This window comes from Vulpes vulpes, chromosome 11, assembly GCF_048418805.1.
Source record: "Vulpes vulpes isolate BD-2025 chromosome 11, VulVul3, whole genome shotgun sequence".
Classification (NCBI taxonomy): Eukaryota; Metazoa; Chordata; class Mammalia; order Carnivora; family Canidae; genus Vulpes; species Vulpes vulpes.
In genome coordinates, this window is record NC_132790.1 from 21,344,078 (window position 1) to 21,403,074 (window position 58,997).

At 40.6% G+C, this 58,997-nt stretch overlaps 3 protein-coding genes and 1 pseudogene across 3 annotated transcripts; 2 read left to right on the forward strand and 2 right to left on the reverse strand.

Annotated features, from left to right (window-relative positions):
• The first annotated feature begins 11,808 nt into the window (after positions 1 to 11,808).
• On the forward strand, positions 11,809 to 12,837 carry LOC112911789 (olfactory receptor 52H1-like). Its single transcript, XM_025988462.2, has one exon. It carries the CDS (start codon positions 11,818 to 11,820, stop codon positions 12,763 to 12,765), a length of 948 nt encoding a protein of 315 aa, XP_025844247.2. The 5' UTR covers positions 11,809 to 11,817; the 3' UTR covers positions 12,766 to 12,837.
• Positions 12,838 to 26,824: 13,987 nt separating this feature from the next.
• On the forward strand, positions 26,825 to 27,763 carry LOC112911763 (olfactory receptor 51I2). Its single transcript, XM_025988438.2, has one exon. The coding sequence runs from the start codon at positions 26,825 to 26,827 to the stop codon at positions 27,761 to 27,763; it is 939 nt and encodes a 312-aa protein (XP_025844223.1).
• Positions 27,764 to 36,616: 8,853 nt separating this feature from the next.
• Positions 36,617 to 37,561, reverse strand: LOC112911764 (olfactory receptor 51I2-like). Its single transcript, XM_025988440.1, has one exon. The coding sequence runs from the start codon at positions 37,559 to 37,561 to the stop codon at positions 36,617 to 36,619; it is 945 nt and encodes a 314-aa protein (XP_025844225.1).
• An 11,365-nt stretch (positions 37,562 to 48,926) lies between these two features.
• LOC112911766 (olfactory receptor 51I2-like) lies at positions 48,927 to 49,873 on the reverse strand (annotated as a pseudogene).
• Positions 49,874 to 58,997: the final 9,124 nt, after the last annotated feature.

A 58,997-nucleotide genomic window follows, 5' to 3' on the forward strand; every position in this document is an offset into this window, starting at 1 on the left:
GCACTTAACCAACTGAGCCACCCAGGCACCCCTAAAAAAGCTAATTTCTTTTTTTTAAGATTTTATTTATTTATTCATGAGACATACACACACACACACACACACACACAGAGAGAGAGAGAGAGAGAGAGAAAGAGAAGCAGAGACACAGGCAGAGGGAGATGCAGGCTCCATATAAGGAGCCTGATGTGGGACTGAATCCTGGGACTAGATCCCGGGACTCCAGGATCACACACTTGGCCGAAGGCAGGCGCTAAACTGCTGAGCCACCCAGGGATCCCCTAATTTCTTTTTAAATATAAAGCAAGATCTGCCTGTAGGTACTTTTGCATACCAGTAAAATGACATAATCTAATGTAGGAGATGGTTCTATGTATGAAAAATTCCTGATGGCCTGTTTGTTTGTGGAATATGAAGTTATATAGAATATAATAAGAAAAGGAGGTGGAAACAGAGAGCTGACTTACTTTAAATGGACAAAACAATACAAATTTGAAAATTGCAACTTTGCAACTATGGAGTGAAAAATGTAAGGGAGAAACACTTAAGCAGAGAGACTAAAAGTAAAAATACCAATGAATAATCCATTATTGAGGGGATCTGTAAGTGGATTGAGAATATTTACAATAATATTCAATGCTCATTATTATTCATGATGTACATTCACAGTTCCCTTTCAGTGGTGCCCCAACACATGAAGTCTTTCAATACAAGTGCTATGAACTGGGTGGTCTACCAGCAGGGCCGTAATGAGGAAGAGATAACATATACTTTTTAACACTAAAGTTCTTCACCCCAGTGCTGGCAGAGGACAGTAACTTCTAGGCTCCAAGACACATTGAGGAAGGGAGCTGCAGAGATTGGGTCAGGAGATCTCATGCCAGTTCGCTGGGACAGTAAAGTAGACATTTAACCCCACTGGCCTGGAGCCTGTGAGACCCACCTATGGAGTGTGTTTCCTGGACAGTGGGAAAGAATCAACTATCAGACACATAAGTGCGGTACAGGAGGGATAAACAGAGGAACTCTACAGGGAAGTAGCGCATGCATGAGAAGGTGCATCTAATTGCACAAGGATCACATGGCACACAACACCATGTGTCATATTTGAAGAATGATCTAGAGTTCCTATGATAAACCTTTCATTTTTTGGAAATTATCCACTGATTTAGGACTATCTATTGAGTACTCACTGTATTGCAATGAGCTTCTAAGCATTCGGGGTATAATGCTTCTAAGCATTCGGGTTAATAATACAAAGAGACTCTGCCTTGCTCTGTGGAGCTCATATTCTCAGGACAGAGATTCATAAGAAACATGAAAACAAATAAATTCTCTACCTTCAAAGAGTAATGTAACTGAGAGAATAATGAAGTGAATGCAGTGGTGCACTACAAGTGGGCAAGGAGGACAGTGGCAGAGAGGACAGCACAGGCAAAGGTCCTGGGGCTGGAAACAGTGTGACATGACTGTGGACAGAGCAGAGGCACATGTGGCTTGAGCACACTGAGGTGGAGGGACCAGAGGAAGGAGGAGGAGGAGCTTGGTCAGGTCCTGTGGGACTGGAATCATCCAAACTTCATTCTAGGAGGAGGAAACTGAAGCCTGGAGAGTGAACATGACTTCTCTAAGGTGCATGGCAAGGCACTTACAAAGGCAGAGCTTAAATAGCATCTGCCAAACCCCTTGTTCAGAGATTTTCCCACTCCACATAACCTCACTCTTGAGATAACATCAGAGGGAAGAAAACATAAGTAGAGATATCAGAGCCCGTTTTTCTAATTTTGGTGAAGTCTAATTGTCTTAAATTAAGCCCCATCCTACTAATTGAGGATTCTGCTCTATGTACCAGCTTGGTAAATCTGCTCACAAATATCAGAAGAGATGACCTCTTATTTTCTTCTAATTATTTCCGCCCTTCTGAGCACATGGATTAGATAAGAGCTGATATTTTTAAAAGCTTACTGTGGAAATCTAAATAAATAGATTCTGAGCTAATTTAAAAGTATGTTCTCACACACATGCACAAAAAGAGTGCATTCTCATTTCATCCTTTTAGGAACTCAAAGCCATGGTTGTTCACCAACACACAGGAATGGCTCCCATGAAAGCCTAATGCCCTAGAAAAAGCAATACAGCAAGAGATTTTGTTCTGCATTGTGTCCTTACCTTCTTCCACTCTCTATCTTTGGCCCAGTTATCTGTTATTATATTTCTTTTTTTTAAAGATTTCATTCATTTATTAATGAGAGAGAGAGAGAGGCAGAGACACAGGCAGAGGGAGAAGCAGCCTCCCTGCAGGGAGCCTGACATGGGACTTGATCCTGGGTCTCCAGGATCACGCCCCAGGCTGAAGGCAGTGCTAAACCACTGAGCCACCGGGGCTGCCCTGTTATTATATTTCTATCATCACTCTATAAAGGGGTTCATTTATTTCTGTGACTTATAGCCACTGTGCTGGTAACTCTATACCCTAGTGTGCATATATGATCTTCCTAATAAATCTTAGTGTCTGCTTTTTTACCTAAGGGGGCCAGTGTTAGGATGAAACAAGTAATGTGGATCATGTGCTTTGCAGATTGTAAAATATTAATCTGTGTTAGCTGTTAGGTTAGTATTCTACTACCTACCACTGTCATTCTTGTCTGGAAGGAGAATCTCAGCATGTTTAACTCTGAGCTTATCATTGTCATTTAAAATCCCTCCTCCACTGGAACGTATTATGCTAAATGAAATAAGTCAGAAAAAGACAAATACATATGATTTTACTTATATGTGGAATTTAAGAAACAAAAAGTTAAATATAGAGGAAGGCAAGAAAAAGTAAAATAAGATGACAATAGAGAGGGAGGTAAGCCCTAAGAAAGGAGGAACTATAGGAAATAGACTGAGGGTTGCTGGAGGGGAGGTGGATGGGGAGATAGTATAACTGGGTGATGGGCATTAAGGAGGGCACTTGATGTAATGAGCATGGGTGTTATATTCAAATAATGAATCACTAAATTCTCTCCCTAAACTAATAATACAGTATATGTTAACTAAATTGATTTTAAATAAATAATTAATAAGTAAATTAAAATAAAATAAATTCCCACTCCACTTTGATGTTTATGGAAGGAGAAAACAGGTTAAGCCTGGTGTTTCTCTTCCTCAAGGTCAAATCTACTGCCTCAGTTGCTAACGGCTCTTTGTGGCGAGACTGGCTGCAAATATTCTGTTCCAGTGTCAGACCATGAATGACATTACATGTTCTGGTTGGATTTAAAAGAGAATAGTGTCAAACATAAATTGTCTTATCCTATATATTTTTCTTTTTGCAAATTCCTCATCCCTTATATTAGATATGAGATATTAAAACCAAACCATTAGGGGAATGAAGGGTTTTACCTTTCCATCCTCAGAATTTAGAGCTGCATCCTACAAATAGTAGAGATACAAGAATGTGTCTCTAAAACCTCTCTTCCAGAAATTCTCCATGTCGCCATTCTTTAGGTGTTTGTGATTATATTTGCTGTCTCTTAGATTTCAGTGCTATTCATTCCATCATCCTGTGTATTCCCATTTAGCCAGACATTTGCATGGTATACCTAGACCTGATTGTGTACGTGTTTTATTTTATAAGCCAATGGCAACTGGATATATTTCTTGTGTTCAGAAGAATAATGTAGGCCTTATAAAAATGAGTAATGGAATAGATTTACAATGTCTCTCTTTGAAGAGAGAAGGAAGTTGGTTTTATGCCTTGCACCTGTCATTTTGAACCTATGTTTTAAAATAAATGGACAATGATTTATGTGTCATAATTTCAGTTGAGTAACATTCACAAAGTGCATGTTATAGGAAGCAAAATGCATAGAAATTGGCAATACTGACATGTAGTAAGTACTACCCACGCTGCTTACAATCAGAAAGCTTCTATGTTAGCAAAAGGAGTACATCACATTTACAAATACTTTGCTCAGCTAATCTTATATGTTGCAATGAGTGGCAAAGGGTGTTAGGGAATCACGAAGGAAGCATACTCAACCATTCCTCAGAGGCCAGGAAAGATTTCTGGCAAAGTACATTTCCATGATTGTCTAGAAGAACACAAAGCAGTTGAGCCTCGTGAATAAGGGGAACAGGATCTTCCAGCCAGAGGGAATACTGAGCCTAGGCAAGAAACCATGTGTTTCAAAATCTGTTAACTCTGATCTGTATGTTGATATAGGAATCATCCATAATGATAATGGCATTGTGCAAGGGAGCTGGACAGTGAGAAAAGGGAGACTCATAAACTAGTCTTCGGTAGAGGTAGGAAGCTGGTGGGAATATCAGTAGATGAAGTTTGTAAACTATCTCATACCTTGATGCTATTGTTGATACCTGAAAGTTAATAATTTCATCACACATTTCTTACTTCCTCTTGGAAAGGAATTGAGGATAGGCATATGAGTCAGACAAGCTGATATATGAAAATATGAGCATTATTTCCATAGTGCCAAAATCAAGAATATGATATAAGTGTCTCTTCACGTTGCCTTCTACTATTTTATTTCCAAGTGTAAACTTGGGAGGATACATCCACGAGTGAGACAAGACCCACCTAATCATCGCTGTAGTTCATTCTTCTGCTGAAGAAAACCAATGAACCGCCAAGGTGGATGTACTTGCATAGGGATATATCAAACTATCAATGAGGAAAGATGATATTTTTAATTTCCAAAAACCATATATTAAGGCTTTTGTAGAGTAAAATAAATTACTAGAAAAATACAATTTTAAATAACCATGGAACACAGTCTCATATCTATTGTATTCAAAGGCATAAAATATATTATAATAAGTACAACTGGATTAACCAGAGGAAACCAATGAAAGACAAGCATAAATATACATATTGGTTCTTGAAAGTGTGCATAGTGGTATGTACTATAGAGAATTTATATTATCTCATGAAATAATACTTTGCCAGCTTTGTTTGTTCTATGGGTTCTATGTATCACTAACCACTCCTTAAACATATGATATTATGTGGTCATGTAACATGATCAGCCTGCTGAGGTACATACTCCCGCAGACAGCAGTGCAAGATGGATTCCTCACTTAGAATTCTTAGGAATAAATTGTCATGTTTTCAGAGTGGGCCATATATCAACAATTGCTCTCATATGCCCTAGTCCAATGTATCCACACATACTCCACAAGAGAAAGGTTGGGCAGGAGAAGAGGTTATTAGACTGTTCTAGACTATTAAAATACAGCATGAAAATACCACGAAGATTTTGTTGTTGTTTTTTGGCATCCTGTAAGTTTGTTTTGTGACGGTGTAATTGCAAAACAATTCATACAAACGAGGTCTACAAAGACAAACTGTGGAGGACATATTGTGAAGTACGTCATTACCACATCCTCTTATGTGCCTCTACATGGAAGGAAAGGCATCGGTGAGAGAGAGAAGAGTTGTGAAGCTACTGTCTACTATGAGGGTCCAGGAGCTACCCCATGTGGGTCCACAGGCATCTCAGCCAGAGTTTGTCCTTAAGCTGACACTGTAAGCCACACAACCCCGAGTAATGTGTCAGCTCTCCCAAGCTCAAACACCCTGCTGGTGCTCCGGTTTGCTGCTCTACTCTTCACACCACCTCTTGGGGAAGGTCCATGAATCGTCATTGTATAAAAGAAAAAAAAATAGCTCAAAGAAGAAGACACTTGCTCCAGTCTGTTTAATAGTGGAATCTATTCAATCCCATGTCTGCCTGATTCAACAGCCCAGGCTCTTCCCCCACACTGCTTTGTCTGTATATCGGACTAGGGGGCAGAAACAAATACTAAGTAATGAGGACTGTCCACGTCTAGGCGGCAGCTGGAATTGTTATTTGTGCAGCAGGAAGCATGTCTCCATCTGAGTCTGCTGTGCCCCACCCAGGGGCTCTGCAGAGACTTCCCTGCTTGGTCTCTTCCTTTCCAGGGCTCTGAGTGCATGAGGCATGGAAACCTGGGGGGACTAGGAGAGTCAGCAGAGATGACTGCAGACTGCTGCAGATCCCTCATGAACAGTGCACAACTGAGACTCACAGGTTCTCAATCCCACCAGGAATGCAGGGTCCATGCCCCCCTGATGCCCTGAGAAGAGACCCATAAATTCTTCCTGCCCACACCTGCTCTGCCCCAGGCTTGCCTGAGAGTACCTTCAGAGTCCTCAGATCACTGATGCCCTGACTGCTGAATGGACAGGGTGGAGCAGCACTGCATAGATGGAGGCTGGACGTCTCTTCATCATTAACCCCATCTCCCCAGCAGAGAGGTGAGAACTCCTGACGCATCAGCAGTAGGAATTCCTCAGCCAAGATCAGTGTCATGTACACAGGGTCTGAGGGCTCTTGAAAAGCTCATCTTCCTTGCCCTACCTGGATTCATCTCATAGTGAGCCAAGCACTGAAAGTCCTGATAGCAGTGCCAGCCCTCCTGTGAATGCTTCAGAAATACTTTGTCCTGATAGAAATGTGGTGTTTAGACTCATTTTCAGAGAACAGCTCTGGGGTGCCAAGGAGAGCATGGGTGGAGGCCAGTTGTGGCTGTTAAGTTTGAAAACTGGAGTGAAGTGTCACCACTTGCTTGTCACTGTTTCTGGGTCAGAAATATGTGGAAGGTACAGGTTGGGAACCAAGGAAGAGAGATTAAAAGATATTCTCTATTTTATTTGGGAATTTTGTATTTAATCTACTTTTCTTGGCTCCATGATTCCTGTAAAGCAGGCGCATTTATTCTTACCTCAATATATATAAAGGAAATAAAGGAAATAAAGGCATAGAGAGGTTGAATATCTTGTGCAAAGTCCCACAGCTGGTAGGTGGCAGACTAGGGTCTGAACCATATACGGTGGCCATGGAGCTCACTCCAAATCTTAACCACTGTGCTAAAGGGGGAGTACATGGCAACAAGTGGATCGTTGTGCCTGGCTTCCCTCTCACTCCTACCTCCACAGAGAGCATGAGGATCAGGAATTCTGATTAAACCAACAGCCAAAGTGCTTAACCCATTCACTCCAAATGATATGACAAAGCAGGGACTGAACACATGCTGCCAGAGTTCAGTTCCTGAACTCTTCCCCTCTGCCTTCTTTCTGGGTGACTGCTTCCAGCTGCATTTAATACATTCCTTGTTCTGCTCCTCCCTGGATGGAACACTTGTGCCCCCAGCCCCTTAGGCAGGACACAGTCTGTGAGCCACTCTGAGGAGAAGCAGGCAGCGTGAGAAGGATCATCAGCCCAGGAAGAGGGAGGACTCGGGCTCTGGCTTGGAACCCACGGGGGCGAGGCCACAGATGGATCGAGGTGAGTCTGAGTCTGTGGCTGGTTTATGCAGGTGTGTGTGTCCCAGTGCCCCCAGTGACTCATGCCAGCAAGAAAGCATGCCTGTGTGAATGGAGTCAGAACAAGGACCTCCTCGGAGCGGGGGGAGGGGGGGACCCAGGTCAGATGAGCTGCTGAATCTGTGTGAGTGGCAGAGTAGCTTCTCCTGCCAAGAGGAAAATTGCTGTCTGCTGGGAACAAGGCAAAGACTTCCCAGGCAGGAAAGGGTCCTGGACTAGGATCCAGGAGACCTTATTCCTCGTCCCAGCTGTGTGTGACCCAAGCCTCACTGTGCATTGGTTTCCTGATCACAGAAAGGGGCATGGACAGTGTGATGTCTTTGCATGCATCGGCAGGTAGGAGCAGCTCCAGGGCTCCAGGCTGTGGCTCAGAGACAGTCTCTTGCCCAGGAGTCAGGGGGAATGGCAATCCCACTGCCACCTCCATCAGCATGTCCCTTGTGAACCCCTGACTCTGAGAGGACACTGAGGTGTGGAGGCCTGGAGATGAGGTGAGAGACCCTGCAGAGAGCAGAGCAGGCAGGGGAAGATGAGAAGCTCTAGCTGTGCGCCTCTATTGAGTTCATAATATTGATATCCTATGACTTATTGGATACAGTATAGGTCATCAGATTTGTGATGATATATGAGGGAATTTGATTTTACTTGTTGAAAAGCTATATTTGAGTTGCCTATGAGATATCCATAAGAGGAGATACAGAAAGGAGTTGCATATATGTGTCTTGTAAAATTAAACGAGAGGTAAAGAATTGAGAGGTGTCATACACAGCTATAAATTGAGATCTTAAGAGTTGATGATCTAGATCAGGAAAAGTATGAAGACAAGACAAGAGGGCTTCAAGCAGAGCCTTCAGGAACTCTAGGACTTAAGATACAAGGAATAGGAAGAACAGGCAAAGGATGAGATGGGATGTCAGCGAGATTGAAGAAAAACTCAGTCTTGTGATAAAGTATTCAGAGGATGTTTCAAGATGGAGAGGATATTGAATAGTGTTAGATGCTGCTGTGAAGTTCAGCAAGGACTCAGGGTGGGACATGGACTTCACCAGTGGTGTTAGCAAAAGTTGCTTTGGTAGAAAACTGAGGACAGAAATGAGATTAGCATGAATAAAAGGGTGAATAGGACATGAGAAACATGTATGTGGTGTAGACAACTACACGTCTATGATGAGAGAGTATAATTGTTTCTGTGTAATTTAGACTAGAAAATATATGAGCACATTTTAATTGTTTAAATGTTGAAAGAGTAGAAATTTTAAAAGCCTAGGCTGAAGGCAAAGACAAGAAAGGAAATGAATGATAATGAAAATTGGAAAGATTTGAGAGAGGGAGTTTGGGTTTGTTTTTGGACCAAGATATGAAAGGGATATTTTTTCCAATTATGACAGAAAAAAAAGTAGAGAAAGAAAGGGATATTTTTCCAATTATGACAGAAAAAAAAGTAGAGAAGAAAAGGGATATTTTTTTCCAATTATGACAAAAAAAGTAGAGAAAAAAGGGATATTTTTTCCAATTATGACAGAAAAAAAAGTAGAGAAAAAAGGGATGTTTTTTCAATTATGACAAGAAAAAAAAGTATATATGTATGTGTATGTGTATATGCATATATATGTAGATGTGCTATCTTACTTGATTTCATATCCAATGTTTTCTAATTTCTATGTGAAGTAAAATGAAATATTATCTGCTGAGAAAGAGGGAGTTGGAGTTGTTGTATGTGCTTGGAGAAAAGTAGGAAAAAAGTCATCCAAGGAGATTGAGCTGAACAAGATTATGTTTTTAGGTCATCTGGCAGTGCTGTGGTGAAGCTTAAGGTTGATGATCATGAAATTATGGGAAAACAATTAAACCTGATTAAGTGCCTTTCCATCTTGATCTAAAGGACTCATAAGGTTGGTGAATTTTAGGATTTGAGTTTTGTATACATACGTGAAAGGAGGTCAGTGGCCCTTATATGTGTAAGAAAGTGGTTGACATGATGAATCAGAATTCAAACCAGAAAAGACGAATGCAAAGACACCAGGATAGTGAATGAAAAGTAATGAAAAGGACAATGCTCTGGGGGGGGGGGGGGGGGGGGCGGCTCAAGGTTGTTGAAGAACAAATTGGTAATCACTGAACCGCATAGCTGAGCAGATAGAAAGTTAGCATGTGTGTGATTAATGAGGCTGGACAATTAATTCAAAGCTACAATTCTTCAAGAAAGAGTCCTAGAATTGGGTACCTGACCTTTTAGGAACAAATGAAGTTATTCAACATGAGATTATCATGCTTTGAGGGAAAAGTTTGGAGTAGGTGAGTGACAAGGATGTTAAACTTGCTGCAAAATGATCACCACAATATGTCAAGTTAACGTCCATCACCACGTGGTGAATTATTTTCCTGTGATAGGGACCATGAAGATCTATGCTCTTAGCAAGTTTTAAATATAGAATTTCAGACTATAGACTGGAGTCATTGTGCTATACATTCCACCCGGAGGATTCATTTATTTTATAACTGGAAGGTTGTACATTTGACTACCTTACTCATTTCATAACCCCCACCTCCACCTCTGTCAATCACTAGTCTGGTCTCTGCTTCCATGAGCTACAAGCTTTCATGTTGTTGTTGTATTAGATTGCAAATAACAGCACTTGTCTGTAGGTTCATAAAGTATTTGTGTATTCTTTATGTGACTTAATTTTTTATCTTCTGCTATACAGCTGTCATGTGTATGCCATTTGCTATACACTCTGTAGAGAATTTCCTTTATTACATAAGAGTCTATGAAAAGACGTCCTGGGTTTTATTCGTAGCTCTAACATTTGCTTATTTTGGGGTCTTTGGCAATTACTTACCTTCTCTGTGCTCTGTTTCTGCATCCTCAAAATGTAGGCAACATTATTACCTATCTCATAGAGTTTTTAAGAGGATTATAGAAGTGATTTTATGTAAAGAGTTTTAACTAGTATAGTATTGTGAACGTTTCACAAAATATTATTTTTTATGTTATGGAATTTCCTTGTTTGCTTTTATCTTGACCTGGGATTTAAATGTATCAATTGTACATTTCTTCCACTAGAGGTCCCCTCTATATTTACCAAGGGCACCTTTTTTTTTTAAGATTTATTTTATTTATTCATGAGAGAGACAGAGAGAGAGAGAGAGGCGCAGAGCCATAGGCAGAGGGAGAAGCAGGCCCCATACAGGGAGGACACGGGACTCCGTGCAGGGAGCCTGACACTGGAACTTGATCCCAGGTCTCCAGGACCACACCCTGGGCTGAAGGCACTGCTAAACCTCTTAGCCACCCAGGCTGCTATCAAGGGCACATTTTTTTTTTTTAATTTATTTATGATAGTCACACAGAGAGAGAGAGAGAGGCGGAGACATAGGCAGAGGGAGAAGCAAGCTCCATGCATCAGGAGCCCGACGTGGGATTCGATCCCGGGTCTCCAGGATCACGTCCTGGGCCAAAGGCAGGTGCCAAACCGCTGCGCCACCCAGGGATCCCTCAAGGGCACATTTTAAAAGATTCCCCTTTCAGTGCTGAGAGGGGGCTGGAGGCTGAACTGTGTATATCCATTTCCATATCATTCTCCATGGTGAGGCACCAAACATCAGTCTCAGAGAACATTCAGGTCTGCAAATCCCAGGTGGTAGAGTATACTCTCCCAGTAGAGTAATTTCAATTGTTGTAGGGTTAGTGCCGTGGACACACTGCAGTTTAAGTGTTAGGTTTTCCACCACTGACTTCCCTACATCCCAGGCCTCTTCTCAGCGCCTGGCATCTAACAGTGTGTCACCTGAGCAATCACCTGTTTGGCACCACAGCTGTGGTGGAGTTTTAGCTGTGGACTGTACTGATCTTGGCTCTGCCGGTTAATCAAAATGAGATCTTAGGTAAAATTTTCTCTCAGAGTGTTAGATTCTAGAGCAAAACAATAAAAAACAAATGAGGAGAATGAAAATATTTACTCAGAAGATTATTCTAAATGAGATGATACTGTGTAAAGCCTGACGTCTAGTAGGAGTCTGTCATTGTTAATTATCCTGTTATTTTCCCATTGTATCCCCACTTTTCTTAGTTTTTTTCTCTGTATGTAATTAGCTGTGGTTCTCTCTGTTCACTTCAATATAGCAAAAAGTTACATTATTATTATCGATATAATATTATGATATAATATATTTTTTGATATAATTTTTATACAATAATATATAATTTTAGGTATTAAAATGGGAATAGCATTTGGGCAGTTGGGAGAAGATTCCAGATGCCCAAGGGACTACTACCTGGGTATCAAGTCTAGGGAATCTTTCTTGAAGAGATGAGCACTGGGAGTATCTTTCTTGGCAGACAGGAAAGAGGAGAACTAACCGGAAGGAGAGAGTGGAGGAAGAATTACCATACAATATTCTCAGGTTCACTATACACATTTTGTTTTTCAGACACAAGATCGATTCATGAGACCACCCTGGCCATGTACAACCTGAGTAGCTACAACACAGGTGACTTCACCCTCCTGGGCATCCCTGGCCTTGAGCAGTACCACGTCTGGATCAGCATCCCCTTCTGCTTTATCTATCTCGTGGCCATTGTGGGCAACAGTATCCTCCTCTACCTCATTGCCGTGGAGCGGAGTCTTCACGCACCCATGTTCTTTTTCCTTTCCATGCTAGCCATTACAGATGTGATCTTGTCTACCACATGTGTCCCCAAAACCCTTACCATCTTCTGGCTTGGTCCCCAGAAAATCAGCTTTCCTGGTTGCCTCACCCAGTTATTCTTTCTGCATTATAGCTTTGTCCTGGACTCAGCTATACTCCTGGCCATGGCATTTGACCGCTATGTGGCCATCTGCTCCCCTCTGAGATACACCACTATTCTGAACCCCAAGACCACTGTCAAAATTGTTGTGGGAATTTCCTTCAGAAGTTTCTGTGTTATAGTTCCATGTGTTTTCCTTGCAAATCGTCTACCTTTCTGCGGGACACACATCATACCACACACATACTGTGAGCACATAGGTGTGGCCCGGCTCGCCTGTGCTGACATCTCCATCAACATCTGGTATGGCTTTTGTGTTCCCATCATGACGGTCATCTCAGATGTGATTCTCATTGCCGTTTCTTACACTCTCATCCTCTGTGTAGTCTTCCGCCTGCCCTCCCTAGATGCCCGTCAGAAGGCCCTTGGCACCTGTGGTTCCCATGTCTGTGTCATCCTCATCTTCTATATACCAGCATTCTTCTCCATCCTTGCCCATCGCTTTGGTCATAATGTTCCCCGTACATTTCACATCCTCTTTGCTAACCTCTATGTAGTTATCCCACCTGCACTGAATCCTATTGTCTATGGAGTAAAGACCAAGCAGATCCGGGACAAAGTCATTCTCCTGCTCTTTCCCCAGAAGGTTGCAGTGATATAGGCCTGAAGTCGAGGTGAGTGGGAGAAGTTCTTAGTGTATATTAGCTTAGAAATCTAATCTGTAGCCCTGGGTCCAGAGAAGGAATAGATGAAAAAATTCCTTATTAATCTGACATGTGGTTTGCCTTCTTTGTTACTTTACGCAGAATCTATTCAGATACAAAAACTGCAAAAAAAAAAAAAACTGATAAAACTGAGTATAGACAATAGTATATATGCGTATATTTATTTCTAGAAGTGAAATTTAGCAATTCCTTATGATTGTCCTAAGGCAATTACAAAACAGCTAATAAAAACAATAGAAAGATTGGCATTTCTTTTTCTTTTTTTATTCTATTTTTTGTGTACTTTTTATTGGAGTTGTATATGCCAACATAGAGCATAACATCCCGTGCTCATCCCGTCAAGTGTCCCCCTCAGTGCCCATCACCCAGTCACCCCAACCCCCACCCACCTCCCTTTCTACCACCCCTTGATCGTTTCCCAGAGTTAGGAGTCTCTCATTCCTGTCACCCTCACTGATATTTCCCACTCATTTTCTCTCCTTTACTCTTTATTCCCTTTCACTATTTTTTAGATTCCCCAAATGAATGAGACCATATAATGTTTGTCCTTCTCCGATTGACTTATTTCACTCAGCATAATACCCTCCAGTTCCATCCATGTCGAAGCAAATGGTGGGTATATGTCATTTCTAATGGCTGAGTAATACTCCATTGTATACATAAACCACATCTTCTTTATCCATTCATCTTTCGATGGACACTGAGGCTCCTTCCACAGTTTGGCTATTGTGGACATTGCTGCTAGAAACATCGGGGTGCAGGGGTCCCGGTGTTTCACTGCATCTGTATTTTTGGGGTAAATCCCCAGCAGGTCAGTTGCTGGGTCGTAGGGCAGGTCTATTTTTAACTCTTTGAGGAACCTCCACAGTTTTCCAGAGTGGCTGTACCAGTTCACATTCCCACCAACAGTGCAAGAGGGTTCCCCTTTCTCCACATCCTCTCCAGCATTTGTTGTTTCCTGTCTGGTTAATTTTCCCCATTCTCACTGGTGTGAGGTGGTATCTCATTGTGCTTTTGATTTGTATTTCCCGGATGGCAAGGGATGCAGAGCATTTTCTCATGTGCTTGTTGGCCATGTCTGTGTCTTCCTCTGTGAGATTTCTGTTCATGTCTTTTGCCCATTTCATGATTGGATTGTTTCTTTGCTGTTGAGTTTAATAAATTCTTTATAGATCTTGCATACTAGCCCTTTATCTGATGTGTCATTTGCAAATATCTTCTCCCATTCTGTAGGTTGTCTTTTAGTTTTGTTGATTATCACATTTGCTGTGCAGAAGCTTTCGATCTTGATTAAGTTCCAGTAATTCATTTTTGCTTTTGTTTCTCTTGCCTTCATGGATGTATCTTGGAAGAAGTTGCTCTGGCCAAGTTCAAAAAGGGTGTTGCCTGTGTTCACATCTAAGATTTTGATGGAATCTTGTCTCACATTTAGATCTCTCATCCATTTTGAGTTTATCTTTGTGCATGGTGTAAGAGAGTGGTCTAGTTTCATTCTTCTGCACGTGGAGAAGCACCAGCACCATTTATTGAAGAGACTGTCCTTTTTCCAGTGGATAGTCTTTCCTGCTTTGTCCTTGTTTTTTCTCTTGTTGATATGATCTATCATGTTGATTGCTTATGAGTGTTGAACCAGCCTTGTTTCCCGGGGATAAATCCCCTTGGTCATGGTGAATAACCTTCTTAATGTACTGTTGGATCCTATTGGCTAGTATCTTTTTTTTAATAATATATTTTTTTAAAGATTTTATTTATTTATTCATGAGAGACACACAGAGAGAGAGAGAGAGAGAGAGAAAGGCAGTACACAGACAGAGGGAGAAACAGGCTCCATGCAGGAAGCCTGATGTGGGACTTGACCCCGGGTCTCCAGGTTTACACCCTGGACTGAAGGCGGCGCTAAACCGCTGAGCCACCCGGACTGCCCTATTGGCTAGTATCTTGTTGAGATTTTTTTGCATCTGTGTTCATCAGGGATATTCATCTAATTCTCCTTTTTGGTGCGGTCTTTGTCTGGTTTTGGAATTAAGGTGATGCTGGACTCATAGAACAAGTTTGGAAGTACTCCATCTCTTTCTATCTTTCCAAACAGCTTTAGTAGAATAGGTATGGTTTCTTCTTTAAATGTTTGATCAAATTCCCCTGGGAAGCCATCTGGCCCTGGACTTTTGTGTCTTGGGAGGTTTTTGATGACTGCTTCAATTTCCTCCCTGGTTATTTACCTGTTCAGGTTTTTTATTTCTTCCTGTTCCAGTTTTGGTAGTTTGTAGCTTTCCAGAAATGCATCCATTTCTTCTAGATTACCCAATTTATTGGTGTATAGCTGCTCATAATATGTTTTTTAAATCATTTGTATTTCCTTGGTATTGTTCGTGATCTCTCCTTTCTCATTTGTGATTTTATTAATTTGAGCCTTTTCTCTTTCATTTTTAATAAGGCTGGCTAATGGTTTATCTATCTTATTGATTCTTTCAAAGAACCAACTCCTGGTTTTGCGGATCTGTTCTACAGTTTTTCTGGTCTCTATTTCATTGAGTTCTGCTTGGATCTTTATTAACTCTCTTCTGCTTGGCGTAGGTATTTTTTGCTCTCCTTTCTCCAGTTCCTTTAGGTGCAAGGTTAGCTTTTGTATTTGAATTTTTTCCAATTTTTTGAGGGATGCTTCTACTGCGATGTATTTCCCTCTCAGGACTGCTTTTGAATCCCAAAAGTTGTATGAACGGTTGTATCCATTCTCATACAGTTTCGACTGTATCCCAAAGATTTTGAAGGGTTGTATCTTCATTCTCATTAGTTTCCCTGAATCTTTTTTTTTTTCTCATTAAACTTTTGTTTTAATGGGTCTCAAAATTCTGTGACAGAGTTTTGGTCAAGTTGTTTCCATTAAAAAGTACTGATTTTAAAAACTAATAACTTAAAACTGCCACACACGCACACACACACACACAAAAAGGTCCACAAAACATTCTCCTTTCCTTCTAAAGGTTTTATGATGCATTGTTATCATTAACCAGTCTTTTACTATTAAACTTAAATGGCCAATTGACACAAACAGTTCTGAGACCGTTCTTCCACCACTGATTAAGACTGGGGTGGCAGGTATTGGGGATAATATTCATTTAGCCTTCTGAGCTTTCTGGGCAGACTTGGTGACTTTGCCAGCTCCAGCTGCCTTCTTGTCCACTGCTTTGATGACACCCACAGCAACCGTCTGTCTCATGTCATGAACAGCAAAACGGCCCAGAGGAGGATAGTCAGAGAAGCTCTCAACACACATAGGTTTGCCAGGAACCATATCAACAATGGCAGCATCCCCAGATTTCAAGAACGTGGGACCATCTTCCAGCTTCTTTCCAGAACGACGATCTATCTTTTCCTTCAGCTCAGCAAACTTGCAAGCAATGTGAGCTGTGTGACAATCCAGCGCAGGTGCATATCCAGCACTGATTTGGCCTGGATGGTTCAGGATAATCACCTGAGCTGTGAAGCCAGCTACTTCCATTGGTGGGTCATTTTTGCTGTCACCAGCCACGTTGCCACGACGAACATCTTTGACAGATACGTTCTTGACATTGAAGCCCACATTGTCCCTAGGAAGAGCCTCACTCAAAGCTTCATGGTGCATTTCAACAGACTTTACTTCAGTTGTAACATTGACTGGAGCAAAGGTGACCACCATACTAGGCTTAAGAACACCAGTCTCCACTCGGCCCAATGGGACAGTACCAATACCACCAATTTTGTAGACGTCTTGGAGAGGCAGACGCAAGGGCTTATCAGTTGGACGAGTTGGTGGCAGAATGCAATCCAGGGCTTCAAGCAGTGTGGTTCCGCTGGCATTCCCATCTTTACGGGTAACTTTCCATCCCTTGAACCAAGGCATGTTAGCACTTGGCTCCAGCATGTTGTCACCATTCCAACCAGAAATTGGCGTAAATGCTACTGTGTCGGGGTTGTAGCCAATTTTCTTAATGTAGGTGCTGACTTCCTTAACGATTTCCTCGTATCTCTTCTGGCTGTAGGGTGGTAGGGTGGTTCAGTGGAATCCATTTTGTTAACACCAACAATTAGTTGTTTTACACCCAGTGTGTAAGCCAGAAGGGCATGCTCACGGGTCTGCCCATTCTTGGAGATACCTGCTTCAAATTCACCAGCACCAGCAGCAACAATCAGGACAGCACAGTCAGCCTGCGATGTGCCTGTAATCATGTTTTTGATAAAGTCTTTGTGTTCTGGGACATCAATGATGGTCACATAATACTTGCTGGTCTCGAATTTCCACAGGGAGATATCAATGGTGATACCACGTTCACGTTCAGCTTTCAGTTTATCCAAGACCCAGGCATACTTGAAGGAGCCTTTTCCCATCTCAGCAGCCTCCTTCTCAAATTTCTGGATAGTTCTTTTGTCGATCCCACCACATTTGTAGATCAGATGGCCAGTAGTGGTAGACTTGCCCGAATCTACGTGTCCAATGACGACGATGTTGATCTGAGTCTTCTCCTTTCCCATTTTGGTTTAGGTTTAGCGGTGGTTTTCACGACACCTGTGTTCTGGTGGCAAACCCGTTGCGAAAAAGTCCCTGAATCTTTTTAATTCTTCCCTAATTTCCTGGTTGACCCTTTCATCTTTTAGCAGGATGGTCCTTAACCTCCACATGTTTGAGTTTCTTCCAAATTTCTTCTTGTGACTGAGTTCAAGTTTCAAAGCATTATGGTCTGAAAATATGCAGGGGAAAATCCCAATCTTTTGGTATCGGTTGAGACTCGGTTTATGACCCAGTATGTGGTCTATTCTGGAGAAAGTTCTATGTGCACTTGAGAAGAATGTGTATTCAGTTGCATTTGGATGTAACATTCAATATCTGTGAAATCCATCTGGTGTATCATTTAAATCAATCCAGTGTATCATTTAAAGCTCTTGTTTCTTTGGAGATATTGTGCTTAGAACTTACTGCCATTTGCAGAAAGCGCCATGTTGAAGTCTCCCAGTATTAGTGTATTATCTAAGTATGGTTTTACTTTGATTATTAATTGATTGATATACTTGGCAGCTCCCACATTCAGGGCATAAATATTGATGATTGTTAGGTCCTCTTGTTGGATACATCCTTTAAGTATGATAGACTGTCCCTCTTCATCTCTTACTACAGTCTTTGAGATAAACTTTAATTTATCTGATATGAGGATGGCTACCCCTGCTTACTTTTGAGGACCATTTGAATGGTAAATGGTTCTCCAACCTTTCATTTTCAGGCTGTAGGTGTCCTTACATCTAAAATGCATCTCCTGTGAACAGCAAATAGATGAGTCTTGCTTTTTTATACAGTCTGAAACCCTGCATCTTTTGTTGGGATCATTAAGCCTGTTCACGTTCAGAGTTACTATTGATAGATATGAATTTAGTGTCATCATGATACCTATTCAGTCCCTGTTTTGTGGATTATTTCTTTGGGCATCCTCTTTCTATTACAGAGTCCCCCTTAATATTTCTTGCAGAGCTGGTTTGGTGGTCACATATTCTTTCAGTTTCTGCCTATCTTGGAAGCTCTTTATCTCTTCTCCTATTCTGAATGAGAGCCTTGCTGGATAGAGTATTTTTGGCCGCAGGTTCTTCTCATTTAGGACCCTGAATATATCCTACCAGCCCTTTCTGGCCTGCCAGGTCTCTGTGGAGAGGGCTGCTGTTAATCTAATATTTCTCCCCATATAAGTTAGAGCTCTCTTATCTCTTGCTGCTTTAATGATTTTCTCTTTATCTTTGGAATTTGCAGTTTCACTATTAAATGTTGAGGTGTTGAATGGTTTTTATTGATGGTAGTGGGGGATTTCTGTAGCTCCTGAATTTGAATGCCTGTTTCCCTCCCCAAATTAGGGAAGTTCTCAGCCATGATTTGTTCAAATATGCTTTCTGGTCCTCTGCCTCGTTTGGAGCCCTCTGAGACCCCAATTAAATGTACCTTTTTTATCCTTCTGAGGCTATCCTTTATTTCCCTTAACCTTTCCTCATGGTCTTTTAATTATTTTCCTCTTTTTTCTTCAGCTTCCTTCCTTGCCATTAACTTGTCTTCTATGTCACTCATTCTTTCTCCTACCTCATTAACCCTCCTCATTAGACCTCCAGTTTGGATTGCATCTCAAATGTTTAATTTTGGCCTGATTAGATCTAAATTCTGTAGTGATGAAGTCTTTTGAACCCTTTATCCTTTTTTCCAGAGCCACCAGTAGCTTTATAATTGTGCTTCTGAATTGGCTTTCTGACATCAAATTGTAATCCAAATTCTCTAATTCTGTCGTAGAGAGTACGGTTTCGGACTCTTCCTTTTGTGATGAGTTCCTCTTTCTAGTCATTTTGCTCAGTGCAGAGTGGCTAAAAACGAGTTGTACTGGAAAAAGGAAGAAAAAGAAACAAAAAACAAAAAAACAAAACGAACCACAAAAAACAAACAAACAAACAAACAAAAACCAAGGAGGGGTATCCTCTGTTCTATATACTGTAAATCCCTCGATTTCCCCTGGAGCTTTCCAGTGCTGCTGGGCCAAGAACTTGCTCTTCCCCCGTCCTTCCAGCTCGTCTTCTGGGGCAGGGGCCTGCTGTGCTGATTCTCAGGTGTGTGCACCTGGGGTAGCTGCCCTGCCCCCTGCAGGGTGCTGGGCTCAGTGGGAGCTGTTTATCCTGTGAGGCCCCTGTTCCCTGGTGGCCCCCAACCTCCCAGGCACAAGGTGACACAGGGAGGAACAACAGTGGTGGCGGCCAGGGTCCAGACCTGGAGTCAGCTTCCCCAGTAACTCCTGCAGTCACTCCCGCAGTCTCCCAGTCTGCACTGGCCTGGATGGTCCGGGGCGGCGGGGGTGCTGACCTGCACAGCTTGGGGGCAGCCAGCATCAGGAGCGTCCTCGCTGTCCTGTGCCCTCTTCACCTCCGCCTCTCCTGGGGGGAGCGCAGGATCTTCGGCTGTGTCCCCCCTCCCCTTGGGATCTGGGGCCTGAGCTCCTGGAATCACGCTCCCCGGGCCGGCTCCCGAAGGCAGCAGACCGCAGCCCCCTCCCGGAGCACCCCCCCCCCCCCCCCAGCTGCTCCCGAGGCCCCGCCGGGGCTCCAGCCCTTTACCCGCTGGGCCCGCGGTGTGGGGCGCTCTCCCCCGGGGCGCGCTTCCTATGTTAGTGACCCCGGGAACCTGGGGACTCCTCTGCCCCTCCAGCGGTTCTCCTGGAGCTTCCTGCGAGCACTTTTCCCTCCGGAAAGAATCCATCCTGGATATTTAAAGTTCCTGCTTCTCCGAGGCTGGGATTTCCTGCCCTGGAGGCTCTCGCTGCCCGGCCTTAGCTGGCTCCTCGCGGGGGCCCCTCCCCCACTGGATTCTTTTTTTTTTCTTCCACCTTCCTACCTTGGTAGAAGTGAAAACCCTTCTCTCTTTAGCATTCCAGCTGTTTAAATCTCAAGTCGAATTTGTAGGTTTTCAGGATGATTTGAAAGTGACCTAGGTAAGTTGGCAGGGACAGGTGACTTGGGGACCCTTTTCCTCTGCCATCTTGCCCCTCCCTAGGTCACCTCTTCTTTATCCATTCAACTGTAACGGACATTTGGGTTACTTCTATATCTTGGCTATTGGAAATAATGCTGCAGTAAACATAAGGTTGCATACATCACTAAAAATTACTGTTTTCAGGTAAATACTCAGGTAAAGCAGTGAGATTACAGGACCATGTGTTATTTCTATTTTAAATTTTTTGGGGAAACTCCATGCGGTTTTCCACAGTGGCTGTAACAGTCTGCATTCCCACCAACAGTGTACGAGGGTTCCTTTCTCTCCACATCTGTTCAACACTTGTTATTTCTTGACTATTTAGATTTAGCCATTCTGACAGGTGTGGAGTGGTATCCCATGGTGCTTTTTATGTATTTTTCCCTGGTGATGAGTGATGTCGAGCATCTTTGATATATCCCCTTGCCACATAGTATTCATAATTTATTAAAATAAGGAATATTTTGCATTTTAATATGAAGAGGATGTTTTGGTAATTTTTAAATTATCAATTGATACTAATATGGATAGGATTCATATTCCAGAATTCTGAAAGCTTTAATCAATCACAGACTACATACATAACAGTGGTGTTGGGCTATTTCATTTAATCATTTACTTTTTTATTCAATAAATATTATTGAGCCTCCAGGTTACATTAAGGGATGTGAGAGGAACCAGACCCCTTACTTCTTCATGGTCTCAAAATGAATTTGCAACCATAGCCTGCGGACACTCTGAATACATCCCCTCATTGACCATAGCAGCAACATTTCAGGAAATATAAAGGAGGAAGTGTTTGGGAAGAATCGACTGAGGCCAAACCACGGTTCAAATTCTTTGGCTGCAAGTCCAAGTCCCATGTGATATTCTGAAAATGGCTGTTTGCTCTAGTCATGTTATTTCTCATCTCCAAAAATATTTCTCAACATCTAAGTTTTAAAGAAACTTTGAAAACCAGTGAATGGTAATAAACACAGATGACACTGTCAGAGGATCCATGTAATAACTGCTGATTTACAGAAACATCATTAGCTATGTCATTAATATGCATGTGCCCACAGACTCACTCCAGTCCAACAGCAGCTGCTAAATATCTATATCACACAAAGCCATGCTAGACTTCATCTGTGATTATGACATTGACGGCAATGTCATTCATTCATTCTCAAAGACAACCAAGATGAAAGCAATGAGCTATGTAGGGAGGACAAGGCAATGAATATAACACGGAGTCCTTAATTTATTTAAGGTTGTAGAGAATTCAGTAGTATTTGATAAACTCTCTCATGAAGAAAAGAAAAGAACCTAGAGTGTGACAAACAAGCTTAAACATTAGGAGAAGAGTCACAGAGTACATAAGGCTTCTAATGAAGGTTAGAGCTTAAGAATCTTAGAGAATCTTAGGCTTATAATGAATCAGCAGGAAGAGCTTTAAGTGACAGAAATCCACCCAGAGGAAATGATGAGGCCACAAGATTGGAAGCAGGAAGCATGAACTACAGTAGTGTTTGAGAACCTGCAACAGGTGCATAAGACCTCTTTCTGAACTACGTGGGTAAGTCAAGGAAAAATGGAGATGATAGGAAAGGGGAGTGATGAAGGCAATGTCTGCACAGAAGCTGAAATCCTTGCAGAGGGAGGGGTTCTATAAAGGAAATAGGCAAACTTCAAATTGGATAACTGTAGCTGCAAAGTGGCCTTTGGGAAGAACAGATTCCAATCTGCCAGGATTATGACACGTACACTTACAAGGAACAGAATTTTAATGTGAATCCTTCATATCCCCAAATGGTCAATACATGAAGACAGTGGGTACTTTCTTCTTAATGAACAATCTGGGGGAAATTTGGAATTAGTTTTTAGAGAACTGGGTAATATTCTATTGTATACATAAACCACATCTTCTTTATCCATTCATCTTTCGATGGACACCGAGGCTCCTTCCACAGTTTAGCTATTGTGGAACTGGGTAGCGAAACTTTAAGTACCTACTGGCCTCCTCGGGATTCAGTGGTTCTCCCCTGTGGTGCTTTGTCCCACAGGGATGTTTGGCAGTATCTTAAATTTTTTTTTAAATTTTTTATTTATTTATGATAGTCACAGAGAGAGAGAGAGAGGCAGAGACACAGGCGGAGGGAGAAGCAGGCTCCATGCACCGGGAGCCCGATGTGGGATTCGATCCCGGGTCTCCAGGATTGCGCCCTGGGCCAAAGGCAGGCGCCAAACCACTGCGCCACCCAGGGATCCCCTGTTTGGCAGTATCTGAAGGCATTTTTGGAAGTCAGTACTGGGGTGGAACACATGCTGTGTGAACACCAGGGATACTGATAAATATTCCAGGAAGCAAAGGACATCACACCACAATAAAGGATTATCCAGCCCTGAATGTTAATAGTGCTGTGATTGAGAAATTCTACACTAATTAAGGTTATAAAAGAGTCGTGAATTACAGAATAAGATTTCTTTTTTTAAAAGTTTTATTTATTCAGAGACAGAGAGAGAGAGAGAGACAGAGAGAGAGAGAGAGAGAGAGAGAGAGGTAGAGACATAGGCAGAGGGAGAAGGAGGCTCCCTGCACAGAGCCAAATGTGGGACTTGATCCTGGACCCTGGGATCATACTCAGAGCCCAAGGCAAATGCTAAACTGCTAAACCATCCAGGCACTCCAGAGGATAAGATTTCTGAAGAGGACTACTGGAAAGAATTAAGTCCTCAACCTCATACTCCACACCCAAGAAAAAGGGGTAGAGAGGTACAGCCCATTTTACCTTGGGTCAAGAATCCTTAAGAATTCTACAAGAGAACATATGTTACTTGATATTAGGGGAGAGACATGGCAGACAGATACCTTACTCATGCCTGTAATTTGAAGTGGAGAAATGACAGTGTCCCTGCTGTTGGAATGAGAGACTAGTGATCTTGTGAGGTGGGTGTTTGCTACACTAGTGGAAGGTTGACCATTCCTTGGATGATCTGTATGCTAGAGACAGCTGTCATGGTATCTTTGATTTGGTCCACAGAGCCTACAGTTCTACAAGGGTGACCTGTGTAGGGTGAAATCATAATCAGCCATTCAGAATAAAGGGATATTAATTTACATCAAGTGAAGAAGAAGTAAAAGAGGGAAAGAAGTTTCTTCAGTAATCTATGAAACACAATATCAAAGAGTCAGGTCGAAACACTTAACACACCTAGGAAGCATGGTAACAGCTAACTGCAGCACTCATGGATTGTGAATCATCCACTGTCTCTACTCTGTCCCTTTGGAAGGAGACATCAAAAGCCAGGTTAGCAAGTGAGGGATGGGAGGAGAGGAATGGTGTGACTGAATGCTGGACCGTCTGGCCGTTATGTGAGCATGGGCATTGTGAATATGCACCAGGCTCACCAGAGGCTATGCGATCCTCTGAACGTGACCAGAAATCTTAGGAAACTCTGTTTCCATCCAGGGTGGAAGAAAGAACTAGCCAGATTCAATTAATTCCAAGGGGTCAGTAAAGCAAAATTGGTTATTTTCTGTTGATACTTTAAATGTTGGACTTGGTCAACATATTACATAGTCCCAGGATCCCCTAGAAGGTAAGGAGATCATTTCTTACACTCCTGTCCTTCCATCACAGATGGTATCTTGCACGGGGTAGAGAATTGGACTGGCTAATTAATTGCTGAATTCTATTTCAGAAACAGGAGCACACGCTTTATTCTCCATGGTCTCTAAGGACCTCTAGAGGCTAAAACCTTCCTGATGACTTTTCAGACACAAAGCAGCATCACTCTGCTCTCTCTGGAGGCTTAGAATTAGATACAAAATAGGCAGTGATGAATTCATGCTAGCTGATAGAGAGAAGGGTGTGTTGTTCCTCCAGTGTCTCTCCTCTGTCTGGCTTCTGGTGAGTTCTGAAACCCTGTAGGGGGCAGCTAGTGGACTCACCTGAAGCCTGCTTTAAGAAGGAACGAAACCCTGAAAGAGATGGAGGAGATGACAGATGAGAAGGGAGAGAGCGCCTGGAGGTTAGCACAAGGGAGCTTTGAGTAGAGTGAGCAGAGCAGGTGCAGAGCCCCAGGACTGGGGTCCCTGTTCTGGCACTGCCACTAACTGTGCAACTCTGGGTACTGCCCTGTGATTCTCTGTGCACACAGCTCACTGGGCAGATTCAATGCACTTGGGATCCAGGTCTCTATGACTCATTAACATCGCACAGACCAGGGAGGAAAGTCAGCTCAGCACAGGCAAACTTCTGAAATCTAGGAGCAAGGGGTTCACAAACTACAAAATGGATCAAACTAACAGCTGAGTGAACACATTACAAAACCTTCCATTGGATTAGGAATTCTGACATTAAAGTGTGTGAAAGCTGCCCAGGAAATAAGAGAGTAAGGAAATCAGCTAGTCCTAAACTTTACAAGAGCCTGACTTGGCCAAGCATCTCTAATCTTTTGCTTTTTCTGCCCTTGGTTTCAAGGCGGGTCATCGGAAGAGCCTCTCTGTTCATCCCCCAACTCCGTCTCTGCCTATCTGTGCCTTCTTGCACAGCAAACTTTATAGGCATTCTCTCTTTGACTAGAAGTTCAAATGTAACAGAACATGAGATCCATGAAGAATCATAGAATACATCCAAACAGCAGTGACAAGCGGGAAGGGGCTTGATCTACAAAGAGAACAAAACTCTCTCAAGCTCACACAGCCAGGGCAAGCCAGAGCCAGCTTAGCCCCAGGGCTCCTCACCTCTCCAGCACCCCTTCCCCTAAACCACCTGGTCCCTATTGGCTGCAGAGAAAGGGAGGGTTCTGAGTTCCAGGGTTGCAGGAACTGAGTCCAGCACTGGAGACAGGGACTTCTGCCTCTTGTTTGTCACATGAGTCTGTGCCCATCCTCTGGGTCCAAGAGTACCTTTGAAATCTCCGTCCAGAAATGTGTACCCTATTTTCCTTTTCAAATTATCCTCCAACACCTTAATGGTGCCTCAAAGACTGAATAAGGTATTAGAGTCTTACACATCTCTATGCAAATTGAGGCATCACCAGCTACTTGTCCTGTGGTGGGAGGCAGGCTCACAGCCAGAAGCCTCCTCATCTGCCATGGATTAGCCTGGTAAGTAGATACAACGTTTTCCTTGCAGAGTATCTGACACATAATGTGCTCCATACTGCTTGGTTTCTCTCCTGGTTTCCTTTCTTCACATTCATCCAGACAACTCACACCATGAGTGAGTCACTGCTGGGAATGATAAAGAATGTGATCCTGGGACTGCCAGGATCACACTTTCCCACAAATACTACAACTTAAATCCCTACATGCAGAATGGCTTTGGCCCTGCACTGCCCAGAGTCGTGCTCATTGAAGCCTGGTTTCTTCTTCCTTCTCTTTCTGTTCCCTTCACTTTTGCTCACTTGTCTTCTGGGTTTTTTTTCCCCTAAATTCCATCACTGGTGGTTGTATGAAGAATGGGAACTGTATTCAGGGGGAAGAAAAAAGGGCTTGTTCAGCGGTGGATCCCAAGCAGTCATGTGCCTGAAGAGAGACAGGCCAGGCAGGCACAGACTGAGCTCTGTGACTAGAACGGATGCAATGAATCACACAGAAAGGTGGCACTGATCTTGGGAACCACGGGGCGATCCGAGTCCTACACTACCCCAGAAATTCCAGGCACGTTCCCCATGTAATAATGCTGCATTAGTCCTCACTGGAGCACTTCTGGGGCCTTGAGATAACGGAGGCTCCCAGGTCCCCTTCCTCCTTCCTCCTCCTCAGCAAAGACTCTGAGATTAGGCTCTGGCCTTGTGTCATTAAGGTTGGGAAAAGGGGAAATGGAAAATATTTCTGGAGTTCCTCTGCCTAAGGAGGGTGCCTTTGCCTGACACAGTTCTGCCAGAAGCAAAGCTTTCCAGCCCTGTCTTTAATCACCATGAGGCAATGAAGGTGAAAGAGTTTCCAGATCATTCGAATGACGGGAGAATACCAACTATAATCACTCTCAAAGACAGAAAAGTCTTTGCAGTTAAGGTCTGGGAATGCATTGAATAATGTGTCATTGTAACAAACCCGGGTAAGGCTGTGCCTATGTGGTGAGGGGTTAATAATGTGAGTTCCTGATGCCACAACCTGCCAAGGTTCTCTATTAACACGTTCAATGCTGCTTCAAGGACATGTTGAAATTGTAGAGAATACGGCTTAACATAACGCGACTTAAGCATTTTCTGTTACCTAACTGATGTATTTATCAATGTCTTCCTTCATCTATAAAACAGAGGGTTATTATCCCAGCCTGAAGCCTGATGATGAGGAAATATGAAGAAAGGAAGTTTGCCAATGTTTTCCCCTAAGCAGTGATCTCAGGAAGGCATCAGTTTCCCACTTTGTGGACTTCATGCCCTGTGTCTCCTACTCCCTGGCCCCTGCCCCCCAGAAAGGGCAACTCTCCAAAGTTCTCCAGGTCGGAACCTATAAAGTGCCCTGGCTTCCCCCTGCCATGGGACTGTTCAATGTCAGTCATCCTGCTTCCTTCCTCCTGACTGGCATCCCTGGTCTGGAGAGCTCTCACTCCTGGCTAGCAGGGCCCCTCTGTGTGATGTATGCCGTGGCCCTCGGAGGCAACACTGTGATCCTACAGGCCGTGCGAGTGGAGCCCAGCCTCCACGAGCCCATGTACTACTTCCTGTCCATGCTGTCCTTCAGTGACGTGGCCATGTCCATGGCCACACTGCCCACCGTGCTCAGAACCTTCTGCCTCAATGCCCGCAGCATTGCTTTTGATGCCTGTCTGATCCAGATGTTTCTCATTCATTCCTTCTCCATGATGGAGTCAGGGATTCTGCTGGCCATGAGCTTTGACCGCTATGTGGCCATTTGTGATCCTTTGCACTATGCCACTGTGCTCACCAACGGAGTTATTGCTGGAATCGGCGTAGCTGTGACTGCCCGGAGCTTCATCACCCTCTTTCCCCTTCCCTTCCTCTTCAAGAGGCTGCCTGTCTGCAGATCCAATGTTCTTTCTCACTCCTATTGCCTGCACCCAGACATGATGAAGCTAGCCTGTGCTGATATCACTATCAACAGCATCTATGGACTCTTTGTTCTTGTATCTACCTTTGGCATGGACATGTTTTTTATCTTCCTCTCCTATGTGCTCATTCTGCGTTCAGTCATGGCCATCGCTTCCCGCAAGGAGCGCCTGAAAGCTCTCAACACATGTGTGTCACATATCTTGGCTGTACTTGCATTTTATGTACCGATGATTGGGGTTTCTGTAGTGCACCGCTTTGGGAAGCATGCCCCACGCTACATACATGTCCTCATGTCTAATGTTTACCTCTTTGTACCTCCTGTGCTCAACCCTCTGATTTATAGTGCCAAGACAAAGGAGATCCGCCGAGCCATTGTCCGTATGTTTCGCCCCATCAGAATGTGACCTTCATGTTTGCCCCTAATATCTCATGTTCAATACAGGCATATGTTGTTACTCACAGTGTCCTTATCATCATCATCATTGTCAACATTATCATCTTTGTATCATCTAGAATAAAATAAATATATAGGGGAAAGTAAAGGTCAGAAAATGGAGCAATGAAAAAAAAGAAAATGGAGCAATGAAATTAGAACAATAAATGTCTAGTACATTCACCAAATTTCAGTGGTATTCATAGAGAAGTTGATATTGGAGTCATAGGTTATTAGACAACTGTTAACAGAGGGTGACTGATATAAATAAGAATCATTTTCCATTACAGTGACTGTTACCAATATTATATTAGCTAATTCATTGAATCATTAAAAATGTCAGGTTCTGTAGAAATTATTGATATGATTTAATTCATTTAAACTTTATAATAATCTCAAGAGGTATAGAGAATTAAGTCAATTTTTTCAGAGTAATACAGATAATAGGTGATCCAGATGAGAATCTATACTTTTGTTTCCTGGGGAACCTGGGTGCTCAGTTCAGTTAAGAGTCTGACCTTTAGTTTTGGCTCAGGTCATGATCTCATGGGTTATGAGATGGAACCCCACATCAGGCTCTGTGCTGGGGGGTACTGTTTGAAGATTCTCTCTATTTGCCCTTCCCCCTGTCCAACAGCGTGCATATGTATTCTCTCTCTCTCTCTAAAATAAATCAATCTTAAAGAAAAATACTTGTCTGTCTCCATTATGTGTATCTAACACCTACAAATACTATCTGTGTGCTGAACTGGCCTCACTAACATTCCAAATGTTATCCTTCCCTTTGGCTTCACTGTCATCACATTCACGAGTGTTTCAACTTCACAAAGTGAAATTTGATGTACTGTCAGAATGTGATATAAAACGTATGACCCTGGAAAACGGAAAGAGACTGACATCTAGAAGAAAGTCCAGATTCTTCTCTGCTTCCTTCATCTGCTCACCAATCTATCCTTCCACAGGGAAAACAGTATTCAATATATGAATGATAAACTTTTGTGTTTTTTTGCCATTATACTAAGTATATGATTTCTCTTTCTCTTCCTTTCTTGGGACTTTAATTTTCTTCTATATAATGATGTGATAACAGATGCCAAAAATCATGTCTTTCTAGAACTTCTAAAAATCCCTGGGAGAGGTAATAGAGAATTTATGATTTAGACACTACAAAGTAAATATTTTGGACCTTTTATTAAATTGGTTTTCGTGGACACTCTTTCCTTGATACTGGGGAGGTATAATACAATAAAAAGTCCTTGGCAGAAGTGGAGTGCTTTCAGATGAGGTTTTAGCATACATCTAATCTAAATTAAAGGAGGTGCTCTGTGGAGACTGACCTACCACCAGTGATACTGAGCCAGAGACTAAAGCGGCTGAGCATAAAGTTATCTAGTTTTGTCTCTGTGAAGCTTTCTTGAGGGAATATGAAGAAAAAATATCAGGTGCTAGAGGGAGGGAATTATTTTTGAATGGAAGTGATGTATTTGGGATCCACATTTCCATATATGCTTATAAGCGAAATAAGAGACTCATAATGTAAGTGCCTCATTCACTATATAAATTATTTTAGGGGCATGATTGGGTAACATAGCGCAGCATGATTTCAAATGGAAAATAATGAGTCAGACTATGGGTTTCAATCAGTTCAAATAATGATTATTTTGATTCACACAAGAAGCTCTATATTCTCACCTTGATTAATAGCAGTAGTAGTAGTAGTAATAGTAGTAGTAGTAATAGTATAATTTATCATGGCTTGAGAGTAGGGTTAAATAATTATATAGATACAAAGGCAAGACTTGGGGAAACTTCTATATATGAAAATTTGGAAAACATTCTCTGATTCCTACCCCAGGGAGAAGAAGACAACCTTTTGACCACAGCCTAATGTTGACAGCCAAGGGTGGAAAGGAGAAAGGATAAGGAGCACTGAAATAGGAGCCTCCTATAAACACCTCTGGGTCTTCTCCACCTTATTTCCTCTCTCTCTCTCTCTCTCTCTCTCTTTAAACAAGCTTTCCTTTGAAGTCAATATTTTTCCTTATTGAAATAGAAAAATATCTGGATTTTGGCCAACTAAAAAGGAGCAATGAAGACTTTATACTTCTTTTGTTTTAGGCCTCTTACTTCTGCCTCAGAAAGTTAGGTCACCTAAGAAGACTATATATTGAACTTGGATCAACTAATCTTGGATGGGGTTATAATGAGGTTTCTGGGGGGAAAAATCTCTAAGTAATAGTGGTCATGCTTTTGCATTGTCTTGTCAGGGGTGCCAATCTCATCCTCCAGGGCCTGTGTCAGGTAGGTCAACACAAGTAACAGAGAGAAGAAACTAGAACAAGACTAAGGATAGGGTTGGATTCCTGTCTCCCTTCCCTCATCATAAGACTCATAATAAAATCAATGCAGTGAGAGTATAAGAATTGAGAAAACGTACATCCATTTGCGGGGGGGGGGGGGGCGGGGACTTCTATGGAATTAATTTCTATATGAGGCTGGGAAGTGGGAGAACCTTTAGAAACAAAAATAAGGTAGTAGAGGTTTATGAACCGGTGCCTGGGTATGGCTGACACCAGTATCAGGGAGGTGCAGCCCCACCTCAAGGAAGCCAACCCAGACCTGCTCAGCTCTGCTAGGACAAGACAGCTTTGCCACTGCAGGTGCCATTCAGTGGGATGAGAAGTTCTCCTCCCCAGATACTGTTCTATGAATGAATAAATAGGAGCAGGGGCACACACTGCCTTTCTTCTGAGTTACAGTTCTCCACAGCAAGGGCATTGCCTCATCAGGAAGATACCCACCACTCCCTCATCAGCTGCCACACTGTCTCACTGTGTTGACACAGGGGTGGACTCAGGACCCTGAGCTGTTCTATTTCATTTTCAGAGAAGAGAGGATTCATGTGCTGGGGCCTGTGCATTGAGCAACGACAACCAGATGCCCTCTGAACAGTTGAGTGGAGTGTGTGCCCTGAAGAGGGCTCAGGTTTCAAGAGGGCCAAAACACAGATTTATGAAGTCAGCCATCACTCTGAATTACCATCTTCCTGGCCTCAGACAAGTAATTGAGTCCCTGCTGAGGCATTACCCTATGCAGGGAAGAGGAGGACAGCTAATCAAGCAGTGCCTCCACACGAATGTCTGTTGGGAGGATCATGGAGAGCACGTGACCACCAGTCGACCTACGCACTGGAGCCCAGAAATCGAGGCTCCTCATTTCTGACCCTGTCCTTGGAATGTGCATAGTCTTGCCCTTTCTTGAAATGGCCCCAAGGTCATGACCCTGAGATACTCATGTCTTGCTGAGACCTTCTGTAAAATATACATGACTGAGCCCAAGTAAGAAAGACCTCTAAACTTTTAAAATTCTGGTATCAGGTTAAAGACATACTGGCCTTAGGCCACCCAAGACAAACCTCGTATGTAAGTTCCCTTGCTTGTTAAATCTGCCACCTACTGATTGGGAGTGTCCTGCCTCTTCTTTCAGGCTCTTCTTGTCTTTGGAATATGGTGGCCAGTTTCAAATGACACTTGGGAAGCCCCGGAAGATCTTTCAAACCAATGCCAGTAGCCAACATTTTATTTAATGGATTTTTCACACTAGGTATAGCTATATGTGGCTTGCAGTCATATTTATAATATGAAGTGTTTTTATTTCTTTTTCTTTTCTTCTATTACGCATGGAAAACTTGTTTATCAAATATATGTAAGAAAATAAACAGAAAGAGGTATGTTACCTGTTAGATAATTATTATTTTTTTAAAGTCTTTATTTATTTCACAGAGAGAGAGAGAGAGAGCACAAGGAGGCAGAGCATCAGGCAGAGGGAGAAGGAGAAGTAGGGTCCTTGCTGAGCAGAGGGCTGGAAGCAGGGCTTGATCCCTGGCTTGATCCCAGGACCCTGGGATGATGACCTGAGCAAAGGCAAATGTTTAACCTACTGAGCCACCCAGCGACCCCTCTGTTTAATGATTATTTAATTTAGTTTGTTTTGTACATGTGTCATTCAGGAGTCAGCTGACACTATCTAAACATTGGATATTTCACTGAAATTTGCATAAGCCCCCAACAATCTTCAAAGAGAATGTATAAACCCCAGCCAAACATTTCTGGAGTCATGCATCACTCACCCAAAGCATGGATGTGTGGCAAGCTTTACTAACAGTTTAGATCCAAACAGATCTCAACTAATAGAAATACAACAAACAGAGCTGGTTATTGGACAATCTTGATTTTATATCTTTAACTGACAGTCAGGTGCTCAGAAAAATTTCTTTCTCAAGTGTTTCTCAATTTCCTTTTCCCTTACAGAGATATTTAGACATTCTTTTTTATTCAACTTTTTTTTTTAGTAAAAAAAAAAAAGTACTGGTTTTTTAGGGGACTAGATATAATTCTGGTAACATACTATGTTCCTTACAAGCTTTATTGTTTGTTTGCTTAAAAGAAACATAACAGCTCGCTCCTTTATTTATTCCTTCAACAGTGTGTATTGTGACCTACAATGTGGGCGGCACTATGTTCACTTGGAGGGCTCTGTGATTACAGACTTTGGTTGTTAGTGTTTGTGAAAGAAATCTATCTGAACAGAGCTGGAAGGGCTATGCCAAAGTCTCTCGAGATGTGTTTACTAACTATTGCTTTTAAATGACCTCCCCCTTGCACAGCCACACCAGGTTTTGAACAGCTGCAGTGTGATGGAGAATGTGACTGGTGAGGATGTAGTACGTGTGCATACGGACAGTGGCAGGCCAGAATGAAGGCTGGGAGCCTCAGGTTGTTTTTTTTAAGGCAAATATCTCACATTACAACAATGCAGGAAAGAAGGTTCCTGAGGGGCCATCTGTATTTTTACCATGGAATATAGCCTGTAAGCAACAATGGCTCAGAGTCAACTTTAAATACTAGATTTGGCAATCCAGCACTGTCTCTGAGACAAAGCCTTCTGTGAATGTTAAACAGCTTAGAAGTAGTAGAGTGCTAGGTGGCTTTTCCTGTATTTGAACAGTTGACATGCCATGACATTGTGTAAACTAAATCTTCTGTGGATTTTAACACAAAAATCCAGCAATCAGCAGTTTCGTAATAGGTCTCTGACTAAAATTTCTAAAAATGTAGAAGCAAGTAAAAATAGATCTGAAACTCAGACAAAGAAATGTCTGTGAAACACATACATCCAAAACTTTATACGCCTGGGTTGCAAACACTAGAATGAAAATAGTTCCCATTTCATTTATTTAGCAAGGATGGAAATTAATGATTATGGGAAATACCATTCAACATTTTGCATACAAATATGTGCAAGAATATTTTTATAAATAATGTAGAAAAACAAGTTTATGGTTTTCAGGCGGGAAAGAATGAAGGCACAACTCTGGTATAAATTGGACACTATTTTTAAACTGATTCTGATTCATTTTCAATATAATCTCTTAACCGTGTTAGACTTCAGACCACACAAAATATTATAAACTGGTTTATAAATTTATGATTTACTTAGATATCAGTATATTTAGATATCACATTGAATACTAATCTTACCAGTTTGAACAAATGCAATTTATGTCAAAAAGAAAAGCCTTTTTAAAACATACTGTTAATTAGGGACTTGGTCAATATTTTTTAAGCAGCAGTTAAACATACATATACGTATGTATATATGTAATTTTTCTATATTAAATTTTTCTATATTAAAAAGTTAAGAGTCTTTAATTTTCTGCCTCAATATTTTTCTCTTAATCCATAGTCATTACAAACAGGTTATATTTATTGTGTGTGTGTATATGTATGTGTATATGTGTATGCATGTGTGTACATCCCAGTGGTCCTTAGCCAACTGAGAGCTGGAGGGTGAGTAATTCTGGAACACTGAAAGGAATTTCTATCACTTTCTTGTTTTTTTGTCCCTTTTTTACTCAGAGCTTAGCTCAGCATATCTGTATTCAACAGTGAGACACACACAAGGAAACATCTCCGAATGTAATACACTTTGTTATCAGGAACCAGATTCAATTCAGCCATGTCCCCAGTTGAGTACAGTACAGGTTCATCATTCCATGTGTGTTTGCTAAAGAAATAAATAAGGCATCACTGCACAAAATGGTGACCAAAATACTTTGTGTTACACTTAGCACTCCCTTGCTCCTTATTCTGTGACTTCTCAATTCTGAGGTTGAATTCAGATATATGTTTAAAAAAAAAAAAGAAACTTTAGAAATACTGAAGTCACCCATATGATTTCGTTTTTTTAATTTTATAAATTTATTTTTTATTGGTGTTCAGTTTGCCAACATATAGAATAACACCCAGTGCTCATCCCATCAAGTGCCCCTCTCAGTGCCCGTCACCCAGTCACCCCCACCCCCTGCCCACCTCCCCTTCCACCACCCCTAGTTCATTTCCCAGAGTTAGGAGTCTCTCATGTTCTGTCTCCCTTTCTGATATTTCCCACTCATTTTTTCTCCTTTCCCCTTTATTCCCTTTCACTATTTTTTATATTCTCCAAATGAATGAAACCATATAATGTTTGTCCTCCTCCGATTGACTTATTTTACTCAGCATAATACATTAGAACCCATATGATTTCTAATACTTAGTTGTAGATACTGAAGCATTAGGATATAACATTTTTTAAAAAATAAGAAAGATTCCTGTTATAAGCATGACTTTAAGGGCTGTGGATTAATCTTTGTCCTTTTTCTTCCTTTCATTTTTGCTCATAACTATGTACAGAGTTAACTCATATCCAGCTATTGGATATATATATATATATATATATATATATATAAAACTATATATATATATAACTATATATATATAACTACATATATATATAGTTTTCCAGGTAACTGGGAGGAGAATTTTCTGGACTTGGTGGAGATGATTGGGTAGCTTTTCCAGCTTTGTGGCTCTGCAGCTCCTTCTGTTGTGTGAACAGCTCCAAGGAATACCTCTCTTAGAGGCCACTTATGTGTCTCAGAGCTAAGACTATTTCTAGAGGAAATAGTCCCTCCCTCTGTTCTAGCCCTAGAGCTCTACAAGCCTTTCTTCCAAGAATTGTGCTCCATTGAGAATTTTAGTGTGGTGGCCCTGCTATCTTGCATCTATCTACTTCCTCCATGCCTGTATCTGTCATCAGCACCTTCTTTCTTGCTCAGTGATTTTTATCTGTTTTATTTGTGACTTCTTTCAGACTGAGGTCAAATCCTCCCAGGACAGCTTATTTGCTGAACATTTCAGAGATTTTCAAATGCTTAGGAGCACCACAGCTTTGCTTGATCCTTTCAGGTTCATGAGGACTTGGATATTATATGGATTATTCCCAGTTTCACCAGTCAATCTCAAGGCCACCTGCCCAGATTTCTGCCTAGGTTACCATTTTCTCTTACTGGGGGTGAGTATTTGTGATTTTTGGGGAGTTTGTCATTTCCTATTGGACTAAGTTTGGTTATTTCCCTTCACTACACTGCTCCTTACCACGTACTTTCTAACTTTGTGTTTAGGCTGTCCGTACCTTGATCTAGGGACATTTGTCATTTGTCATTTCTATGTCATTGAATATTATTGAAGATGTTATCTCTAGGTTTTTATTCTATTTTTTCTTTTCTTTTCTTTTTGGTAATGGTTGGTTAATTTGGCATTCAGGAGGTGTTCAGAGGAGATTCAGATCTATATTGCTGCTATGTTTAGGGCAATATCATGTCACTCAGTCCTTAGGGCTTTATTTTAGAAAAGTTATTTCAAGATCCTTTGTGGAAAAGAAAAACCATGGAAAAGGATATTTCTTTAAAAAATGATATGTTTCTGCCTCAGTGTCTGCTTTTCTCAATCATCCAACAGAGCTGAATTATGCAATAGCCTGTTCACTCTCCAGTGAAAGCCACTGTGTTTGTGTTACCTCTGCCAAGTGTCCACATAGCCTATGTGGGCTGCGCCATGTGTGGTTTGCATGAATTTGAAGAGGATTCTTCTCTCCTCATGGCAGGGATTCTACAGGGATTATGTTCTCTTAATGTCCTGATATTATTAAGCTACCTCTTTTCTATTCCAGCATGTGAAATCTCTGGGCTTGGGCTCACCACAGGCCATTAAAATCCATATTCTAGCAAACTGTGGGCCAATATGTCATTGCTGCTGAAGCAGACACACCCCCCATCAATCAGTGGTGTCTGTTAGGTTTCCATGTAGAGTCCTTACTAGCTCCCTAGAAGAAAGTTAATCATCCTCCTAGTCATGCCCAAGGGATTATTACACAAAACTTTTCTCCTTGTTTCAACTTGTGAATTTCAGGTGTTAACATCATGTATATTGCTTGGTCAGAATGACAAACATATAGGTTCCATTTTAGAAGACTGAAGAATATTATTTATTTCAAAAGTGAAAAGTTGGTCACAACTATTGTGTATCTTTAATTTTTCAGGTTTAAAGATTCTCAGAAGTATTATTCTTTTAAAGTATATTTGGTGATACCTTTTATCTCAAGTCACATATTCTCCAGTTATAGCATGGTTTTTGTCTGTTTTGAGATTTACTTAAAACCATAGGTGGAACCTGTTTATTGGGACAAATAAAAGAGTCTAATTGAAGACCCTCTTCCTTGTTAGCTCTGAGAGAAGTCATCTTTGACAACCTGTGAGACAGTTAATTACAACATAAGGCAGACTGTTGTATTGAGTCAATGGGTTAGAATACAACTAACAGCAAGTACCGAATCAGAGGTCCATTTATAGAAAGAGATTAAAACCCTCCATGGCCAAGTACACCCGAAAATCAGCAATAACAACAAATTCCTAGGGTACTTGGATTTCCAGAAGATCTCTTCCTGGTCAGAGATTAGGCTTCAAAAACATTTTGTACAGCCTCTTACGAATTTCTTTAGTTTTAATGGAATAGATAATTGGGTTGAGCATTGGAGGCACAAAGAGATATACCAGGGACATGAACTTGTGCATGTACTCAGGGGCATTCTTCCCAAACCGATGAACCATGGACACACTAACCATGGGTACATAGAAGATGAGCACAGCACATATGTGTGACACACATGTGTTGAGTGTCTTAAGCCTCTCCTCCTGGGAGGCAATGGCCAATATGGAGTGCAGTATAAGCACGTAGGAGAGGAGAATGAGCACTGAGTCTACACCAAAGGCAGAGATAACAATGAACAGGCCATACATGCTGTTGATGGTGGTATCTCCACAAGGCAGGTGGATCAAGTCTGGGTGCAAACAGTAGGAATGTGTTAACACATTGGCCTTACAGAAAGGCAGCCTCTTCAGAAGGAAAGGCAATGGGAAAACCATGCAGAAGCTGCGGATGATGATGGATATGCCCATGTGAGCCACACGGATATCAGTGAGCACCGAAGAATAACGCAGAGGGTTACAGATGGCCACATAGCGATCAAAACTCATGGCCAGCAGGATCCCAGATTCTGTCCAGGAGAAAAAGTGGATGAAGAACATCTGGGTCAGGCAGGCATCAAAGGCAATCTCTGGAGCATGAAAGCACAAGGCAGCCAATACAGTGGGCAATGTAGAAAAGGACACACCCAGGTCATTGACAGACAACAGAGACAAGAAGTAGTACATAGGCTGGTGCAAGCTCTGCTCCTCCTTTATAATGAAGAGGATTAGGATATTGCCCAGGATGGAAATAGCATAAAGCAGCAAGAGGAGGGCAGCTAACGAGTGTTGTAGACCCTCCATCTCTGGGAAGCCTGTTAGTGAGAAGCTGGTAGTGCTAGAGATGTTAGTCCCAAAACTTCCCATGAGGGTCCTTGAGTAGCTTTTGGGGAAATAGAACCAGAGTAAAGTGAGCAGACAGTGGAAGATCAGGAGTGGTCCCTGTCCTTAGTCAGGATGGAAGAGGCAATGATACTTAAATTCTATGATCGCTAGATCATGAAAGGGTCAAGAAGGAGCAGGTTAGGGATTGTTGGTTACATCTCAGACTTTCTGCAGTCTGACCATATCCACAGATGTGTCTTGGGCTCCAAACTCTTCCCCACAGATATCCTTTGACTCTTTTTTAGGGGAAGGAGGAGAAATTATCTGTTGTTCTTCTTGTCCCTGTGTTCTTTACAGAAAGATTCCAATCTTTCTCCAGTAGCAGAGAGTGACTTTGCCTTTCTCCCTACCAGTTCTTAGCTACCATCTTCTTCAAGAAGTGAGGTATGGTATGTCCTTCCTCCCTCTCTGCTTATTGATGCATTCATTCCTGTGCAAGATGACATCTCCATCTAGACTCTGAGCTGTATCCTCTCTTGTCGGCATTCAACCATCACTCCAGATCCTCATCCTCTTTGTTGCTTGAGCCCTTCCACTTATTCACCATGGGTCCAGAATCTCATGTTTCTGCACATATGATTGCTTTAGATTTTCCTCTCCTGCATGTTCACATGTTTTGTTTTTCACTGTTTATATTAAGGATTCTCAAACTGTATATTAGATTCATTTGAAGAGGTTTACAAAACTCCTTTGTCTGGGCCTCATTCATATCAATTAAATCAGAATCTGTCAGTGGAACTCAAGAATCAGGATTAAAAAAAAATTCCAGGTGATTATGATAGGCAGCCAAGTTTGAGAATCAGGGGTTTAGATCACTCCAATAAGCTTCAGATATGTCCCATCTCACACCAACTTCTTTTTTATTGAGGAACAATTTCATGATCTACTATCATAAGGAATAAACAAACAATAACAACCCTCTTTTTGGTACCCACATAATCTTTTTTCCCCACATAATCTTTTAGTAACCATTCATCTCTCTGTTCTCTTTCATAACTAATATTTTCAAAATTATTTTCGCTCATAATGTCCTTCTTTATCTCTTCTCTGTACATCAATCCTCCCAAATTTATATCTCTAGCTCAGATTTCTTTTAGCTATGGGACACCAGAAGTCAACTCCCTATTGGACTATCAATTGTAATAACTCCTCTGTATCTCAAACATAGTATAAGAATTTGAACTTCTTGTTAGTCACCATACTTGATCCTCTCCAATATTTACCATCTCATGGAAGCCCATCACTATCTATCCATGCACTCAAGCCAGAACAACCTAGGAGGCATCTCTCACACTCTCCCATCCCGAGATCTAATTAATCTATTACCATCTTTCCAAAATATACTTAACACTGGCTTCTCTCCATCTCACTTCCAACTGTCATCCACCCCTCAGCATCATCAACCAGGGTGTCTGCAGAGCCTTCCTTGGTGACTACCCAGCTGAATGTCATGCCTCTTATCAATTCATCCTCCATAAAGCAGCCAAATTATTTGTTTATAATATAAATAAGTGAAATAATGTTATACTCCCACTGAAAATCTTCTAATGGCTTCCCTTACCTTTTGAAATGAGAATTCATCATCCTCATTGTGAAGTAGCATCAGTACCACCTGGGAAGTTGTCGTCTCCCAATTATTTGAATCTTTCATTACTTTTCTGCTCGTGTTGTATGTCAGTGTTTTATAATCTTATACCATTTTTCTTCATGACTCATCACACTTTAGAATCATGATGAATTATTGTGTATCTGTTTGGATATTTGATTAGTATATTTCTCCTCCAATAAATTGTAAGTTCACACAATTGTCTGTTCTTACTTATCTTATTCTCAATGCTTATCCAAGCACTGGGCATAGAGCCCTGGGCTAGGACTCAAAGTTTTTCTAGTTTTAATCAGTAAGTATTGATTAAGTAGATAAACTATCTGAGGAAGAAGGTATCATAAGCTACACATTTTTAGGTGTAACATGAATTTTAGGGGTGCCCGAGTGGCTCCTTTGGTTAAATGTCTGCCTGCCTTTGGCTCAGGTCATGATCTAAGAGTCCTGGGATAGAGACCAACATCAAGCTCCCTGCTCAGCAGAGAGTCTGCTTCTTCCTCTAGCCTTCCCCCCAGCTCATGATCTCTCTCTCTTTCTCACTCTCTCTCTCTACCCCCTCTCTCAAATAAATAAATAAATAAAATCCTTTAAAAAGTTTTTAAATGAATTTGAAAGTTAATAACTCACCTAACAGCTAATAACTGAGTTTTTGTCTCAGCTTTGCCATGTACCAGCTATGCATTTAGTTTACCTACATGCCTTATTTTTACATCTATAGGATAGAGAAAAAAACAGTACAACACTTAAAATTCCTATTCTGGACCCTGGTACAAATTATGTACTGAATAAATGGCAACCAAGAGAATGATGATGAAAAGGGTTACTCAGGGGATGAGATCCTCTGGTCCTCTTTCCACATTTTTTAAAAATATATTTTTATTTATTTATGATAGACAGAGAGAGAGAGAGAGAGAGAGAGAGAGAGAGGCAGAGGAGAGGGAGAAGCAGGCTCCAGGCCGGGAGCCCGACGCAGGACTCGATTCCAGGACTCCAGGATTGCGCGCTGGGCCAAAGGCAGGCACGAAACCGCTGAGCCACCCAGGGATCCCCCTCTTTCTACATTTTCTTCCTACTTTTGGGTTCCCAACCAAAGGCTCCCCCCTTTTGTCTCAGCCTTTATCCACCACACAATGAAAATATTGGAGTATGAGTTAATTACACTGAAGCATTTGCACTGAAAAAAAGCCTTAAATGCTATCTGGTAGGTCTATATGTGCTAGGAACTATAGAGTAAATCTGTAAGAAGGAGGCCAGGATAGTGGGATTTCAGACATCAGGGCTGCAGATGCGGAATATGGGTTTGGGGAAGAGGAATGCAGACAAAAAGTCTCTAAATTTGGATCATAGCCTCTTCTTCTTCAAATATCTGTACCCTAATTGTCTTAGGAGTTTGAAGCTTATAATGAGGTTCCTACAGACCTCTGTGTAAGAGATGAAGTCCCAACTTACCTTCCCCAGGACGGCTCTACTGGAAAGGAGGAGAGAGATGGATGAAGTATTTACCAGGGAAGAAACACCAAGGACTATGCACATTGCATACAGTCTCCCCACCCTGATCTCTATAAAGCTGATTCTTAAGAATCCCCAGGGTCCAATTAGTCCTGGAGCTCAGAGGTGGCTGGGGTAGCAGACAATGCAAAAAAATCTTGAGGCGATGGCTTCTCTGTGTCCTAGAATCTCTTCCCCTTAGAGGTTTCAAAGAAATTAAGAGTTAGAACTGTGTTGTTCTTTATTTTAGAGAAGAGGAACTGAAGCTCAGAAGGATCCCATTTAGTAAGCCAACAAATAGCTGGATTCTATCCCAAATCCCCTGACTCTTACTGATTTCCAAATTACAGCTCCTTTTACTAACTATTCCACAACCCAGATAGATTTAAAGAAGCAAAATAACATAATCACTAAAAACCTAATGATCCATAATCAGCAAATAGAGTAACCATCTTGGTTTGCCTGGAACTATGCTGGTTTTAGCACAGAAAAATCCTGCATGGGGAAACCCTTCAAGCAGTTTGTCACCCAACATCCCAATCTAGATTCAAAACTAACTTCTTCCCTATTTAATTGAGTGTTCTTTAAAAAAAATTATTTAATTGGTTCAATTGCCTAACTCCTCATTTGTAAAAATACAGTAAAAATTCCTGCAGATCTAGTAGACTATGACACTTAATATCACATGTTAAGTGAGACAAGAACTATTGTAATGACTTGTCAGTTTTTCATCTGCCAGGAAAGAATTTGAATAAAGATGGGATAACTAGTGGGCTTTGGAGGCTCTGAGGGCTGTGAGGACAGGTTGATTCCTAAGATACTAATCAAAGGTCTTAAGCTAGGAGAGTCTTTGGCTCTCCGTTTGTGTCACAAACTTCTGCAATGAAGAAATTGAGGTTCTAAGGGAGAAGAGTCTTGCTGCCATGCACAGAGAAATTGTTACAAAGTCAGAACTTGAACGGAATTTTCCTGATCTAGACCGAAAGTCATCCCCATTGCCCATGCTGTCTCTCATTACCAGGTTAGGAGAGGGACAGAAAAGTAACTGGTATGTTATAAGCTTTCACCAAGTGTCTGGGACTATGATAGGTTATTTGATATAGAGTGACTCATTTAATCCTCACAGAAAACCTAATGAATGCATTTTATTATGCCTAAAATCAGTACTGGATTTTTCAGTAGACTAAACTTAATACAAAATTACAGCAGTGAAGGGGCACCTGGGTGGCTCAGTGGTTGAGCATCTGCCTTTTGCTCAGGTGGTGATCCCAGGGTCCTGGATTGAGTCCTGCACTGGGCTCCCTTCAGGGAGCTTGCTTTTCCCTCTGCCTATGTCTCTGCCTCTCTCTGTGTGTCTCTCATGAATAAATAAATAAAATCATTTAAAAAAATTACAGCAGTGAAGAAAACACTAAACACAATCAATCTTAAAAATTATAGCATTACATATATTTTAAATAATAAATAAACATTACATTCATATTATATATTAAAATGTATACATTTATTTAAATGCATAGGCATTTGTATATATAAAAACCACACATGGCTCCAATGGAGATCTAGAAAATGAGAATAAATATCTATTTCTTGAAATAAACACAAAGCACAAGAGAGGAAGTGTTGGTAAATTTTACACCCATAGTCTCCAAATATTCTGTCATTCATTTTATTTTTTATTTTATTTTTTTATAAGATTTCTTTTTTTTTTCTTTTTATTTATTTATTTATTTATGATAGTCACAGAGAGAGAAAGAGAGAGAGGCAGAGACACAGGCAGACTCCATGCACCGGGAGCCTGACGTGGGATTCGATCCCGGGTCTCCAGGATCGCGCCCTGGGCCAAAGGCAGGCGCCAAACCGCTGCGCCACCCAGGGATCCCTCTGTCATTCATTTTAAATTAATGATCTCATCTGATCCTTTGGCCATGGCTTCGGGGGAGATGGGATATGGAGAGTGGAAGCTCCCTGTGCTCCAGATAGGCACTAGGTGGGAATGAGTCTCTAGGCCGCAGGTAGTGATGTGGGCCCTCCACTGCCAGTAGCCACATCTGGAAGGGAATAGCTACCCTAGGAAAAGAAAATGCTTATCCCTTGAGATGAATAAAGCAGAGTATTTGGAAAGCACCTCTGTGGGGAGCCAGCAGGGGCAGCAGGCTCAGACCCCGCCCCTGGGAGGCTCAGCACCTCTCTAGGAATTTCAGATCCGTGGGACTCTTCAGGTTATTTCCACCCACCTGCATCTCTTTCTCTCCACTCTCCCTCACTTTACTAAAAACATATATGTTTTATAGAAAATTATAGAAGATACAGATAATTAGAAAAATAAGACTTCCCGATTCTCACTAGCCAGAGACAACTACTACTATAATTTGTTATTCCTAAAAAAAAAAAAAAAAAAAGTGTTATTCCTTCCAACTACTTTTTCTATGCAAATGTATGAATGTTTAACAGCAATATTACGTCAGTATTTTTACTAAGAAAAAAGTGTCCGCATGCTATAAATTCTATTTGATAAGATGTTTTATTTGAAATACAACTTTACAGTGGCTTATACATTCTCCCAATCTGTCTCCTGCTAGAAATCTGTTGTGGCAGCCATAGCTTCTGATTCAGGTAGTATATCTTTCTAATGTTGTTTTCCTTCATGTTTTAACATTTGAGAGGTCTACTATATTCCTGTCCCATTTCCCACTTTAAAAAAAAAAAAAGATTTAATTGAGAGTGAGAGAGCATGCACAAGCAGGGGGAGAGGAGAGAGGGAAGGAGAAGCAGGCTACCTGCCTGAGCAGGGACTTGCAGGCAGGGCTTGATCCTGGAATCCCAGGATTCCAGGATCATGAGCTGAACCCAAGGCAGACACATAAGGGAGTGAGCCACCCAGATGCCCCACCCCCCTTTCCCACTTTAAAAAACTTTACAGAAAATGATCTCCATTATGTAAAAATTCTAAATTAGCTTTAAATCCATGCTGTTGTATTCCCCAGAATACTCAAAATTAAGTAAATTGAATTGGGAAAAAAAGATACCTTCAGTATTTGTTTAACCTTTCCACCTAGACACATGCTTTTGTGTCCATTTATCCAAGTTTTTTATTTTATTTTATTTTATTTTATTTTATTATTTTATTTTATTATTTTATTTTATTTTGTTTTATTTTATTTTATATTTGGGGCGGGGGAGCAGCAGAGAGAGACAGAGAGAATCTGAAGGAGGCTCCAACCCCAGCACCAGCCCAAACACTGGTTCCATCTCACTACCCTGAGATCATGACTCAGCAGAAATCAAGAGTCAGTCCCTTAGCAACTCCACCACCCAGACACCCCTCAAGTCTATTTTAAACTGATAAATAATACAGTTTTGTTCCCTAACATAGATCATTAAAATATTACAGAGAGAAATTATTTTTTAAGCTTGAGAGTTGAATTAAAATATTTGCTTTTTTTGAAATTGCCAATTTTGTATTATAGTGTTGTATTTGGAAAATTTTCTCAATTTTTAGTAATTTTTCTTTTTAGATCTTTGTGTTTTCTTAATCTACAAATGATTTCGCTTACAAATAATAATATGGTTGCATTCATTCATTTGTTCAATCAATAAATATTTATTGAAATCTGTGTAATTTGTACAAGGTTAAGCTCTGAGAGTAATCTGGTTATAAATGTAATTTAAATATAGGATTTTTCCTTATTGAGTACTTACTATATGCCAATCAATGTGCCAACCATCTTGCAAACACTATCCCTAAACTTTATAAAAATGTAATCTGGCTATTTTGGTAGCAATTTACAGAGGGATAAGTTGAGGCTCAGAGAAGTTGGGATTTTTCTAAGGCCATGATCTGCCTTGTGCAAAATTCACATCATTTCCAATATTAAACAATTCATTCTTTTAAGAAGCTAATGGTTTAAATAGGAAGCTATATGAGAAGTAGTACAGAATGATATCTAGCTGCTTTGGTGTAATTTGACACAAACCTGTAATTAAAATAATAACAATAAGCACAAAAATAATAGAACATCTGTTTTACTGCTATTGGAGGTGAAGGGACCAAGTAGACAGAGGGCAGGTGGTAAAGGAATTCCTTAAAATGCTACACAGAGCAGATGACTCAAAAGCTGAGCCACTATCTGGCCCATGATATCTGTCTAGTACGTATTTCTGATGAATAATTAGAATGGTATGCAGTTTCAGGCATATAAAAATGGACAAGCTATTCTAAGTAAAGTTTCTTTTTTTTTTCCTCTGTTGTCTTTTTTTAAATAATAAATTTATTTTTTATTGATGTTCAATTTTCCAACATACAGAATAACACCCAGTGCTCATCCCGTCAAGTGCCCCCCTCAGTGCCCGTCACCCATTCACCCCCAACCCCCGCCCTCCTCCCTTTCCACCACCCCTAGTTCATTTCCCAGAGTTAGGAGTCTTTATGTTCTGTCTCCCTTTCTGATATTTCCTACCCATTTCTTCTCCCTTCCCTCCTATTCCCTTTCACTATTATTTATATTCCCCAAATGAATGAGAACATATGTTTGTCCTTCTCCGATTGACTTATTTCACTCAACATAATACCCTCCAGTTCCATCCACGTTGAAGCAAAACTAAAAGACAACTTTTAGAGATCTTAGATACTAGTCCTTTATCTGATACGTCATTTGCAAATATCTTCTCCCATTCTGGAGGTTGTCTTTTAGTTTTGTTGACTGTATCCTTTGCTGTGCAAAAGCTTCTTATCTTGATGAAGTCCCAATAGTTCATTTTTGCTTTTGTTTTTTTTGCCTTCATGGATGTATCTTGCAAGAAGTTACTGTGGCCAAGTTCAAAAAGGGTGTTGCCTGTGTTTTATTGTTTTATTATTATTTTTTAAATATTTTATTTATTTATTCATGAGAGACACAGAGAGAACGAGAGGCAGAGACACAGGCAGAGGGAGAGGCAGAGGGAGAAGCAGGCTCCATGCAGGGAGCCCGATGCGGGACTCGATCCCGGGACTCCAGGATCATGCCCTGGGCCGAAGACAGGTGCCAAACCGCTGAGCCACCGAGGTATCCAGTGGTGATATTATTAAGAGACATGTTAAGACTTCTGGACTTTATCCATAGATATTAAGAGCCATTGAAAGGAATTTAACAATCAGATAGTCTTTAGGAATATCTTTCTGGCTGCAGTATGAGAAAATGAGAGAAAAGATCAGTAAACAATGAGATCGGTTTGGAAGATAATGCCAAATGAAGTGAGGGATGACAATGAAGGCTCAAAGTAAGGTAGTAACAATGGTGAGGTAGAAACAAAGATTGGAAAAATCAAAATCTAGAGTTGTCAGGATTTAGTATTGAGTTACAGATAATAGGGTAAGGTAAAATAGTCATTTCTATTTCAAGTTTCACTCCATTGTTTAAAAATTCCTCCAAAAATGGTAAATGATGACAAGGAAAAAAAAGTGTGTATATATATACATATATATATAGCAACATTTTAAAAACTTTAAACAGAAAGTATACAATATAACACATTAAGAAAATATACAGAAAAAACTTTGTTTTATTTTTATATATATTTTTTGTATTTTGGTCTCATTAGGTACTCTTTCCAGAGTCTAATACTGCTTACATATTTTTTTCGTTATTCTCACTAATGTGATGAATTATATTTATGAATATCTGAATAATGAGTCATTCTTTAATCCTAGAATAATGTTGATTATTTTTTGTTTATATTATTGAATATTCACAATTTTTAGTATTTACACATATGTTCCCATTAGTCTTTTGTCTATAGGATTGTTTGTGGATATATATTTTTGTCTAAATTTTTATCAGAATTATATGTGCTCTTTTGTATAGCTTTCCAATTTTATTTATGACAAGATATATAGAAAGCATGATCTGATTCTTGAAATGTGGGGAGAAAACTAAGGAAAAAGATAGTGTACTATAGTATGTTGGAGAGAGTGGGAGTATAACTGTTAAGTTTTAATTTCTTCCTCAGTTATCAATTAAGTCTTCATGGATTTATGTTTTGTAATTTTCCCTCAAATATCAATTTATTCAAGACTTCGTATTACTTATAGAACATGCTACTATAATGTTAAAAATATCTCTAATCTGGGACGCCTGGGTAGCTCAGCGGTTGAGCATCTGCCCCTGCCGGGGCATGATCCGCCGTCTCAGGATCGAGTCCCAAGTCAGGGAGCCTGCTTCTCCCTCTGCCTACGTCTCTGCCTTTCTCTCTCTGTATCTTTCATGAATAAGTAAATAAATTTTTTAAAAAATATATCTCTAATCTAGTATTATATGATTCCTAAATTTATTTTCTATTTCATTAGATTTTTAGAAGTTGGTCTATTTTGAGAGCTTGTTAAAGATTGGTTATTGGATTATTTTTAATCTTTCCCATTTGCCTTCATTCAGCCCTTTTAACATAAAATTATTTTATATAATACTTTATCCTTTTAAAATGTCTTAAATTGAATGCTTGATTGAACTTCCTCTCTTTTTTTTTTGTCATAAAAAATACCACTAAGATTTTTCAAGACTATGAATTTGAGCAGAATATATCATTGTATAGATTTCACATGTTTTGCTATATATACTGTTTCACTTTCATTGTTCCATTATTAATATATGTTTTTCCATTGTTCATATAAATATGTAAACTTACGTATATGTGAACGTATATGATGTATATTATCATATACACTTGCCGGCTTTTCTTATTGAAACCTAAATCACTTAGTACAATTTATATTGCAATTGTATTTATTTCATCTTAAAAGCTGGTAGGTAGTGTGTAGTGTATGAAATAAATGCTGACATGCATAGTGATAGCTAATGTATATATAATCATTTTAACTAATTTTTTTGCATAATCTTTTTTAAAAAATTTATTTATACACAACATGAAGACCTACCCTCCTGACAATTTTTTAAGTGCACACTACATTATTGTCAACTATGGGTACAATGCTGCACAACAGATCTCTATAGTTTATTTATCTTGCTTAACTACAACTTTTGTCCTTCATAATAACTGATTATTTCCCCCTCCCCTAGCCCCTGGCAACCACCATTCCACTCTTTGATTCTATGAATTTGACCATTTTCTGTAGTTCATGTAAGTGGAATCATGCAATACTTGTCTTTCTGTGACTGGCTTATTTCACTTAGTGTAATGTCCTTAATGCCTTCAATCCACAGTGTCACATATTGCAGAGCTTCCTTCTTAAAGCTGAACAGTGTTCCATTCTATGTATAGGCCACATTTTCTTTATTCATTTGTTGGTTGATGGACATTTAGGTTGTTCCCATATCTTGGCTATAAGTAATGCTGCAACACAGGTGTGCTAATATCTCTTTGAGGTTCTGATTCCAATTCTTTTGGATAAATACCCAGAAGTGAGATTGCTGGATAATATGGTTATGACAGCAAAAGCAAGATAACAAAAACAAAAGAAAACCACTGGGGACTACACCAAACTAAAAAGCTTCTGCAAAGCAAAGGAAAGCATAAAAGCAACCATGAAAATATTTGTAGACCATATATCTGATAAGGGGTTAATCTTCAAAATATACAATGAACTTCTACAATTTAATAGCATAAAAACTAATAAACTGATTTTAAGATGTGCTATGAAATAGCATAGGCATTTTTCCAAAGAAGACATTATACATGGTCAACAGGATATACAATGGCTCAACATCACTCATAATTAAGGGAAACATATATATATATATATATATAACCACAAGTGTTGACAAGGATGTAGAGAATTTGGACCCTTGCACACTATTGATGGAAATGTAAAACAGCGCATCCACTATAGAAAACAGTATAGAGATTCCTCAAAAAATTAAAACTAGAACTACCTTTGACATAATCTTGAGGAAACAAATTCCTTTACCCATTATAACAGTTTCCATGGTAATAAGCAATTTGCTTTGTGCTGATTCACTTTCAGCAAAGGTAAGAGAAACATCGGGCTGAAATGAAAGATTTGTTATAGGATGTGTATTGTTGGATTAAAAAAGAGGGAAAATGAGCAAATTCTGTTCTATTTGTTTGTTTTTGCTAAATTATGACCCAGTTTATCCTGGCAAAACTTGGCTTGAGTCTTAACTGTTGTTAGGCAGAAATCCTAATTTTGGTTACTGACTAAAAGGTATTTTAAAAGCTTTGTCAAAGCAGTTTTTAAAAACTCAAATTTGTGGACTAACAATAGATATCCGCTGAATCTTGGAATTTTAACATGTCTCCTCCTTAAAACCTTGTTCCCAGTAGTATTTTGCAAAGCCTTTGACGGATCTCTTTGGTTTTGATGGAATAGATGACTGGGTTGAGCATAGGAGGTACAAAAAGGTAGATGAGGGACATGAGTGTATGTACATACTGTGGGGCATGCCTCCCATAGCGAGCGGCCATGGACACACCGACCATAGGCACAAAGGACATAAGCACAGCCAGCACACATGTGTGACACACACGTATTGAGGGTCTTAAGTCTTTCCTCCCGGGAGGCAATAGAAAGTATAGAGCGCAGGATGAGCATGTAGGAGAGGAGAATGAGAGCAGAATCCAGACCAAAGTTAGAGATGACAATGAATTGACCAAAAATATTATTGATGGTAATGTCACCACAGGGCAAGCGGATCAGATCTGGATGCAGGCAGTAAGGATGAGAGAGTACACTGGCCTTGCAGAAGGACAACCTCTTCAGAAGGAAGGGCAGTGGGAAAACCATACAGAAACCACAGATGACAACAGCCATGCCCAGGCGCACCACACAGGCATCTGAGCACTGTGGCATAGCGCAAGGGGTTACTGATGGCCACATAGCGGTCAAAACTCATAACCAGGAGAACTCCAGACTCCTTAAAGGAGAAGAGATGGATAAAAAACATTTGAGCCATGCAAGAATCAAAACCAATCTCTCTTAAGTGGAAGCAAAATGTGACCAACACGGTGGGCAGTGTGGAAAAGGACACACCTAGGTCATTAACTGACAGCAGGGATAGGAAGTAGTACATAGGCTTATGCAAACTCTGTACCTCCTTGATGATGAAAAGGATAAGGGCATTGCCCACAATGGAGACAATGTAGGGGATACCAAAGAGCAGAAACATCCAATGTTGGGATGTCTCCAGCCCTGGGAACCCTGACAGGGTGAAAGGAGGCAAGTCTGAGCTGTTGTGGGGCTTACCTCCCATGTTGGCACTACTGCTTAGGTTCTACGACCACTATCCTGTAAAAAAGACAAACATACAGTTTAATTTATGGCCTAGACCTAATATTTTAAGACTCTCATGTATCATCCAACCCCTTAGTTTATAGCATTAACCAGTCTTGCTCACCAAACCACTTATCCTTGTCCCTCATTGTCACTAAGATCTCTGCAATTGTCTGAGTTTTCTGTTTATCCAGCTGGCTAAACAGGTTACTTTGCTTCCTTTACACCTGTGCCCATTGCCATGATGCTCTTTCCCACATTCAAAGCTATGAACTCTTTACATCAGTCTCTGGGCATCGTTTTGTTTAAGACTTAAGACAAAACTGCCCTGATCACTACCTTCTTGAGTATTCTGTCCTCTTTCTGAGCATTTCACTTATTCATCAGACCATAAACTCTCCTCTTTCCACTCTCTCATGGTACTGAACATTTACTACCTTATCATGACTCTCCAGCTTCCTACTCCTATAATTTGTTGGTTCTTTTATCCATTCATCCTGACAGAAGATAAATGGGTAGAAAGATATCCATCCACAAAGATAACCTTCCAGGCATTCAACAAGAAGCACTAGATACCCACTATCTTTGCATTCTTCTATCCAGTTAACTTATATCATCAGTTTTTTTCCCTGAATAATTTAATTTACTAAATGTTAGTTCTTAAAAATGTCTTTCAGAACCAAATGACAACCTCACTTCTGAAAGTCCCTGGATTAATAATCATTCGTTTATACCATGAAGTTGCTTCTTGTCTGTGTTCTCCATCTCTTTGAATGATACCACAATTATGCCTGAGATTGAAACTCAAAATCCAAATATCATTTTGATTTTCTTTCCTGTATCTATTGCATTAAACCAGGTAAAACCCAACGAAGATATTGACCCCTAAAATGCCTCTGTCAGGACCTTTCTCCATTCCTTTCCACCCACAGTCCCCACTCCAGACCCAAGGAATCACATTCTTGTACCAAAATGGCAGCCTCCTAATAAACCTCATGCCTCCCTCTGTTTCATTCTGCAGTAGGACTATTTTAATGAGTAGCAGAACTAAACTAATATTTTTAAAAGACAGATCTGAAAATGGCACTATTCCAGTTGGAAACCTTGAATGCTCCCTCATTACCAAAGGATTTAATCCAGGCTCACTAGTCTAGAATTAAAGGCCTTTGTAGTCAGTACTAAATCAGTAGATCTGGTCTCAATCTTCAAAATTGCCTTCCTTATACTTCGAGATAACCAGATTGATCTCTTTGCTGTCATCCAAATAAGAACTGCAGCCCCTCAGCTCCCAAAGGCTTCCCTGAGTATGAGAACATCCCCATTCAATCCATCTTCCAGGACCCAGGACTAGCAACGCCCTCTGCTGTGAATACTTGCTGGTCATGACCAGCAGAGGTAACATGGCTCCCTGCCACAGCTATAGGTTTGCATCTCTTCTTGTGCCCACTTCTCTGCTTGGCCTGCATTATAGTTTTGTGAATCCACCTGACTCCTCAGCTCCAAGAACCGAGCCCTGACTCTCATTTGTTGTTGAGTCCCTTCTGTGGTTAGCGCAAGGTCTCACACAGAAGATGTACTCACTGAGTCACTGATCCCTTCTGGGTTTTTGGTCTCTTTGTTTGTAAACTGGAGATGCTAACAAACTGAGCTAATGGGGTTGTAAAGATCCAAAAGTGGGTAGTTGTGAAAACTTTCAGGATTTTTGAAACCCTGAGTTCTAGAGACTGATCTCTGCCTTCACATCCAGCCACTCATCTGCCTTTGTCAAATCTCCATCTGACTTAGGACTCCTCTAACCTTTCTTTGCAGGATGCGTTTTCTCCTTTATTGCGTATTCTTAGGACTGCTTTGTCTTCTCTACTTGAAAACTCTTCCTACACATTTTTGTGTCTGCATGCAATATGCAGATGTCCTTGATTTTAGATGTCCTTGATTTTACCACTAAGTGAGGTCCTGCCAAGTGACTTCCAAAGCAGCCAATGTCTTTTTATACATGCCCCTGAGACCTAGTATTCTGAAAAAAGTGAGGGGGTGTTTGTTCACATCAAGGTGTCTATACCCAAGTACAGCCTGATGGGGGCGCCCTGCTGAGAAAGTCAAGTAGGAAGCAGAAAGCATGGCAGGATTTGAGAGAACAAGAGCAACAGGTAGTAAATGTGCCTTAAAGCTTGAGACCAGAGTGTCTGACACTCCAGCTTACCTACCTGAGAGAGCACCACAAAAGGAAGGTGCAGAGAAAGGAAGAACCATAGTGGGGGCTCTGCATGCCTTGCTCCAAACCCCTACCCCATTACCTCTGCCAACTCCCTGGCCTGAGAATATAAGGTTGCATCTGGGAAGTCCCTTGAGCTTATATCAGCTCAGGTACTCACGGACTGCTGGGAATATGGAACATGTACATTGGTTTTACTGGGAGGACATTAAAAGAAGTTGGGTTTAGAAAGAAGCCCTTAGATACCTAATGTTTGTCTGGGACAAACCAGGCTGAAAATGCAGTAACTTTTCAAAACTTCCACTCATACATAAGTCAGACCAAAAGATGCAGTGCATCACCTAATACCCTCCTATCCCTTCTCGCAGTTACACTGATGGTCATGGAGGAAGGTCAGGCAATCACCCAAGCCCTGATCAATATATGTGGATTTATCAGTATATTATGTATACTGACCCTTTGTCATGAGTCTTCCTCTTTATAATTTTCCATGTGAAAAAAAATACTCTTTTCATTTACAACAAGGTCACAATTCTTACCCTAGAGATCTGTGGAATAAGGTGTATGTTAATAAAAGTAACTATACATCGAGTCATTTGTTCAATAGTAGACATGATTTTAATCGTAGGGAATGTGTAGATAAGTAAACGTAACCATTCATAGTCCAGTTGGGGAGACTCCTAAGGAAATACTTATAAATACTTCAGTGACTGATGATAAAGGTCCAAGGTAGATTTTAGGACAGAACAAAGGAACAGAATTTGCAATTGTCTAAGACAGTGAGAAAAGATTTCCAGGTGCATCTCTTGACTCTCAAATTATGTGAGTTACTGTTAACATAACAAAGTTATGTGAAGTGACTGTGGTATGCCGAATGCCCCCCACAAAGATGTCCAAGTTTGGTACCTTTGAATATGTACATTTCATGGCAAAAGAGACTTTGAAGTTATAATTAAGATTATAGACCTTAAGGATTTTTTTCTTTTGGATGATTCATGTAGACCCAATTGGTTTACATGAGTGTTTAAAAGTAGGGAACTTTCTCTGACTGGAATCAGAAAAATGTGGCAGAAGTCAGATTCAAAATGGAGAGGTGTTTGGTCCACAGTGACCTGAGGGGGCTAGTGAGTGAATAGCATGAGAGTAGTGTGGGCAGCCTAAAGGACCAAATGCCAGTCCCTAGGTATAGCCAGCTAGGAACTTGAAACTTCAGTCCTACTTTTACAAGGACATGAATTCAAGCAATAACTTGAATGAGTTTCAAAGCAGCTTATCCCCAGAGCTTTCAGTACGGAACTCAGTCCCACCATCATTCTGATCACCTTGAAAGACCCTCAACATGTAAGGTTTCTGGATTTCTGACCTACAGAAACTACAAGATAAATTTTTATTGTTTTAGGTTGCCACATTTGTGACAATTTCTTACAGAAGCAATATAAAACAAATACAGTGAGTCTCAGGCAGAAGGGAGAGGACAGGGAAAGAATAAAAGAAGGATGATTTCTGGCAGATGTAACAAGCCCTACACAGAGATGAGGGCTTGAAAAGCAACACTGGAGAGGACAATGGGAGACATAACAAGGAAGGGTTTAGAAGGCTTAAAAAAATAAGCTGGAGGGGCACTTGGGTGGCTCAGTAGGTTAAGAGTCTACCTCCAGTTCAGGTCATGATCCCAGAGTCCTGGGATCAAGCCCCACATTGGGCTCCTTGCTCAGTTGGGGGCCTGCTCCACCCTCTCCCTTTCCCTCTCCCTCTGCATGCTGTTCTCTCTCTCTCTCTGTCAAATAAATAAAACTTAAAAAAATAAGTTGGAAATAGAGATAAATTAATCCATCAAAGCCAGACAATAAATGGTCTCAATTGTGTGCCTAAGAAATTTGGAAAAGAAGGATGCCATTGCTATACAATGTTAAAAGCAAGACAACATGCCCAACATTGAGTCACTTATGTTAAGCTCCACATCACCAAAGAGAGACTTAGTTATAGATTTGTTATTCCAGGAATAGAATCTTAAACCAGTCAGTCAGGAATCCTCTGATCAGCACTAGTGAAGTAATGTCTAACGGACTTTTGTCTTGCCCTAAAGGAAAGTAACCTTTCTTTATTTGTTTTTCTTTTTCTAAATTATTTATTTAAATTTAATTTAGTTTACATATACTGTATTAGTCTCAGAGCTAGAATTCAGTGATTCATCAGTTGCATTCAACACCCAGTGCTCATTCCATCAAGTGCCTTCCTTAATGCCCATCACCCAGTTACCCTATCCATGCATCCACCTCCCCTCCAGCAACTATTTTGTTTCCTAGAGTTAGTATTATCTTATGGTTTGTTCCCCTCTCTATTTTCATCTTGTTTTATTTTAAGAAAATTAATCTTTCAATAACCAACCCACTTTTTAAAAAGATTTTATTTATTTATTCATGAGAGACAGAGAGAAAGAGAGAGGCAGAGACACAGGTAGAGGGAGAAGCAGGCTCCATGGAGGGAGCCTGACGTGGGACTCGATCCCAGGTTTCCAGGATCAGGCCCTGGGCTAAAGGCGGCGCTAAACCGCTGAGCCAGCTGGGCTGCCCCACCAATCCACCTTTTTGCCTAGTGTAATTCCTTGTTCCAGCTCCCTTCTGCTTATAGAAGTCTTTCTTTTGTAAGCTCCTCAGAGCTCCTTGTTATTTGCAAGATTGGATATTGCCTGATTTGAACTGGTTTTTGTTCAAATGAACTCTTAAAATTTTTAATTTACCTCAGTTTATCTTTTAACAGAAGGTAAGTGCAAACTTAGTGATAGGAAGTTGAGAATTCCTGTGTAATCACATCGACCTTCTTCTGAAATGAAAGTAAGATCATGAGCTTGGAGTGAGGCTGGGGTAATATCAGCAATTTGCTAAGAGAGAAAGTATGAAACAGGAAACATGGAAGCATCTGTGGCCAATAGTGAGTGTTATTACAGTTTGGGCTAATCCCTGAAGCCACTGAGTTTATTATTGCCTCAAATCTGTCCACCCTCTTAATCACACCACTCTTCTATTAAATGCTTTTTTTAAATTATTTTTTTTGTTTAAATTCAGTTTAATTAACATACACTGTATTATTAGTTTCAGAAGTAAAAAATTTAGTAATTCATCAGTTGCATACATCATTCCATCATGTGCCCTCCTTAATGCCCATCACTCAGTTACCTCATCCCCCACCCACCTCTCCTGCAGCAACCCTCAGCAACCCTTTCTTTCCTAGAGTTAAGAGTCTCATAATTTGCCTCCCTCTCTGTTTTTGTCTTATTTTATTTTTCCTTCCCTTCCCCTATGTTCATCTGTTAATACCACATGATTTCACTCATATGTGGAATTTAATTTTAAATATTTTTAAATCTTGGTAACTTCTCCCTGAAGCCCTCTGTTCTCTTGCTTCTCAGGTCTCTTATGGAGATGGCAGCAAGAAATTTGTCCTACTCTTCTCCTGGGGTTGGAATTCCATTTCCTGGATCACATATCTTACTTTTTTTTTTCATCATCCATGTTTGTTTGCTGGGAGGACTTTCTTGTCACACTTTATTTTAGGACGCTATTTTTATTAAGTTGCATTCCACTTTTTTTTTCATTTCTATACAATACTGTTTTTCTCTCCTTTTCCTGTTTGTAGAGAAACTTTCCTATGCCATGCATTGCGCTAAGCACCCTAAATGTTTGGTAGCAATTACACTGCATGTATGTGGGGTGGAGGGGGGATTTCCTTCATAGTCAAGCAGTTCTCTGACATTAGCTCAGTGACCTACAATTTAACTCTCTTCTGACGCTATCTACCTAGAAGTAGCTACAGATCCCAATGTGAAAGTCTCAGTCCCACAAGACTGCCCTTCATTTCAGATGTCAATAGCAACTTAGGGTTGTTACCTGTGCTTCAGATTGACTGGCTATAGACTGGGATTCCCATGACCCATTCCTTGGACTTCAGACACAGGAAGCACCTTATGGGGTGGAGATATAGCACCCCACATATCTTCAAACAGCAGTTTGAGGTGTGCTATGTAGAACTTGAGGGAGTTGGGCACAGAAGGGATTGTGGGACCTCATTTGAGGTTCCACAATTACACAGAGGGGCAGAAAGTCAAATAACCCCACCTGGGATCCAGATCTCATTCAGTGATACCTCCTATCCCCTACACTCCTTCAGGGTGTGCATCTTGGAGGTTCTCCATGAACCAGCACCGAGGTGGAGAATGCCTTCACATTCTGTTCCACACAATAAATATCCTGGCATTTGCTTCCAACAACTCAAGCATACTCATAGACTGGATGGCCCTTGGACCTACTTCCAGCCCATGACAAGCAGGTGACCCTAGTTTTGCTTAAAGAGACCACATGCAATTCATGTTACAGTTCTAAAGAATGGAATAAGATGGGGCACCTGAGTGACTCATTAAATTGAGTGTCTGACTATTGGTTTCAGCTCAAGTCATGATCTCATGGGTCGTGAGATGGAGCTTATGTGGGGCTTCATGATCAGTGGGGAGTCTGATGGAGATTTTCTCCCTCTGCCCCTACTCACTCATGCTCTCACTCTTTCTCTCTAAAATAAATAAATAAATCTTTAAAAAATTACAAAATAAAAGAATGGGACGAGAAGCCATGTAACTACTTGAGCAGTAGAAATTGCATCATAGGAAAAGAATAAAGAAGCAAAGATCTCCAATTAAATGTATAGGATGACCTGGATAACAAAAGCCCTGTGATGGTGAGAGTGTTGGTGTAATCACAGTCCTCATCAGTAAACTAGGTCACCATCTGAGACTTACCTCCACATTTGCAAGTTACAGATCCAGACAGAGTGATAAATGTTCCATTTAATGGACTGAATAGAAGTAGATGCAGGCAGCAAATATCTGCTGAGCTTCTTTTAAACTAGGAATATTTCTTTTAAGATTTTATTTATTTATTTGAGAGACAGAGAGAGAGAGAGAGAGAGAGAGAGAGAGAGAGAGAGAGAATGTATACAAGCAAAGGGAGCAGTAGGCAGAGGGAGAGGGAGAAGCAGGCTTCCCGCTGAGTGAGGAACCCTATTTTGGGCTTGATCCCAGGACTCCTGGATCATGACCTGAACCAATGGCAGACACTTAACCAACTGAGTCACCCAGGTGCCCTTAGACCAAGAAGGTTTCTAAGGTCAAAAGAAGAATACTGAGTATTGTCATTTATAGAATGTGATGTGGAAAATAGCCCAGATGTTCCTAGACAGCTTTTCATAGATACATAAATGAGCCAAATAGTTGCTTCAAATTCCTTTAGATTTAAAGAAGCAAGCAAAGGTATTATTACTGAAAGCATATTGTACATTTATTAAGGCAATAACCTCATTATAAGGCATATTTGTGACAGAGCCAAGATCATTAAATAGCAACATTGTTGCAAAAATACTTCTTTACCCACATGTTAAAGGCCAGGCACAGACTAGCATTCTATTGAAATTACTATGGGTATACCTTCTCTACAGTATATAAGGTCTGAGCAGTATAAATATGCAAGGTACATTTCTGGCATGCTTGAAAACTTCAGATATAATTTATTTTCTATTTATTCTGGTAACATCCATAATTCATATGGTATTTAGACTATGAACCATATGAAAGTCTTCATATAAAATTGTTCTTTAATAAAATTATGATCTATTTTAGAGTAAAACATTTTAGGATATGACAATTCATTGAATCATAAAGAGATGATTAGTATGTAAACATTCAAATACAATCATTTATTAACTCATTTCTTAACTTCTTTGGGGTATATCTGGTATATTTCAGGTCCTATGTTAGAGATTGAAGAGTATAAACGTGAATAAGACATGGTCCCTGGCCATGAGTTGTTTACAGTCTGGTGGAGGAGACAAACTACCCAACCTAATGGATATTACAGTACATTCCAAGTACAGTGGAGACATAAAGTGAGTATAGAACAGTGCTACTTAGGGTTCAAGAAAAGTTTTAGACAAAATATTTATTCAGGCTCTGGTTTATACTCATGATGCTTTAAACCTAAACACTGAATTTTGTATTTATTTTTGCTGAGTAAAAATAATATGAGTAAATAAACTATGTGTATTACTATATAATTTTTAGAGCAGTTTAATTTATTCACTCTTAAAAACAAACATATGAGGTAAATAAATCAGAGATCAGTGTCCCAGTTAACAGATAAGAAAATTAAGACTGAGAGGTTCAGTTCACTTACTCAAGAAGTCACCTCTCTAGATGGGTTAAGTAGCCTTATTGTGGTGATGTTTTCACAATATGTACATGCAGCAAATCATCATATTATAGAACTTGAACTTATACAACATTGTATGTCAATTTCAATTATCTCAATAAAGCTGGAGGAATGAAAAAAAAAAGATATCACCTCTAATTTATGCTTCTCTCTATAGGGGGAATTATGTGGTATAGAGGGAGAGGCAATGTATCCTGACATGAGATTCCAATTTAAGAAAATGTATTAAGGGGTGCCTGAGTGGCTCAGTTGGTTAAGCATTGACTCTTGATTTCAGCTAAGGTCCTGATCTCAGGGTTGTGATTTCAAACCTTCAATAGGCTCCACAATGGGCATAGAGTCTACTTAAGAAAAACAAAAAACAAATGTATTATTAGTTTATAAGTTCATTCATTAATTTATTCACTTATGATTTTCTTCTCTTTTACATTGGTCCTTATTTATTTATCCATTTTTCACTTATTCCTCAACTGTTGCTCTATAATCATCAGACATTATCTGATTGGAGGGCCTATAGTCTGTCTGATGTGGATGGACAGAGTCATTGACAAAGTTGCTGCTTTAAGGAGCTTAGATTCCATGAGGGGAAAGCAAATAGATCTGAAAGAGGGAAAGGTTATGGGAGAGATATAAGCACA

What these genes read in the sequence shown, in the direction of transcription:
- LOC112911789 (XM_025988462.2), top strand. Translation starts at nt 11,818, where the DNA reads ATGTACAACCTGAGTAGCTACAACACAGGTGACTTCACCCTCCTGGGC.
- LOC112911763 (XM_025988438.2), top strand. Translation starts at nt 26,825, where the DNA reads ATGGGACTGTTCAATGTCAGTCATCCTGCTTCCTTCCTCCTGACTGGC.
- LOC112911764 (XM_025988440.1), bottom strand. Translation starts at nt 37,561, where the DNA reads ATGGGAAGTTTTGGGACTAACATCTCTAGCACTACCAGCTTCTCACTA.